We start from the raw sequence: 70,067 nt of genomic DNA on the forward strand, positions 1-70,067 counted from the left end.
TGTGCTTTAAAATGTTAAAAAACATAAAATTCGTTATTCTGTGAAAACTAAAATAATGTCAATCATCCAATTAACAACGGGACAACGTTTCAAATATTTGTTAACTAACACTGAAACGTAAACTAGGCAATAAAAATCCAATTTGTGTTTTTCGTGTTCTGTCAAATTTTATTCGATAAATCTATAAGAGTAAAAAATCCCGGGTGAATCCCAAAGCTGCGCATCACTAGTAACCCTTCCCCGGAGAATAGAGTAGTCAACAAGAATCGTGATCGAAACATTCTGTGGAAGAAATTGAAAAAGAACTGTGCTCCCAAGGGCATGGTTCAGACAAAGGGATTTTAAACACGTGTATAATTTCAAGTAACAATAGACGTAGGTTGAAATTGAAATTCGGAGAGCTTGTTTTGTTTTTGATTGAAATTGAATGGATCTTTGTACAACGATTCTGTGTAACTGTATTTTTGGGCATGAAACGGGTTTAAAAACCTTTTACCATGTATATGATCAGTAGTCATTATTTCTGACTGTTGATCAAATTTAAATGACATCGATTTTTTCATATCGAAATAAGGAGTAGGTAAATATTTTTGACAATGCTTGATGTTAGGATGAAAAACGGCAATTAGATTATAATAATTGTGTTAAAATTATTCTAAGACACCACTGACAAACGGTGAGGGAAAACATCGTGAGGAAAACTCGTACTTTTACGATAAGAGGCCTCTGTCTAGCTGTGGGTATTTAAATTTCAATGTTCTGCGGAACCCCTTATCCGTATAAAGAAGAAGCAAGCTTTGATCAGTAGGTACCTTGTATACACCTATTAAACTCCAACCCCTAAGAAACAATCAACACATTACGTGCAACAGACCACTTAGTACCAAAGTCAACCCCTCTATTTTTATTTGTTTAACCCCCGAACAATTCTTTTGATTCTTGGTGTAACCCCTAATTGCCACAAGTGTTAGGTGTAATGGGTTAAACCAATGGAATCGTCATCCCAACAGATGGCGCCTACATCGCCTGTATTCAATGCAATTCTATCCCGGCAAATGATAAACGCTTAGCACTTCTGCTGAGCTAATTTCAACCTTATTTGTTAATCGGTAAGAGAGGGGTTGAGTTCGGAATTATGTCGGTTGGTGTATGTCCTCATATGGTCCAAGTTTGGAGTGGTGTTTTTGGCTTTAATTTAAATGTTAATTAATAGTAATTATTGATTGTTAATGGGTTATTGCTGAGCTGTAACAGGACGGGTTGAGATGCAAGATGTGTTAATATTGACTCGAATGTAATGAGATTAATTAGCAACCGGCTTTCGAGTTTAAAATATTACATTCATATTCGAACGGTTGTCCGATGGTTTATTTTTTTGCGATGATTCCATATGCTTGGTAACTACGAATATCAGTATGATATTAAATAAATGATTTTTTTTTTCAGTAAAGGACAAATACTATTTTGAACATTAACGTTTATCCAATTCATAACCCTATTATAAAATGAACATCTTAAAATTTACAACTTTTTATTTAGCAAGTACTCAAAACATTCTTAAGCACAACTAACTATAGGTAATCTAAAATCAAAGCTTTCAAAATCGCTAATCGTTTTCCCCGGTTCATTATTTCCGATGCTAAACCATACAAACGCTATTTCCCATAAAATAAAGCCATCAAGCAATGAATGCGACATTTGGCACACTCCTCTAATTGCTGTGTGTGCCTGCCTTTATTTCAACCCCTCTATTTCACCCCTTTGTCCCTGATTGCTTAATGCCCGCATTTTTAATTACGAGGGTGCCTCTTGAATTATTATTGTCATTCAATTATTAACTTTTTATTATTTTTTAAACGTTTTGTCGGAGTTTTTTTATTGATATATGGGGTTGAGTTTTGAGTGGTTTATGTTATTGTTTTGTTTTGGTGATTAGTAAGTCTGTTTATTCAATTTCTTTATTTGAAAATATGAATTTTCTGTTTCCTTTTTAATGCAGTCTCTTTTTAACATGACTTTGTTTGATTTGGGTCTCGGGTATATATTCATAGGTACTCGCTTTTTGTTCTTGCTGGTTTGTATTGTCTCAGTATTATAATTGGTACAGAAAAAGGCTTATGCTCTGCCGCCAGGTTGATTATAAGAAGATCATTATAAATCTCTTCCAAAATAATGATCTATGTAGAAAATAGAAAATCTCAAAAAAATAAGTAGGTATACGTCACCGAAAATCACGCTGCACAAGACGCAAACTACTTCACTGGTAGAGCTAATTCAGAATAATTTATAATCAATGATACCAAGTATAATATCTCCATAATAGTAGTTCTAGGAGAAGACAGGACGAATATCGGTCATGTATATATCAGTATATATACATATATATCAAAGGCACGGACGGCCCAAGTCTCCGAGATGCAATACATCGAGCGCCCACCGCAGGGGAAGCCACATTATATAAATTACTTAGCTCATACGCCGTGATTCACAAGATTGTAGCGATGCTAAAGCTATTATATCAGTCTAGCTTAATGTAGTATAGGGATGATGAAAGGAAATTCAGCTTTGAAACCGTGGTTTATTGGGAGTATCTTTGGTTTATATAATTATATGTATGAAGAATTTGTAAATGAATCAGTTTTAAAAGATAAGAGAGAAACAGAGTGTGAGTTGTCTCGTGCATGTGACTTGAAATTTCGTGGAAACCCCGCGACATACTTATTTAATTCCATAAAGGCTGGTCGCTTTTCTTAATGAAACAAGTCCAATATCATCAATCTCAGACTATTTCTGAAATAATTTGTAATACGATGTTGTAACGAAAGATAAGTATGAAATGTGTTTTTTTTGGATTTTATAGCTCTCCAAAATGAACAACGCTAATCAGTTTTAAATTTTAAAATCGCTAACTACGTCTGGTATTTTCAGTAACCGCAAACATTTAAGAACTAACACCATTTTCTGTTACAATTTAAAAAAAAAACAAATCTCAAACATCTCCAAAAAAAATTGACCTCTGTTCCCAAAATACATATCCCAAAATACAGTAAAGAACAAAAGATCTAATTCCGTCACACTATAAAATAAACGGAACAATTTTCTCCGCCCATAATTTTCGTGGTCGCACTTCCGAAATATATTTTTATTATTCTGTTAGCAAATATTATGGATGGCATGAGTCTTATGTTTGATGGCCCAATTATTTCGGCTAACGTCTGTTTTAGACGTTCCCACCACAGTATATAAATTACTTAGCATAGGTCAAGTAAATATGGTGCAATTGATGGCGTCTCGCGTCTTTGTTAACCATATAATGATTAAGAAAATTCATGGTAAGCTTCTAGGGTATGGTGGAGAAATATTTGAAAAGTTTAAAAGCAAGTCGGACGGCTTAAGAAAACCATGGCAACGTACGGTAAATTAACTATATGATAAGGAGATTAACACACTGTTAATTAATCATAGGAAAAAAATTAAGGGAGTTTTGAAAATATGTCTTATTGTTTCGTAAAAGCGGATTAGTCAACGGTAATGCGATTTATAACATCAAACCAAATAGATTTTAAAGTTTAATGCATGTGAGACTCTTTGACTTTGTTAATTAGTTGATTAATGCAAAAAAAGCATGCAAAGGCTTAAAATGACAGGATATATTAGAAATGAATAAGCTCGGACAAAAAAATAGATGAAGAAAAATCCCACTAAATATCAAACCAAACAATTCAAAATATATAAAAAATGATTATCATTTTCACAGACATAGAGGCCGTGAGGGAAATATCAAACGCATTCCATACGATTTTTCCTCTTACATACTGGAACTGGTAGTCGAAAATTTATGTCGCCAACAAGTCTAAACCATGACCTATTAACACAGCGACATTATTCCAAAGCCCAACATTCCCAAATTCTGCATTGAACAACAGAATGATTTATAAAAGACATCTTTAACATAGAGCTTTCCGCTTTAACTCTACGCCACAAGCAAATGCAGTCGAAATGCGATCGCTATGGCCAGTTTTGGAGGAGAGCCAACGGACGACGGAGACCAGCGGATAGGCGCGATGTATGTATGATTTGTTAATATTATAACTTGGGAGGAAATGAAAAATCTTGGGTCGTTAACGCTTGTTTCCGATTTGGGATCCTATAAAATTTCTCGGATTTTTGTTTCGTCTTTTTCCACAAGATTCATAGTTTGGCTTGCAGTCTTTTCGGAATCAACAATTCTTTTTCAACGCAAAGGTAGTCTGTAGTCTTTTCAACATTTTTTTTCGTGCAATCAAATAATATCATTTTTAAATAAGCCACAGCTCTTTATTTCCTTGAATTTTTAAATGTTTTGGGAAAAGATAAAACCTTTTCCTTGTTCACAGTTGTTCTCAATTTTGCGTACACTCGAGTCTTTGTATACACAATTTCAGGCAAAGTTCCTGGTGCTCAGCTATGTTTTTGGGAAAAACTAGGCTATACGTGACTTACTATTCGCTAAAATTCAGGAATTTAAAATGCCAATGGTCTAGAATTTTTGAGATCTATTTCTCTTGAGAACGCTGAATGCGCATTGCGGGTACCAATTGATTTTAGATTCTACATTTGACGACGTAGTCTCCAATTTTCCTTTATAATATAAAACAGATCCGAAATGACAGCTTCCATAGTTAGGACAACAAAAATGTTTAGAACATTCTATTTAAATTCACCAACACATCAATCGTGTGAATCAAAATTCTCCGTCGAAATTGCGAAACGGTCAGGTGCGCGTAACATAGGAGTCAGTTTCCACAATTTGTTGGAATCAACCCATGCGAAAGTGGAATGCCAGGATCGCACCAATTGAAAATCCACGGTCACTCAATAGGATTTAGTTATGCGAATAAAATTTAATTCATTCCCAACTAATGCACCAAATCAATTTCAATCAAATGCCCAAAATTATTTGGTATTGACATCAAATTTTCCATTACAAGTGATCAGCGTGCAAACAAACATTGCATTCCGAAATCCAAGTCCAAAAAGTTTGTCAAACTCCGAGAATTTTCAGTTCAAACCTAATTAAAAGTTTATTGCGAATAAGTTTTATTTTCCGTCAAACATTTTATCAATGAGCAAATGATTTGATGACATTTTCGAACGTCAGAAGACGTTGCTAATGAAGGTACTTGTTCCCAACGGACTTAAGAATATGCTTTATTTTTGAGGAAATATATTGTATTGTCTATCAGGATAATATCTTTGATAGTTCTACTGGGTTCATATTATTGGTATTAGACTAATAATAGACAGCGTTTCCTTTTCCGTCTCTAGAAGAGTATAAGAACAGATATTCAATTGAGTTTAAGTATCAGAGTTAGTATTTATTTATAATTGCGGGAAGCAAATATCATAATTATTGGATCAGTAGTCTTTAATACTAGTTCTTTCAAACGTCTCAGACTTATAACGACTTTTGTATCCATTAAAATCTGTGAGTTATGTGTCATTAAATCTAGATCAGCTTCTATAAAGATTTTATTATTTTTTCCTTTAAACTTAGAAGCAATAAAACTAAAAATTGTACCTGTCTGGCTTCACTAAAGCCCATACTTAAGTGTCAATTTAATAACCAATCATCGTTAATTATCATTATTATCTATAAAATGTATCCCAGATATGTCGTTGCATAAATTTAATTTATCACATCCGTATTGTCAGCTGACGCGTTATGCGTTTCCAAAATATTAAAATGCATACTCGTAAGTCATTACAAAATGGCTGTCGTTTTATTGACTTTGACGGTCATTAAATCATTTATGACGATAAAGTTTTGATGGCTATAGTTGTGGAATGCACTGAAGTTGATTATGGGGTACAGCTTAAGTATGTAAGGCTTAACGATTATCTGAGGATAAGAGCCACTGAGCATGAGAATAAAATAAAATAACGGGAAACTAAATGGCTTGAATTTCAATTTTACAACAATTAAAAAATACAGTGAACTGGATTTTATCCTTTTTGAATAAAGTTAAGAAATGTAATACAGAATAATACGAAACAAAGAAGTTGGTGAGAATCAAATATACAGGTGATGCTAATAAAAGCGCGGTTAAAAACAAAAACGAGAATTATTAAGACGTAACCGGAATGATGTAGACAGTAAAGTCAATTTCGAATAGTCTGTTTCTATTTGTTGCTTATATTTTTACAAGTCCATAAGTACTGACCAAAGTAAATAAGAATCTCAACGAAAAATTAATTTGCCTGTCCTCCTTACCCGCATAACTAAGTGAGCTTGTCCGCCAGGACATATAACTCAAAAAAATCGATAGCCCGTTTAAAGCGAGCCAAATTCTGGGTACAGTAAAACTAAAAATTAAACAATCCAAGTTGGTTGACTGCCAACTATCTTTGTTTCATTGATGCATATCGCCATGCTCTTGGCACAAGGTTTTGTGAAAACGGGCTTCTTGACTACTCCCGTTGATTTTCTTGATAAAAATTACAATATGTAGTACGGAATTTTAGAACTGGTTGGGTTTCCGTTGACGTTTCGGAAATTGCTTTTGAGGGGTTTGAGTTATGATTTGTTTGTTTGTTTTTGTGTCTTTAAATGAGGATTTATTGCATGTGGATATATTATTTTGTTCTATTATATCAATTTCCAATTTGTTTATGTAATTGTCTGTAGTTGACATCTGATCAAACAACGTATAATACATTTCATTACCTTGAATCAAACTCGACTTACTTTCAAAGACCCCAAATATTTATGAGTGACCAACGGTGTTTGTTATCCTATTTAAAGTGAAAAGAATACAGCAAAGCTCCAAATGATAAAACTGTAAACAAATCTACTTTATGAAAAATAAATGAAACCCTTAATTACGTCTCAAGATTAAAGAATAAATGACAAAAACCTTTCAAGTAGACGTGAATCTATACGAATACCAGGACAATGAACCAAGCGACCATTCAATGCCATCCAAAGCCGAGTATTTAAATTCAAAAAAATCTCTTTTCAACTCTATTAAGCCCGAACCCTAAGTCGCATGAATAGTATCAACAAAACACGATAAATCGGTCCAATCTTGAATGTTGGCACTTATTCCGATGCAGGGGCTGTATCAATACAGATTTTTATCTCGGAACTTCCTGTATAGTTGGAAGACCGTATTTTGTAGTAGCGTTCCGAACGAAAATAAAAACTGACCGAAACCGTTGGGCAAAGGTTCAGCTAAAGGCAAATACGTTAGGGTTGGTCCTTTTGATTACGGAGTCCTTTGAGAGGAAACGGATCAGAAACGATTTTACGCTGAATATATTATAGCAAGTCAAGTTAGTTTGCTTAACTTTGATGGACATTCCACTCGAAGCTTGGTCGGATGATACCACTATCAGGTTTTTCAAACAAATCGTGTCAATCCAACTTAATCAAATCGCATCACACCTCCACTATTAGTATTTGAAATATAAACACGAAAGCCTCCAAACACCCGTGCATATACAAGAAATAAATTCTAAAAATGTTCAAGCGAACGGTCAATAAAAATTTTTGCTTCAAGCTCAGAAAAAAAATGGACGACAAATCTCGTTTTTGACCTTTCCCTTTGTGCTATGGACGAACGCATTCAGGACTCACAGTGCTGCTCCCTTTGAACCGTGTCAATATATGCTCGTTGTTTATTAAAAGCTACGAGCTTTGTTTTTGCCTCAAAATTTTGATAGAGGGCGCTACGTCTGTTTATTAAAAGAGTAAAGTCCAAAGTAATTTTTTTAGCTGTGTAGTAAATTTTTGGAAACATTTTCGAGAGGCGACGGAAAGTCATGTGTTTTTGTTTCACAAGTAGCATGTTTAAAATAGGCGTGATGTTATTGCAATGGGATGAAAAGTTTAATAATTTCACTCTTTCTTTAATATTTTTTCTCCATTACCCATATTTGACAGACACTCTTTTGTCTTTGAAGTGCCGACTGCCTTTTATACCGTAAAGAATATTAAAATATCTTTAATTACTTTTTACCATGCACCGTTTCACCTTTTACAATTTAATCTAAAACAAAAGGTAAGGAATTAATTAACAAAATTAAATGACGTCATCTTATTAAAATCCTGGTTTTTGGCCGAAGTCTCCGCCGTTTGACTTCCTTATCCCTCGGGGAAGGCAACTTCCTCATTTTCCTCTGGACCTCTGAAAGAATTATAAGGTGCAGGTATTTGCTTATGTATATTACGATACTTAGAACTGGTGTTCAAGATAATTTAATATATAAAAATTTCTCTATAACCTGATTGTGATTCATTTTGCTATTCAATTGGAAAAGAGTCATAAAGTTTATACTGCCATAAGCTTTCGAATCTCATTCCAAAGAATTCTCATTACCAGTCCTCATTTTATTCCAATTCTTTTTTCCGATCTAATTACATCACAATCTATCCAAGCCTTCGATCCGTGCCCGCGTATAGCAGGACCAATGGACAAAAAAGAATTCGGAGCTAAGGACCAAAATGTCCCAAATAAGAACAATAAAGGCTTGACCTACGCTTTGATACCTCATTTAGCTGTGGCTGTGTTTGCCCTCTTGACACTATTTGTGCGGAATTGTGGATCTATTGTGTTTCTTGATTACGGACATGGGCTTTAGTTCTCTGGTTATTAGAGTTCTCTCTCGTTTTGGGATCATATTCGAGTACGCTACCGTTCTCGTGTATTTAGACGAATTGTTTTTGTGGAATTTTTGTTAGTTTGTTTGTTTAAGTGCTATTTTCCACGAATTGCTATTCGATATTTTAACTTACCATTTTTAAAGATTTCAAACTTTTGAGACTGTTTAATTTTAATTTAATGTCGAAAAGTTCAACTTACTCGTCTCCAAAGTTCTGAGTTTCATTATTAAAGTCACTTTTTTCAATAACGTTTGCTTGAATACTTTTCTTTTCGTCTTAAATTCTGATTATGTTCTATGTTACATAGCTCCATGTTTTCACACAAAAGCGGAGATTCTTTCGTATTCTTGAGCGCGTCAAAGTCTCGAAAAGAACTACACAGTTGGGTTTTAATTAGGCTCGCCTTATCTACTTTCTCCAGGCGTCTAGAGGGAAGGAAGTTGAAAAAGTCAATAATTACCTTTTCCCACGGTCAGAAGTGGCTTTTAGTAGATTCTCTTGGTTATATAGCAAGCGTTCAGCGGAAAACGATGAGCGATTTGTTAATGTTACTAGATTTTCTGACACAATTCTTAATTTAGACAAAACTATTAATACTGATATACATGAATTACCTTTGAGCTAACATAGCTTTATTTCCTATGTAACGACTTGTAAACACATCGATAGATTTACTGTATTACTTTTATATATATATATTTACTGCTAGTTTTAATATGCATAACAACAATTTTCTACCAATTTCATCATTCGATCTCTGTTGTACTCAACTCCACTTAACAATCACAACCGCAGTAGCTACCCGCTTCCGCCTATCGTTACGACCCCAGCCCTCCCTTACAAGCGGCACTTCTAATTGCATTATTAACCTGGCACATTTCGATTGGCGAAACCCTTTTGTTTTTCGTTTTTTAGGGTTCCCCGGGAATCGCTTCTTTGGAATTGGATTACAGAATTATTTAAATCTATTTAACGAAACAGGTCTCCTTAGGATGCTAAGTTTAGGCGTTTTTCTTTCTCATTGAAGTACACAGATTTGTTTTGTTTAGTCTCTCGAGATTCTCAAAAGGTAATTTCAATTCTGATTCTGTTTGTAGTTCGGATCGGAGGTTTTTATTTTGTTCTGAAATCTGAAATTTCGTACGAGTTGTTTTCCCGTAATTGGATTGTTTGAGATTTTTTTTCGAATACCTACATGACCTACTTGAAAGCCAACATGAACAGCCAATATAAAAATAAATTTGGTATACAATTCTCTTGTGTTAAAATTGAATTACTTACCAAGATTCTGCAAATTGATTTCAAACCAAAAATATACATCATATAAGATCTAATTTCAATAACCGAAGCTAATCCAATTGAGTCTATAAAAGTTCAAACACTCGAAATTCTTCATCGAAACTTGATTTCAGAGTTTAAAGACAGTCAAGAGGCAGGAAAGTTTACATAGATAAAGCAATCCTCTATCACAGGTCGCTATTCCATTACCAATGACTCTTCAAAGCTCCCTCCACTTTAACTATTTACTATTCAAGTTTCGTCGAAGCATTTACTAAAGTAACTGGCTAACTGTATATTCGTAGGACCCTTTTTCTTTGGAAACTTTCGTAGATGTTCAGAATAAGTGACGGGAATTTGAGAAATTAGGGGAAAGTCGTCAGTTTCGCGAACATCTTTAACCTTAATTGGGTGACAGGTGATGTTTTTGTTATTAACTTTTATGGCAATTTTAGGGCTATACTTTGATTGAATATTAGTTATATCAGCTTTTAATTTGTGTTATGTTTTAATCTGACTTAGAAGTGTTTGTGTAACTATCCTAATTAAATGCAGATTTTGTTATTTTTGATATAATAAATAGACAAGGTAATTATTCTCATATTTATATCTATTACCATCGTCAAAAGAAATCTGAGTGTATAAAAACCAAAATATGTACCTACTTCGTCTGTTGACGTCACTAGTTTTTTTTTCATTAGGATTAAAGATTCACTCATAAATATCTGCGTTTGTATCTATATACATAAAAAGCTCATATATTACGACCTATATCCCACTCCCCACTATAATCTAATCCATATTTTATTGTTGGAATCTTCCTATACATCCCCCCGTTACCATGACAACGAAACCATAACGGCTCACAAAGAATACGCCATTCATGGGGCATTGATGGAATGTATTGTTACGAAGCCTGTGTACAGCTTTATAGGGAAACTAGTTGTTTTTCGTGGCTCTGCCTGTTATTGCGGATGTAAGGACCAAAAAAATATGATAGTACCTACAGTTCTTTGTTCAACTTTTGTCACTGCTTACAAAATATTGCTATTTTTCAACTGGGTTGCGAAGAAAATTGTGTCGCGTTTAGTTTCGGAAAAATAATTACGTGATAACGTGTCAGGTGCAAGGGTGGCACGTCGTGTTTCTTTTTCGAAGCTGAAAGACATCGGAAATAAGTTGAACGGGAATTCATTCAGCTACCTCCCGGCGTTTTCACATCCTGATCAAACACGTGAAGTATAGAAACTTTGGATTTATATTTCCTACAAATTTTCTTCTTCATTTGAAGTACTTTAGGTCTTACAAGAATTTAAATATTATATTTTGAGACTAGATTTTTTTCCTCATTTCAGCTAGACAATTAAACGTTAACCTTTGAACTCTTTGTCTATTAAAAGCCTAATCAAAAAACATGTGACTGTGTTAATATACCTACAATTTTTTGAAGCAACTCAAAACCAATACAAAGTGCCACGCGGACCGCAACAAAGGCAGGTTCCCACCTTTGTGAAGCGTCGCTTGTCAGACAACAGTATCCGGTGTCTGAACCACAAGGTATAAGTGTGTAGCGGGCCTTGTAGCCTCGATCTAAGTGCTTCGGGGTGTTTGGTTCAATATTACTCTTCTATTTATTATTAGTCCAAACTGTCCCTGTGTTTGTTAATCATTTGTTGATGAAAATGTTTATCGAATTTTTTTCTAATTGATCGAAGATTTTCTTGTTAGGTTCCATGTTGCATATATCCATTTGTTCACCCAAATAAAACTATTGCTTTCAGACACACTAGAGTCCATAGAATGTTGGTAGTATTCCAGCATGAAAAGCCTTTAGTAGTCGTAATTACTTTTGAGAAAGTCTTCAAATGTATTAATATGAACCTTACAAAAAATATGTAACTACGGTATGAGTCTGCCCCTTGTATCTTATACTAATTCAGACCACTTACAACACACGGTAGCATACGGTCTATGTTGGTTTAATATATGTAAATATTATCTTCCTCTTTCCAATCATTCGGCGTCGATACAGTATTTTTCTATCATTCGTCTCCACTATCACTCAGTAAATACATTTTGTTGATTTAACCTAATCTCTTTCCTCGTTCCTTATCATTAAGGATAAAAATCAGAATAAATTGGCAGCCAAATTCCGGAAATTATGATTCAGCGTTTGACCTCGATGTGGATCTCGGACCATCCATAAACAGCTCCAATAAACTTTTTGGCCAAAGATCTATTTTAGTCCTTCAGGGCGAACAGGACACAATTTGAGAATGAGCTTAGTAACCTTGATAGAACCTGAATAGATTTACATATAATTAAACACCCTATATTAAACTTCGGAAATAAGGTCGACGGGGCTATCCTTTACGGGCATTAAATCTGTTTTTGTGTCTACAAGGACCAATATAACCGCTTTTCAGGCATCCCTTTATGTCGAGCTCTTTCACTCAACATATTAATATCAGTATCTGTGTTGGGAGTTTTCGCAAGTAATTTATGATATAAAAGATTTTCTTTCACAATATTCTTATACAAAACAGCATTGATCATTACGTTTTTATACTAGTTCCTTACAAATTATCTTGTTTTTAAACCGCTGTGACTTATAAATTACGTCTGTTTTAATGTATTATGCTTTTAAATGGTTGTGACAAGTTACACCGAGAGTTTTGTTACATTTATTTACGTGGAGTGCGCTTCATACACGGTACGAAGTAGCAAAATAAATTTTGTCCCGTCATGTTTGTATGGCAATTATTTTCACATTTTAATTTGAAAAAGTTTTCGAAACATCGTCTAATGTATGAGTAATAGTTCATTTAGAATTCGCTAATAAGACTGTTGTTGACTTTGTTTATTCGCATAATAAAATCTAATAGATTCTAAGACCGTATTAATTTTAAGTTGCGGCTAGTCTACCGAGATGGAACAAATCATTGCCTCCACTAAGGCCTTTATTTCTTGTGTCGCAAGGGTATCCACAAATATTCAACTCATATGTATAAGACACCCAGACTCTAGAAAGGAATTTGTCGATCATGCTTGTCCGCAAGTATCAAACTCCAAACAAATCGCTTTACTAAACAAATCGGCAATCTGTGCACGAATTAACAAACATAATGCTAATTTAATAAACGAAAACATTTTTCTGGCTTAACCAAAGCATGATAATTGAGCTTCCACATTTTTACACGAAAAATTCATCAGTAAAATAACTCGAAATCTCCAAGGATTATATTTTAATTTACGATGTTCAGTATTTAACCCCCCTCTCACCTTTGAACCATCCCTCAAATGGTCGTGATTAATTATAATTAATGCTTTTTGAATTAATGAAATAATGCGACTGCCTGATAATGTCAGGTCGGCAGAAATAATATTTATTGGTCTTCTGGTCCTTTTATCTAAGAAGCTCAGTTTTCATTGATATCGAGAAATTCGGAGTATTGATTTTATCGTTTTTTAGATAAATGTCATCTTTAACAATAATTTATTTCTTCCTTTTAAACCTATAGTCTCGTGTAAAATACTACCATCGCTAGAAATAACTATTGATAAACCTATTCGGACCCAAGATTACTTGAATTAATAGAAAATTTAACATTGTCAGTCATGAGACGTCAATTTTCTAAATAGAAAAAATCAAGAAAAGAACGCTAACACAAAAACCTTACTTACTTTCAAACTACTACTTAGTCCAATTACAAATTACAATAAAAACACAACCTAAAACCAACACCAATAAAACACAATTCCCAAAAACAAATTTAACATGATTTCTCTTGTTCACAGCTCCACCGAACGCAGTCGAGATCGCAAACCACCCTCCAAGCTCGAAGTTGGAAGTCAAGGAAGGCGAGGACGTGTCTCTCGAGTGTCTCGTGAAGAATGCCAAGCCAGCAGCCAAGATCGTATGGTTCAGAGGGAACGTCGAGCTCAAAGGAGACAAAGGTAAGGATACCGTTACTGGGACATTGGATTGGTCCTTTAGTCCGCGCTGATGTTGATATGACATGGACGTGGCAGTTGGTAAATGCTGAATAGTTGCGAATATGCTGTTTAATACAATTGGATTAGGAGTTAGTCGTATTTGATAGTGGTTAGGGATTAAGATAACATTAGTTAAAATATGAATGGAATATGTTGTTTATTCATGCATTTATCTGTCTTTAGATATATCTAAGATGAGTAGTCCTCAATATAACGTTACTAGTTTTTAAATTGTAGTCGTAGGTAGTAATATGACCACATTACTGGGAAGATTCGTAACCTTTTCAGAAGTAATTAATAATAATAAAAATATCAGTTTCACAATCATCTAGAAATAGATACATGTCCTTTTGTCCAAGAAATATAAAAACCAGTTATCAAAACTACAAAAGTCTGTAAAATTAGATTTCAAAATGAAGTTCATTTTATTAGCAAGGAGCATAGTCGTTGTTGCCGTGGGAATGCTATCGGCAGACTGAGGTGTTGAACCATACTGCATTAAACACAAGGAAGTGTCTTTACAGCTCAAGTAAAAGATACTGTTTCGACACGTTTAGACTGGAACTCGTTCAATGGAATTAAGTTTTAATTGGTTATACGAACTCTTTAAAATTGGATCTGGGTTTATTATATTATTATTTTCTCTTATGGTTGATTCTATATGTGTATTATCGAGGTACAATTGTGTTTCAAGGATTTAACATTGATTACAAATTATTTTAATCTCTGATTATATTTTAAGACACAACTTTGAGAATAATCAACAGACGGATTTAAGAGTAAAGTTTTGAGTCATTCGCGAAATAAAAGTAGTGAAAACAAATAGAACTTTTTTCAATAAAGTTAAAGATTAAAATAAAAGTATCAAAGTTCTTTGCATTTTACCGTAGGAAAATCATATTAAAATTCGTTTCGAAAGGAGTTCGTTTAATAAATCCAATAATACCGTGCCAAGTCGAAGGTTTTCCAATTAATCGTAGATCATCTAGGTAGGTCCGGTGCGTTTCAGACCCATAATGAAATATTCAAAGAAAATTGCTGATAAAATCATCGGCTTGTGAAATTGTTTTCAGATTTTTAATTCGATGTGTTCAATTTTGATTTCGGGATTTTTTTTTGGATTAATATTGAGTACCTGATGAAATAATTGATGTTTGTCGTGTTATATATGCTGGTTTTAAGATTATCCATAAAATAATAATAAAAAATAGCTCAATTCAAATCTCACAATTAAAGAAAATATAAATACGTATAACAATTATAATTTTGACAGCAATAATTGCGCAAATAATGCTTTTATTTTGCATTCATCTAATACGTAATCCTACCAGTCCTTCATTGTCCACTAGACCAAAACAAAATTAAACAAATGAATCTTCAAGTATATTAAAAAACAATCAACTTATTATTTTGATCAACTTTCGATCTTCAAAACACTTACAAACAATACGAAATTAATATTAGTCTGTTTTATTTAAACACTTCTCGATAATTGGTCGGCACAACACTAATTGGCTCATCGCAGCTACGGTCATTAATTAAACAAGTTTTCGATTTCAATTAGTAAACAATTGCAGTGTGCTATAACGAGGCTCGTCGAAGTGGTGTCGTGATATCGATATAATCAACTGTAGGTAGTGATGTGGATGTAAATGTATCGATATTTCTCTTGGGATGGGTCTGTCAGTCGTCGTTTCGGTGAATATTTACTAATGGGTAATATATGGTTCGTGGTATTGTATTCCGACATACGACGAACATTGATGGGTCCAAATCTAAACTATCTCCTCCATTTTGAACCATATTAATTGGAATGGCAACCCGTAGAACAAAATTCATTTTAAAAAGCAACTGTATTTCATTTACATTAGATAATGAAATAATTAGGATTTTCTATTAGCTAAACTCCACTAATCACTGTTAAGGGGTGATTGATTAAACACCAATTTAAGTTATTCAATCATGCGATAGTGTGATAGAGGAAAGGGATGTGACGATATTATTATTTTTTAAGTGTGTATGCCATTTGTTCTTCTTTTTATATGGTTGACATTCAACTTTTTCTCTTAGGGATAAATAGGCCTCTGACGTAGCGCACATCCTGAAAAAAAAACATGTTTGCTGATTTTGGTGCCCTGTTTTCCTTCAAAATTCTTCTTCAAAAAGGGGATTTGAAAAGACATTAGTGCGTGCCGGGTTTTGAACCTATAACCATTGCTTGGCAGTTCAACGGTCCTGCCACTAGGGTAACTCATTTTTTTCTTTCTAGTTTTTCACTGTGTGGGTTAAATACATATAGTAATAACTCAAACCTTCAAATAGTATTTCTATTTGTGAAGAAGACTTATTCTCTAATGCGCATTTCTAATCGGAATATTCCGTTCCAGAGTTTCTGCCAATGTTGAATAGACACCGAAACACAAGACTACACAACAATTAATACTCCGTACTTTAAGCAAATATATATAACTACAATATTAACATTCCTTACTTAGCAAATGTACACAATTTCCCTCAAATGAATTGAAATGTACTCACAACAAGTTATTTTTATAATCGATTTTGCCAATACATGAATTATTTATTTAACGAAAAATATTTTCATTCATTGTTAATAACTTTTTGCCGAAGTCATTGTCATATTTGCTCACTAATCTTAATAAAAACAATGTGAGTCCTCAATACTTTCTTTCCGATCTCAGCGAACCGCCAAACCGGATAAAATGAAACTAGTCAATTATGTAACCCATAATACGGCTTAAAATATCACCACAAAAATCTTTCCACCAAAAACCAATCCCAATTCGTACGCATGTTAAACAAAATCAAGCAAACTGACACGATGTTAAAGTTTGACAAATATTAATAGAAAAAAGTCGATATTGAACCCGTCACAACACTCCGAGTTTCATGGCATAAAATATTAGATGTCGATATTCGTTAGTTGCATCACTAGAGATCTGGCTTAGGCACATCACTAGATGTGGCATCGTGATACGGTTTACATAATTCTGACAGACGTGATACAGTCATAAATATTAAAAACTTATCTTGGTACGTATATATTTTGACTTTTTTCTTATTACTCGAGATATTATTATTATTCCTATAAAGTAATGGATAGGAAAGCAAGAATAGCTACTGAGTGGAGTTTCTGAGGCAAACATGGAAACAAAACAGACCTTCTTGAAAGTTGATGTACTGCCTAGGGTCAGAGTTTTCGCCACTGAAGTGACTTAACACACCCTTAAAACGTACTCAGATGTTCTAGTTTTCTCACGGTATTTTGAAGAAAATCAAAATTCCTTGGAATTTAGGAAAGGTTTTCGGTCAAAAAGTCTAAGGTCAAATAATTGAGAGATGTTTGGCTAAAAAACAACATGTCATTATAATAAAATTAACCAGAATATCTTGCCATTTTAGGCCTTTTTAGTGGAAAACGTATTACGTAGGCGTTTTAAAATAAATCCTTTGAAAAATACTTTTTTTTAATCTTTTTTAATTTACGGGGTTTTTTCTGAGTAGAAAATGTCACCCCAATGATTGATACAGATATTTTCATAAGGTTTATATTATTCAAAGCCACATCTAGCGTCTATAAGTCTGTGCTTCGACTCCGCTAGTAATAACGGCGTGTGACAGTGACATGACCCTCCAAAAGTACGCCTCGTTCCATATTCCGAGGTATCACGGAGAAAAAAAACTAATTTCCTCCCCAACCTCAATTTTATCAACATCGGGGAATCATTGAAGTTTTTAATTTGATTTCTTTGCGCTTTATAAACTTTTGATCGGGTATTTTCGGAAAATCGGTCCCTTTTAATTTCATTTGTTTTTGAGGCTAGAGGTTATTCGGTATTTAAGGACGTTCTAAATATAGGGTTTTGATGATATTTAGTCGATAAATCTGACCTAGTTTTGCTCAAATCATATGCCTGAGTACGCACAAATCCCGATGGTCACCAAATATTTGTCGGATTTCCCAAAACTTCTGCCATACATTTTTACTTACGAAGTCAGATTTCAAATTCTTCGATGATGAAATTGCGTTTTGCAATTGAGACGGACTCGCTTCCTCTACATTCCAACCTGCTACTGCTTCTCAGAATTTCGTTGCCAAAAATTTCCAATAAACCATTGAATTTGAAATCTCGACCTGGGAAATTTACCCTAGTTTTTGAGCTAGAAACATACCTGGAAAATTTCACAAATGAAAAGTAAAGCCGAAATTAAATATGTTATTATATCGTCGGAATAACGAGATTGTATGTTCCTGGAAAATGTGAACCTTAATACAGAGGTTTCTAACATTATTATGAAAAAAATATCCACCTTTGTGTACAAATTAATGGAGATTAAAAGAACGAGGAAAAATGTAAAAAATTATAAAGCCTACTCACAAGGCTGATGCATTGTTAACATAAAAATCTAACTTCAATGACAATAGAACAACGAATATCTATCTACTTCAAATTAGGAGCATGGCAGAAAATAAAAAACTTGCTGATAAATCAAAAACAACATGCACTCAATGGAGGAATCCATAAGAAAACTCCATTCTTATTTGATATCATCTTGGTAAGCAATCCATGTAAGTAATGTATCGGTGAATATAAATATATACTTATATCTGGTTGACAATGGCAGCAATAACACAGAAACCATCAAAGGACCGACGTAGAAGGCTCGTTTTGTTATCTCGCGGATACAAGTTATAAGATACTTCGATACAAGAGAGAACAATTTTCTATAGAAGAAATAATGGCTTCAACAACCGATGAAAAACACAAAAACCATACACGTATACAAATAAGATGAGTATTTAAGGTGAATGAAAATGTAATTCATGAAATTAGTTTAAGTGTGTTAACCATAGATATACAAATGTGGATTTACAACTATTTCGAAAACAGTAAGGAGTCTGGGTGATTGAAGAGAGATTATAGATGAATTAATAATAATCAACATTGATAAGCAGAAATAACTGAATGAGGGTTATATGAAAATAGAAATACAACAATAAAAACAGAATCGCTATAGCTTGTAGATTAAACTGACGACGAAGACATTTGTGAGCATTTTGCGGTTTTCAAACCGTCTATTTATTGGGAGAAAGGAGTTTTTGTGGTCGCTCCAATAGCAGGGCTTATGGCAGATGGCAACTCATTGGGACTTATTAATACTTATGTAACTGACAAAAAAGTGAAGACACAATTCGAAATGTCTCTAGATGAAATTACTTTTTTACTGAACGTTCCGAGATTCGGAATTGAGATTTATTCGATTCCATTTTTAGCTTCTGTTTATTGATTGTTTAGATTCTTTGGAGATTTTTTTGAGATATCTATTTCATCTATTACGATAATGTTTTCGTTGTTGTTATAAGAATACTAAGCTTTATGAAATTGGAGATGTAGAAAGTAATTTCAATGAGAATTTAGTCGAAGAAATTGAATTCTTTCTTTTACGAAAATGTTGGAATCGTTACTTATTGTCATACCTTATAATATTACTTTTGCGTTGGAAATGAAACTATGTCATTATAATAATGAACCTGTTTCCAAAAAATTAAAGCATAATGGAAACGTATATGGCCATACATATACATATATCTAAAACTAAGTTTTCTTCCTGAAACTAATTAGGTTAATGAAAATATTAAAGTAGAAGTAAAGTGAAATACAAATTATAATTGAAATGACGAAAGCAACAAGTCTGAGTAATTCAATTAGTGTGATGGTAATGTTTTATACTTAGATAAAGTTACTTGTAGCGAATGCAGAAACAACTGAATGGTATAAGGTCACCGCGCCAATTACTTACTGCGAAACGTACTGTGGATTTGATCCCCGTACAGCATGAGTATTTGAGTGATAGTTTTTATTCCATATCTATGTGAAAATCTCGCTACACAGTGATTCCAAACGAGTGCAGTAGTCGGTATTAAAAATGAAACGACACGTTTCCATAGGCAACGAATGACAAGAGACATTTTGTTCGCATGGAAATTTAAAACTAAAAATCATCCGAAAAAACTTTGTCAGTCCTCAAAATATGAGATGGCCACGAAAATATTCCAAGGGTTCCCTAATTAATACCGTCGTACCAAATCTGTCGGATACACGTCGCCGCGTCGCTGCTTTCGATAAGTTTGCCCGAAAATTTTCATTACTACCGCTCTGAACCAGGGTTGACAGATTTAAAACGAGTAGATTTAATTGGCTTTCGATATTCCTAGCTGTGATAGGATTTATTGGGATTTAATTATTTTGCCGTTGATCCGGATTTCGTAGTGGTTTCGGCTTATGCTTGCCATTGAGTTTGTTAGGGAGAAAATAACATGGGTTTTTAAAAAAATTTTAACAAATTATATTTTTCATTTTATTTTTCATCAAATTCCTAATAATCATCTATTGCTGTTACGTTGTTGCTATGGCCTTTTTAGAAACATGTTTTGTTAACAAAACCATTCATTGGATATTGTATTTTTTTTATTGTATCAAGTTTTTGAACTTTATCGTCGGTTTTTATGATATTCAAAAGCTATTGTTCTTAGAGCTATCGTTGTCAAACCAATTTTGATACAGTTTTGGCGCAGTGCCTGGATACTTAGCTTTTAGTGCTTATGTTTTGGTTTGATCCTCGTTTGTGGTAAAATCTTTATAGATACCCATTTAAAGTCTAGAACGAAATCCAGGATAGTAGTTTAAGATTACAACTATAGGATTGTTAATATGTTTTTATAGCTTTATATCCAGTGAACTCTTAAGTTACTAAAAATATTCCAAGTCTGCGTAAAATAATCAAATTTGCAACTCATTCTTCTTGGAACACCCGCAGAGCGACTAATACCAGCCATAGGGGTATAAACAGAACATTAACGTAACAGAGCACTTTATTCCTGCACAAAATGGCGGCGTTTCGACAAATTCGCGCACCAGAGATCGCAACGCATTACTGTGTTATGACGTCATCGCTACAGTAAACACACGGCGCGGAGGACACATTGTACTGCTCCGCAAATTGGAAAAAATTGTACCTTTAAGGAAAACGGTCCATGGATCACTTATGAGAACATAAGTGCTTGCCTGTCATATTTTTTCTGGTAGAAACGAATCTGTTAGAAATACTTGATGATTTTTGTTAGGAGATTTTCAAATGTTTTGAGAGGAAGACAGGATATAGGAACAAACTCCGTCGTATGAAATGGATTTCGTGAAATAAATGAGCTTTAAAAAACAGATGTGACTTGGTCGGTTCAAATATCCTCTCAACCATTTAACAAAAGAGGGAACGCCAGCTTTTGACTCCTTGATCAGATGATTGAGCTGTTAGTATATGTGCGCAACTCAATGAGTTTTTAAAACTATCTGAGACAGCTATCTCCCTCCCACAAAGGCCACAAACCCACTTAAAGAGTTTCATGGTACGTGCGTGGCTCTTAACAAAGTAAATACGTTATTTTTGCAAGTTTGTCTTCATTTCCTTATAGTGCGCAGAAAAATAAGATCTCATTGGTCTTGTTTGTTTTCCATCAATGTAACCTCTTCCATTTAAAAGATTGTTGATTGTGTCAAGATAGTCTATGAGTTTGATATGCAATTTGTTCTATCACAATTTGTGATTGGTCAAAAGAAATTTTTGTAGTGATACTTTTAAAAAGTACATCTTCATCAACGGCCTTAAATTATCCACTATAGGCTTCTTGCGAGCCAGTTTCTTGTCCTTCGTATCCATCCTATACAACCAATTTGAGTAGTAACATAGTTGCTTATAGTACCTAAGCCTTAATTCCTGTCAAATATTAAACCAAGATCAGAACGTCTTGACCTTCTTTCTCAGGCATAGAGAGATCTCAATATGTATTGTTTGCGTCTTACCCACAGTCTAGTCACCCTGAACATGACTTTATTTTAGAACAAAAATTTACATTAACTTCGGTTCTCTGTAATCCTAACACACAACCGCAGTCTCTTTATAAATTCACAGCTCAAATGCCCCAAAAAAAACCATTATAGTTCACTGTTTTACCTTGCCCCAAAATAAAAAAGAAAATAGTTTCTCACTATTTCTCCTTGCAGTCCTGATTTTATCCTAAATTTTAATTCGAGTTTACATGCCTCCTACATTCTCAGCGGGACACTGTCGGTGCCTAGATAGCTTAAATTAAGTACAAGTGGTCCCGCGTGTGTGATCACACCTTTACAACGCGCGAATAAAGCGTTTGCTTAAAATAGTTGTTACGTTAATGTGTAACGCCCTTTAGAGCTCAGTTTTAATATTGTTTTAGTTATTTATTGTGTGTTTGGGATAATTTGTTAGGTGTGAATAAGAAGGGGTGTGTTTTTAGGGTTTGTGTTAGTGAAGATTTAGTTCTAATACTTGTTTTTAATTGAATGAATACCTAACACTGTTTTATTGTAAGAAAGAAATGATTATTTTACGAACAATATTTGAGACGAAAATAATTTTGTAGGCAACTTTTTCTACAGTTATTTATCTTGATTTTTCCATCAGAAAAAGCTATTTATTATTTTAGTGTATAAATCCGTTTGACAAGATATGTTTGAACTATTTTACTGTTACAAATTTATATAACTCTCAACTTAATTTCGTTGAAAACTAAAGATTTTAAAACAAAAAAGTCATTTAAATGACTCGAAATTACAAAAGCGTAATTATTCCTAGCACAAAAATAGAAGCATTAATTTTAACATCTCTTTTAATTAGGTAATTTTTTTATAAACCTAAATTTAATTGACAATGAAACGAATATCTTAATTATGTGTATTTAATATTTAATTGTAAGAATACATTTATTCGAAACGACCTTCTTTTTATTTCTATAGTATTGACACAGGTTATATGTCTATTAACTCGTCGGAGTCTAAATATAACATAAGGTTAAATAATTAAGCAAGAACAAGGGGGCATGCTAGTATAGCATAATACTCGCTGTGTACCGCTTTGTTATCGGGACTAGTTTCATGAAATAATCCTAGCAGTTTAGGCGTAAAAGGGTAACAAACGTACATAAAAAAATCTCATTCAATTGCAGTAAGGAATTGTGTCGCATGGGCACATAAATATGTGAAAAGTTAAAGATATGAGAGTCTTTGATGGGATTTGGAGGATTCTTCCGCGCTGATGAAAAACAGGCTATCCAAAAAAATACATCGCCATTGAAAATTTTAGGTTTCTATCTACGAAGGTTCATGAAGTACTGTGGCAACAGGCGGACAGAAACTCGAGCCTCAATATTAGTTTTGGTTTTTAAATATAGGTCCTGAACCCTTAAAAAAAAAATCAGTGATTTCAAGATCAAAAACATTGAATTTACATGTAACACCTAATACCATTATCAAAACATCACTAACACATCTTCACTATAGAAAACTAAGGTCGAATCTCGTTTGAAACTCTGAAATACGAGGATCTCGTTCCAACGACTCGCATTTCTCGACAACCTGCAATCCTATTAAGGCAGTGTATCGACATAGAGTAAAGTATATATAAGTGTATTAAACTGCAATTGAGACTAACGTGGTGATACTAGCTCTTTATAGATACCTACTTGGGTGTATAAAGAAGTGCTTACTTTCAATTCTTATTCGCTACTAGCGGACCCAGCAAACGTTGTTTTGCTTTATAAATTATTTCTAGTTGTATGTATTTTTTAATGCCACTTTATAAAAAAAATAACAACAAAAATTTCTTCAAAAAAAAATGTTACTGTGAGCAACCCTTATCACTTAGGGTTATGAAATATAGATGTTAGCCAATTCCCAGACCTACTGAATACGCATATAAAATTTGGTAAAAATCGGTAAAGCCGTTTCGGAGGAGTACGGTAACTAACATAGTGACACGGGAATCTTATATATTAGATTTGGAAAAATAAACATCTCTAGCATTTAAATATTTAATAATTATCTCGCGGTTGATTTCACAAACATCCAAGTCACATGCGCAAAGATACCCAGACTCAGGACATTTGTTGATCACACAAATGCTTGTCCAGTGCGTTGATTAAACCCACGACGCATAGCGAGCGTTCAATGGGTTTGGCGTGGTGACCTCAACTATTCTTCTATCCGTGCCGTTGTATTGGTATTAAGATACTTTGAAAGAGGTTTTTATATAATAATTTTGATGTAATAAAGGTTCTTAAATTTTCTCAAATCCACGAGGATGTATTGTGGCCAATTAGTCAAAGAATAGGTAGCCGGACATAGCATGCAATTGGGGATGTCCAGTAGTGGACATATAGGCTGATGAATTATTCTAATATAAAAATCTGACACAGAGTTTGTTATAGAAATTCATCAAATCGATTCTTCGTATTTTTTGGTAGATCTTAAAATAGGTCCTTCTTAAGTTGGCTGATTATGGGTTGCCCTTTAATTAATATGTATTTTCATTGTTACAGTTTCCAAAGAAGAGATCCGTGAGGTGGAGAATGCGAATGGAAACCCGAAGTCTGTCCGGTACACCACCATATCGAGGTAAGTTTATCATGATTATTATTTTAAGGGAAAGAGTAATTCGACATGTAAGTAGGCCGTTATTAATTCGAGATAGAATATTCTAGATTCACCTAGGGTCAATATTGTAACGTTTTGAAAGGGCCCGAAAAACGGCATACTTGAAAAAAAAATGATTGGACCAGGAAGAGATGTTTTTAAACTGACACCCAAATTCTCTAATTGCCAAGATAATTTTAGATTCTACACTTTCCGACTTTGCAAATAAATTAATAATGACATGACTTTTATTAACAGTTTTAGTAACTTATTAAAATAAAAAATCCTAAACTATCTACTCAGTTGATAACACAAGTACAAGATTTAATTACCTATCACCATATAAAACAAAATAGGAACTGAACTACATAATTTTTCCCTCTATTACACCAGCTAGATAAAAAGCAACTTCTTACGCAATTTAAAAACTGGCATACTACGCTTTATACTAAGTCGTTTAAAGGCATACAACAGGACAGGAACCTAGGACTTCACAGTAATTGCGAACTGGTTATGATGGGCTAGGAACAAAAAGTGATTTTGTACAGTCAGTTGCAAAAGCTGGTGGACTCGTTTTCGCTAGTTGAAGGTTTTGTCACATACATATAATAGGTATTATGCGATTAAAGTCTATATCCGTTATTAATAAGCTAAAGTCTTAAAAGTACTTTATTTATGCCTCCTGGTCGACCTCCGTGGTCGAGTGGCGTACGCACCGGTTTCAAGGTGTCGCTAGCTCTGAGGTCCCGGGTTCGATCCCCGGTCGGGTCAATGTAAAAATTCACATTTCTACATTGTCTCGGGTCTGGGTGTTTGTGGTACCTTCGTTGTATCTGAATTCCATAACACAAGTGCTTTAGCAACTTACTTTGGGTTCAGAACAATGTATGTGATGTTGTCCGCATTTATTTATTCATTTTATTTATATGCCTAAAATACTACATTTAAGCTAAAAGTTACAAACAGGAAAATTTACTAATATGGCTACGGTTGTCTCAAATATTTCGCTTAGCGTTAAGTTTGTTACTAAAACGCTGTACATAGAAAGAGTAAATAATATTGCACGAAAACCAGGTTCCCATTAGGTAAAAATCACATTCAATTCGATTTACCCGTTCAAATGCTGCAGTGCCACAAAGACACAGACATGACATAACTCTTGTTCTTGACTGTACAAACAGGTATCTATGACGAGCTAACTCGTTCGTAAGATTATCTCCTAACTAAAGGGCTAAACTTCTTATGCATTCAGTAGATGGTTTTTATCTATTTGACGAAAGATTTTTAGTCCCCACCAACATTACTCTGGACCCTCGAGAATTGGTACTTCCTAGTTTCCTACCAACTGTACCCAAGCCGCCATAATAATATGAATCGTGACTAAAACTAATAAACAGGTAAACATAACTCTAACCAGGGTTCAAATTTACGAAGCCAAAACGGTCCCATCATGTCGGTTAAATATAATATTAAAGGAAATGGTTCCGTACCCCAAACTAATTTGTTGTTGCGACAATTCCTGTCAAAATTTGACATAGGTCAGCGAAAGCCAAACGGTATTGTATTTCTTTATAGATGTTAATTCAAGTCCTTAATTATTCCTTTAATGAGAGACGTTCTTTAATGTGTAATTAATGGTATTCAAATTTCTCTTCAACTTGCAATTAATTTTCGAATATGATTGCAGATGTATTTTATGTCTTGTAATTTCAATTTGTAATTTTACTGGCTTTTGAAATGTCGGTCATGTGATTTACCTACTGTTAGGGTGTGGCTATGTTGACAAGAGGCGCGATGTTTTAAATTTAAGAAACCGCATAAAAAGGATACATGGAAAATGAGGCTTCACGGCCCTAATTCTTTTAAAAATTATATTCGAGGCAAGAGACTCTCACCGGCATAACACACGGTAGTGACATACTGTGCCTAGAATGTTATAAATAAGTAATTTCGAAATTGATAAGAGATACGAGTATTGTTATATCGGTTTCCTATTATCTGTTCTTATCGGACTGTTTCCATTCAAGAAAATATTTTGTTAGGGAATCGTAGAAAAATAAAACCAGATACTGACTTCTGTCGGTTTGACTGAGAAGAGTTTTGCAATATAATATGAATCCTCCACTAACCGAAATCATTCGAAATTTCTCTTTTCGAATATAAAATAGTTCTTCTTACGGTTATAAAGCTTACAAAGCTAAACATCGCACCCTATAACCACATCATCGCTAACTCAATCGCTCTCGCGTCTGACCCCGCTACCGCTTATGCACTGTAACCTCTACCTTACACTTTTACACGTGTTTAACATACAACATACGTCATTACCTAAGCTTCCCTACAAGTTGGTAGGTCTGTATTCCAGGAAACAATTTAGCGAATTTTCTTAATGTTAAGTTTTGTTCTTAATGAGCCATTCTTCGAAAGCCCTTGAAAGTAAGCTCTTCATATTAATTTATTTGATATTTTATCATTAAAATACCTTGAAAATTTGTTGTCTTAAGCTAGCTTTATAGCTTTCCTTATAGGCGTGTCACAGCTCATGGAGAAACAACTTAGTGTCAGAAAGACAGCGGAATCCTTTTTTCTATTGTATCTACCCTAATAAAAGAATTATCATCAGCTGATCAAAGTATGGTTTTCTTCTTGGCATCAGTTGCTTTTCTCCAAACATCAGAACAGCTTTTTTAAATTCTACCAAGCTACGCCGAATATCGCAGTATGCTTCGCCGAACCGCACAGTACAACTATTCACAAAAGTGTCACAAATAAGTTAAATAAATCCATTCCATTGTCATTTTGTTCCAGACATCAATTTGAAAGTTGTCTGAAATTCTGGAAAGTTCCATCATACGCGTTACGGAGTTATACGCGACATATTTGCATGTTATTTTGTATTTTATGCTGCCTTGACTATGCTTAAAGGGCCCTTGTAAATGAAACTTTATTGGGATATAAATTAGGTTACTTTTTGTAACTTTTTGGTGTCATGCTACGAAAGTTAGGTCTTATTGTGTGTTCTAGGATTTTTGTTGTAACGAAAATAACTTTTCTCTTACAAAAGGGATAAACAGTAAGGTACGTATAAATTACTAGCTTTTGCCCGCGACTTCGTCCGAATGGTTAGAAGATAGACGTTAGGAATTTTTGAACGAAAGCCCTCGAAGATGAATAATGTTCCCTGTTTTTTCCACATTTTCCATGGTATCTTCGATCCTATTAGTCGCAGCGTGATGATATAATAATATACCCTAAAATATTCCTCGGTTCCTCCTCCTAAGATTAGCGCGTTCAAACAAACAAACTCTTCAGCTTTATATATTAGTCGTATAGATTTGACAAAAAAACTGTTTAGACCGTCAGACAGATATTGGATACGTATTTTTTCTCTTTTCTAAACAAACGAAGTGACAATAACAGCATTTTTAATAACAATTTCCTTCTTGAATACTTGTATACGAAGTATGTGCGAACACTGGACATTCTTAACTATAAAGGATTAAGACATGCTACACATTCAAACGGCCCAAATACTTCGACAACTCTCCATGAGAAATATTTAAACTTTAACCATCCTTGCCCTTTTAGTTAACGAATACTTTTGCTGAGGTAACGGCCGCCATCTTGGATTAAGCTCATCATGTGACCGCAAGTGAAGTGTTTATGTGAAATGGACTTTATGGTTTTTGGAATAAGGTTTATATTGGTTTAGTTTTAATATATTTGAGATTGTAATTTTTTTTGGAATTGAAGTTTGCTTTGAAGAAAAATTTTGCTGAAATTGGGCTACGCCTCACATAAAGAATTTCTTTAAAAATTATATGGAAATAAACTTATAAAATGTGAAGTAAATTTATCAATTCTCTTAAAGCTTAACCTCCGTTCACGAAGGCCACTTTAGTGTCACTGTCACTTTAAAGTGGAATATCTAGACATTTAAGGAGGTTTCTGACTAGTTTGTGAATTGGATACGTGTGTTGAAACATATCGATCTATGAGTAAATTAAGCTAAGTTATTAAACGACAAGACTATTGAAAATTTAGTAAAAGTTGGAACGTACAAATAGGCTCGTAGGAGCATGTTTGAAATATTATTAAATGATGTAACGGTTTACTCACGCGTATTTATCGGGGTAGCCCGACTAGTTTCGGACCCAACCGGAGTCCTTAATCATGAGCAGACGCGGCGGGATCGCGAGTCGAACCCGGTTGGGTCCGAAACTAGTCGGGCTACCCCGATAAATACGCGTGAGTAAACCGTTACATCATTTAATAATGAATCAGTCTCACGATAGTTATTATAAAAATGTTTGAAATAATACAGCAGTTAAATCTCCTCTAAGATTAAAACAACTGCATTCTGAATTCACTTAACCCTATTAATATTCATTTTCAGTTTTCATTGTATTCATAATCTATATTGTATCATAGTATCTACAATGGTACTTGGTACATCTGACGTTTAAGCTAAAGTATTTAACTTTGAGAGCTGTTAAGCCGGTTTGAATCCAACTCCAAAACTTTACAGTTTCAGTTTATTTAAAATCAACAGACTAACGATTAACGCTGGCTTGAGGCTAAACTATAACTGAACAAGTTGATCGATTACAGGTTAAGCTATGCTTAAAATGATTGGATCTTTGGATGGGTGACCATCTATGTCATAACGAGTTTTAGACGGTATGGTAAGTTATGGATCCCGGCTGTTATTTATACTACTTTGACAGTCGTTACAGGTAGTCAGAAGCTAGAAAGTCTGACAACCAGTCTAACTAAGGGGTATCGTGTTACTCAAATAACTGAATTGAGGAGATCAGATAGGCAGTCCCTCCTTGTAAAACACTAGTACGTAGCTGCCGGATGCAGATCCAGTTAGACTGGAAGCCGACCCCAACATAGTTGGGAAAAGGCTAGGATGATGATGAAACTTCAAAACCCGTTAACGATGTGTTCAAAGAGCGTTACTTTAATACATTGTTAAGTTTTGAAATTTAGAAAAGTATCAGCAAATCGGGAAATGTTTGTTCTGATTCTGGGAGTCATGTGAATGTATCTCAAATAATTCTGCAACCCTCACAAAACTAGAATTAATTTCCTACCATTTATTGGCGCACTACATATCGTAGAGCGTCTCTTCCAAACCTGCAATAACATTAACTTTAAGGGGAAAAAATAGGCTTTTTGACCTGACTCTGTCCGTACTGGTCATATACGGACATCAGGTCGAACTCAAAGTGTATCAATTCTCCAAAATCACAATTCATCTGTCACACAACCGTTCAAATATGGCACAAAGGGATGGAACAAAACACACTCAATTGTTTCTCTGGGATACACCGATGTGAAGTACTGGATGGTATGCGTTAATAATCATCATTGATCCTGGTTTCAAAGAGCAATGTTGCGACGCTAATCATTGAGGCAAACATTTGTGACACTTACAAATGTTTGTTGATACAGCATATCGCGTATTGGTTATGGATGTAACGTATTTTTTTTAACGATAGTCATTTTTAAGACGTGACAAAAAATCGAATAATTTGTTTTAGACATGTCGTTGTGGCTTTGCGATTTTACGCCTGGATTTGTGAGCACGCAAGTTAGAAGGTGAATTTTTAGAGTTATAATTATTATTTGTACTTTCTTAATTATTGTAAAATAACACTGACAAACGATGACGGAAAATTTCGCAAATTGCATTTTGCATTCCAAAGGTTGGAATCTAAAATCTCTAACCCACAGTGAACTAGCGTGGTGATACCGTGCTCAAGCCTTTTCTATATGAGAAGAGCCCTAAGCCCAGCAGTGGGACGTATATAATCTGTCATATCCTGATTGATTGGGCATACCAACACATCTTACTTATACTCTCTCGCAACGATATCCTAATTGAGAACTCGTGCTGTTAAATTAACTTTGCTACCACGGAAACCCTTGCAATATGTTACAATCTAACAATGTTCCAACAAATTGCTTGGATTATCTTAAGATTTAATAAAAGTGTCCGCTCTTCACTTATGTGGTCCATATAAAGTTAAATCTCTTTACAAAGCCGTGACAAAGCAAAACCTTGTTAATACAGTACTGCAACGTAGAATACAAAATAATTTATCATTAAAAGGAAGCAAGAATATGGTTGTAAAGTCTGCAGTGTAATAAAAATAAGCTAATTAGTTTAATCTTTTTATAACGAAATATGCATTGTGCCAACAACGTAGCAATTTTACAAAGACGTAATCCTACTACCTACTAATATTATAAACACGTAGTTTGTATGTATGGATGTTTGTTGGTCTTTTACGCAAAAACCACTGAACGGATTTCGACGAAACTTTGTACACATATAGATTACTAGTGACCCAGCAAACGTTGTTTTGCCTAATAAATTACTTCTAGTTGTATATATTTTTTAATGCCACATTATAAAAAAATAAAAACAAAAAAAATCGTACAAAAAATAAAATGAATATTTTTAGTCTGAGCAACCCTTATCACTTAGGGGTATGAAAAATAAATAGTAGCCGATTCTCAGACCTACTGAATACACATTTAAAATTTGTTAAAAATCGGTTAAGCCGTTTTGGAGGAGTACGGTAACTAACATCGTGACACGGGAATTTTATATATTAGAAAATAACATATTATGGGATAGTTTTTATCTCGGCTTTATGTTCCTGTGGGATCATTTTCGATTTATAGTAGACGGACTCGCGGACAACAACTAGTATTTTATATTAGCGAATCTCGGGACTTATAAAACTGTGTTTTGCTACGATATGTCTACCTGTCAAGCAAAATTTAACGCATTGCAGTTCGTTTAATTTTGTCAGGAGTTTTTGTATTCGCGTCCATTTTTTATTTCTTTTGCGATATATTTTCATTCTGTATCGGCAGTAAATAATGTTGGATGAAGTTTGTGTTTTTTATGAATTGCAACCGATTTTTATATTTATTAGGGTTCCGTACACTAAGGGTAAAACTAAACCCTATTACCGAGCATTCGCTTTTGACCGTCCATCGGTCTAAAGGCTGTATCTGTAACTGTATCTCGTGAACTGTGATGGTAAAACTGTCAGAAGTTTCAAATATTATGATTTTTTAATGCCCCTATTATAATAAATAAAGATCGAGGTTAAGCAACGGTTATTGCGAGCATGAATTTGATTGGGTGATTAATTGTTTTTCTTTGTTCTATTTGTACGGAACCCTCAGAGTCGGACTCGCACTTGACCATTGTTTTTTGCTTTTCGTGTGTAATTGCGGGTATGAGTGTTTACTCATATTTTACCCGTGATTGGAATCAATATTGATATCAATTATAGTTGTTTAATCACTTTTCAGGGGATAAAAATATATTTTAAATAAGTATTTCTGTTTTCAATCATTGTCGGGTGTAGTTGTGCATTGATTTATTTCTTTGTAAAAAAAAAAATTCATTTATTTGAACTGGTTTAGTACAATATATTCAGGAGCCTAATGGTTCTAATAATTGTAGACCAGTACCACACTAAAAAGAGTATGGATGCATCACTAATTATTGTTTTGACTTCAAAAGAAGCAGCGATTCCTGAGCTTGTTTTTTCATTTTTTCTGAGACTAGACATAGAAAACGTCGACCCGGTAAGAAGTAACTTAACTAAAAAACGGAATAATTACAAAACTAAAAAACCTAAATAATAAAAATTATGCATTCAAAACACAAAACACTAATTCGAAAATATTATGCAACTATTAAAAACAGTACTTCAAAAGTCTAAAGCAAAATAAATTCCGCATTATTGCAGATTTAACCCGATATAACCGGATTAAACTGGATTCGGGACGTCGCGCAAGTGACAGCCAGGGAATTACGGGACATGTCCCGTCTGAAATTAAATGCGTGCCCACAAATGGTGAATGTTTTAAGGAATATTTAGAGGAATGTGGCCACAATTTGCTTTTATATTAGGATATTATGTTCTTTTAGTTTTTGAGTTATTGTAAAGTGTGTTGGACAATACTTATGTACCGGGAGATGATGTTGATAAAAATGGGTTTTTATACTTGATTATTGAACCCAGTTCAGTATGTGTATTTTATGGATTTATTTGAAAAGATCAGAATAACAAAATAAAAAAGAAAATCTGCCGTGAAACCATCAGTTTTCAATCTATCGCCTAAATACTTCAAATTATTTATTTCTATAACTACACGTCAGCCTGATCATCATTCAGTGATCATTCATCAACCTTAAGCGCCATCTAGTGTTGAAATTTGGAGTTAGTAAATCAAATTAGAGCATACAAAACTATCTTAATGTGAAATCAGGAACTATAATAAATCAAGAACTTATTAATATTATTAAAGAAACCTAAAATGTATTTCCGAAACAACATCTGTTGGTCCAATTCTGAATCTGCGAAGATTTTCTTTAAAATCTAAAATGCATAGAATATTTGCAATACAACAAATCTTTTCTATATTCGCTTGTATCACGTTCACGTTGTAATGTGTTCCGTATATTTATGTAGCTAGCTTTATGGAAATACTAGCTGTTGCCCGCGACTTCGTCCCCGTGGGTAGAAGATTATAAGTTATGATTTATTTATACCTGCCCTGTTTTTTTCACATTTTCCATTGTATCTTCGCTCCTATTAGTCGCAGCGTAATGGTTTATAGCCTAAAGCCTTCCTCGATGAATGGTCTATTCAACACAAAAATATTTTTTCAATTGGACCAGTAGTTCCTGAGATTAGCGCGTTCAAACAAACAAACAATCAAACAAACAAACTCTTCAGCTTTATATATTAAGTATTAAGTATAGAGTATAGATAGTATAGATATAGATTACATAAATCTTGGTAATCACTGAGTATGTAAAAGAAGTAATGTGAGTTTGTATGGTTTGCTTCTACGGCTAAACTACTGAAGCGTTTTTAGTAGAATTCTCAGATTTTCATAAGACTACTTTGGAGATAACAGTAAACTTGTTTTTTTACATGAGAGTAAAACTTTAACATCTAGTAATTATACTGATATGAACAATTAATTGCAATGGAAAAAAAATACATTCGGTCTAAGACGTCCCTTACTTAATTCGTTAAGCGAGCATTACAAACAGTTCGAATCCCGTCTGACGTTAAAAAAGCACATTTACAATACACTATTTATATAAATAACTAGCTGTTGCCCGCTACTTCGTCCGCGTGGTTAGAAGTTATAAGTTATGATTTATACTGTTATTTCCACATTTTCCATTGTATCTTTGCCCCTATTAGTCGCAGCGTGATGGTTTATAGCCTAAAACCTTCCTCGATGTATGGTCTATTCAAAACAAAATTTTTCAATTTGAACCAGTAGTTCCTGAGATTAGCGCGTTCAAACAAACAAATAAACTCTTCAGCTTTATATATTAGCATATGGATAATTCCGATCCAAAACGGATTTTGTAATCATACCTACGCTGGCAATTTCCTGGGGGAATTGAACAGACTCGCAGATTAAATTAGAACTAAATATGTTGGTTAGTAATTAAATTATACTAACAATGTTTTGAATGAATGTTTAGTTTGTGGAATGTTCGTTAAGATCGATACAAAAAGAGAGTTTAAGGTTGGCAAGTGTGTCTGTCTGTGTCATCATAGCTCCCGAATTAGTATTCTATCCCGAGTATTTTGATATCTCAACTCCGCGGTATCACTAACGTTTTCGTTGCCCTTTTTGGTCTAAGGCTAAATGAGAGGCAAATTTGTAACAGATTTAATCACACTTCAAATTTATGACCACAGCTTCTAGTTGTCCTTGATATGGAGTTTTAATTGTTATAGTAGCAACAGAAATAGGCACATTATATGTGATCATTCCAACTATCAAGCAATCACTGTTAACGAGATACAAAAGTGGCAGACGGGTGGACAGACATAAAAGCCCTTGGACTTGAACAGACATACTCGTAAAACCGAAACGTTCTTAGCTTCCGGTTTAAACATTTATAAACCTATCCAACAAAAAAATATTTTTATGATTTTTTTTTTCAACTGAAAAACATACTAATTTGTATAATTTTTGCTTGTATTCAATACCTTTCCACAGCTTACTCAACGCATCATCAACTGACAATAACATAAGGTTATATCTCCAAGAAAACCTCTTAATACCAAACAATGTATATTTTTATTTACATGTGTTAGTAAACGGTTCACAACAGATGCAAGTAATAGCCATCGCACGGAGTAATATGACCCCATATGGTTCAAAATGTTCCTTGTGTGAAGTCTTTATTATTTTCTGTAGAAAAACTGAATTAGGATGCTTTAGTAAGATTTGGATATTTTGCTAACTTAGTACTTATACTGCAAACTAAGTTTTATGTAGTTTGAGACTAGATGGCGTTGTGTGAAAGTTGTGGAATATTACATCATAATATGCTAGTCATCCCAGCAAACGACGTTTTGCCAAGGTGCAGAAAATAATACTTAGAGGGATAAAAAATAGATGTGCGATACTCAAACTTACCCCAGCGTACAAAATTTTACGAGAATCGGTCGAGCCATTTCGGAGGAGTTAAATAGCGTACACCTTGACACAAGATTTTGTACATAAGAATACTGATAGACTGACGGATTGTGCAAAATTACCGAGATGATGAAACATTTTGGACTTAAATGTATTGGTTGGAATCATTTCAAGGTCCTTTTGATCAAACTAAGAACTTAATCCAGTATACAATTAGCTTACAACAAATTTTGTCACACCAGTAGATCAAACATCACGGGAGACCGAAGAACAGTTTAAGACAAATTTTCCCATCATTTAAAACATCAACGTTCATTTTTTTTCTCATTTGATTATAAACCTTATCCTCTTGTCCTCAGGGTCAATTTCAAGGCGACGGCTGATGACGATTACGCTGATTTTACCTGTGAAGCGAGACACGAGGCGTTGCAGAGAGACAGTCCTATGAGGAGTACAGTCCAGCTCAGTGTGTTATGTAAGTATTTTAGTAATTAATTTTGGGCACAATTGATGAAAAAGGAATAATTTGTGATGAAGGCTGGATTTGAGGTTAGTACGAATTTTATTGATAAAATCGTTATTTTTGAAGCATTAGTATGTTCACTGATTCGGTTTTTTTGAAGTCTGTGTTAAATCCCACCGCTGGACAAAGATATCTCCTTTTTTCAAACCTCCCTCCTCCCTTTTTCAAAACTAACTCCAATATTTTTTTAGTCTGTTTCGAGTCATAGTAAATCTTATTTTATGTAAATGTGACACATAAAAATAATCTTCATACAAAAAAAAAACAATTAGTTATTCTTTTAAACCTTATATCATACTACATAAGTCACATTATCATTAAAACATGACTCCAAGTCACATAGAATTATGAGAGGAGTAAACTAATTTAGCATATTCGTAGCGCGGCGGGAGACTCGACCTAATTCGATACATTTGTAACGGGATCATTATCCACGCGGGTGATGTTTATGATCACCATTATATGTTTTGTCACATATATGTAATAAAATTTCCGTATATGTATGTATTAAAAATTTGCTTTATGCTAATGTAGATTAGGTAAAATAAATTGTTGTGATTGCCTATGAGTTTGGAAATGTTTTACTTCTACAAACGATTTTGATTTGGCATGAGCAGGATCAGATTTAAAGGAAACACTTTACAGAGGCACACACAACAGAGACCGGTTGATGGCCCCAACATCTATATACTAATTTATAAAGCTGAAGCTGTTTGTTTGTTAGAACGCGCTAATCTCAGGAACTACTGGTTCAAATTGAAAAAATATTTTTGTGTTGAATAGACCATTCATTGAGGAAGGTTTAAAGGCTATATAACATCTCGCTGCAACTAAAAGGAGCGAAGATACAATGGAAAATGTGGTAAAAACGGGGAAAAATATTCATCTTCGAGGGCTTCGTCGGGGGCAACAGCTAGTAGTTGATAAAAGGCTAGGCCGATGATGACGTCATCCACGTCAAATCCAAGAAAAAAGCTAATACTTTTATTATCCTGTAGATATTTTAAGTTTTAATTTTTAATCTTATAAAAACCACAAAGCGAAAGTTAAAATCCGCACTCCAGCTCAAAAATAAACAAATTCTAAGCAGAAGGTTTATTTTGACAATACGACACGACCACGCGACGACTTCTCATGCATTATTAATATTTTCTCCAATATAGAAACATGCAGCTTTTGCTAAGCCACGAGACTTTGACAAAAATGTCGGGATTTCTGGGGTTAAGATAGAGAATATTGTAATAATGTTACTAGAAGAGGTTTTTGAGAACTAGATTTGGTAGAATTGAACTGACTGTACGGATAGCCGAGTAGTAGTCACCACACCAAATCCAATGTGCGAGGTGTGTAGGCTGATCATTTGTGTGTTTTGCGAATGCTTGTTCTGAGTCTGGGTGTCTTTGTGCATGTGACTTGAATGTTTGTGAAACACCCGCTAAATAAGGATTAAATTATTTGAAGTGGGAGGCGATTGGCAAAAAAATGGAATAACTGAGGCAGGAAGTTAACAATAATGTAATCATCTCATCCGTTAAGCTCTTGATAGCGTTGTCGTGGCCTTCATGTGGAAGCAGTTCAACTCCTCATGACAGGACCTCAGGACCTGTATAAGTTCTATATTTCTTTACGCTGAAAAAGTACCTTTTAAACGTATTCGACGAAAGACCCAAGGTTTTCATATACACTAGTCATTATAAAGTACATTGTTCTAAACTTATAACTATCAAACAAAGACTTTGCCTTAAGTATTCAAACTGAATATATACTACCTTAACATTACCTGTAGACTAAGAAAACAAGCAAAATCTTTTGTCAAAGTTTAATGAACTATAAACAGTTTAAAATAATACAGAATTTAAAGACAAACAGTCTTTTACCGCTAACGTGTCTAAAGTTCTGCTGTTCCGCGGAAAAACAAGTGGACATAGTTCGCTGAACAAATTCACGACTGGCCAGGGTTGCAGAGCAGGGCGGTTTGTTTTCTCGTGACGTCACAGGGACGACTAACATGAATTATTAATAAATGCTTCGATTGAGACCGTTGGTTCAACGTTTACATTCGCTCCTGTAACGGTTATTTCAACGCCATCTAGTGGTGTTTGTGGGGCGTCGTATTGAATTTTCGCTAGTTTGTTTTTGAGGTTTAAGTTTAAAGAGGTTTTGGGAAATGTTTATTTAATAGTAGTGTAGACTATACTGAATTATTTTAAAGTATAGGGAAGCTTTTGAGCATTGATCACGACGTTAACTAGAATTTGAGAATCCAATATTTGGTAACCAGGTTCTCTCGAGAAAATTAAAAAAACACATATCTTTGAAGGAAAAACATTGGTACTTTGCCAGCGTTAGGATCAAACCTGGACCTCGGGCAAAGAAGTCGATGACTAGAACTGCAAAGCCACTATGATTTTTAACATAAAATAAGTCTGAATATTATAAATAACCTCGTAACTGTTTCTGAGTTAAACCTAGAAGAGAAACAGCATGTAAGATGCAAAGATGATGATGGTAAGGGAGAAAAATATGGGACAAAAATCTCTCAATCAGAACGCTGTCTATTTGTAAAATCTTTATGTAAATCGACGGAAGTCGCAAAGAAATTGGAGCCTTTCCTTGCACCCCATCTTTTGAACTTAGATTAAGTTATTTCAACTTTAAGTAGTCAAGTAAAAGTTGTTATTTACAGCCTATCCCCCTAAGCGCACCTTACATAACAAAATTAAGTTAAAAATAAAATTTTCTTATCTTAAAGGCACATGTTTTCTTAATAGTTTTGACCTAAATTTTGAAAATTTGAATAGAGGAAGCCGGGTAAAAGGTACTACAAGTAAAATTACACAGTTCATCTGTTTAATTTTGTTTTCTTGAACTTAAATTTTCGTTATTACTTTTGTTATTAACATTTAAGTAATTAGTTGGCTTGTGTTTGTTAATTTTTGACTTGGAATTCATTCATCAGAAAGGGACTGTACAGTTTTCAAAACGACTGTCTGCGCAACAAGCAATTTTCAACATTCTATCTTTACGCATAACATTAAAAAAATAAAGATAAAATTGTTTAATTTTTACGTCAAGTGATGTAATCCACTGTTTTTTTTTTGTTTTAAGTTCCCGAATAAAAAAAGAATACTTAAATAGAACAAGCCAGGTATTTCATAAATTGAAATAATTTACTATATTTCATAGTTTATTTTCAAAACACAAACTCGAAATCCTTTAGATAATATCTGACACCGCAAAACCTGTTACAAATTCCCCTTCACCGCGTTTAAGAGCCTGCAGATCATCAGCTCCTTAACTTATGATGTAAACGTCGCAACGACTTGGCATTTGGGATTGTAACTCAGGAATCCCTTGAGAATCAATGTATTTATGGGTATATGAATTTTATGTAGCATTTTATATGCATAAAAAGATAATAAGTAAAGTGTTAGGACCTTACAAATAGGCTTAAGTGTAAAAATGTGTTCACCCACCTAATTGTTAAGCGTACCAACCGTTGCTTAGCCTCGGACTTAATTAAAGCATCAGGGAACAGTTGTTTTATTACGACAATACCGGTCCATGAGATTCAGGCTTGTGACAGACGGACAGACAGACAGTGGGGATTTAGTAATTTCGTGTTCCGGATTTACTATTTGGGTACTATACCCTAAATGGTATAGGTTCAATAGGGTAAATTAGTTATTTAACGTTTAATACTTTTATTTACTCTCTGAACGATATATTCGATTTTATTTTAATGACGTCATCATAAAACCCTGACCTTTAAACTTAAATAAATCTTTAAAAGTGTTTAAAAAGAGCTTCGCTAAATTCCCCGCTAAAACTCAAACATTTAAGAAAAGATTTCTCACTCGGTGCAAATAGGATAAAACCGCTCACTCAAAGGCCTAAAAGCTACAATTGCGAAATTGATCAGTCTCGCAAAATTTCGACTCGCAAACGTTACGCAATTAATTCCCCTGCCATCGAATAGCGATAAAGTCAATAGGGGGACATCGGGGCAAAGCAAACATAGCTGGTGCCGGTTTAAATGGAAAATTAATAATTCATGCGCCTAAGTCCGCGCCCGCGTCGGCACCCTGTACAGTTCGAAGTGGCCTGTTTGTTTTACCCCAACCTACTCACTGCAAAAATGTAATTTGTTCGAAATTATGATTTGGTTTTGTTTTTTGCAAATATTTTCTGTGTCGACGTTGAATTTTTATGCGGATGCCGGTCGAATCAGCTGTTCAGCTCTGGTATTTGGGTGACGTTATTGAGATATTTGAAGTATTATACGTATGCAATTAATGGATTGAATTATGTGAAACTTTTTTGTGTTTTTTTTTGTTATAATTATGCGAAATTTCTTTTCAAGGTAGTTACATACTAAATGTCGACATGTAGAAGTGATGATATATCCTACTGACAGAATCGTTTCCAATTCTCATTATCAGAAGATCAATTATTAGAAGTCTAGAAAGATATGTCAAAATACAAAAATAAATAAATCAGATTACATCGTAAATATTGACTCTCAACAACCACGAAAATAACAATTAACAATTTAAATCACAGATTAATTTAAGAACCTTAAAAAATAGCTTAAATCCAGTCTAATTACACTATGAGTATATTTTACTTTATCACAGTTTTAATGAACCCCGCTAAGTTCCATCTTAAAATTACATCAGCCACTTTGTTTTCTTCCCCTATACTCAGCTTACATAGCATAGTGAGGGGACGTCTAGATATCGATATTCTTAATTAAATTTTAAATGAAGACTCACAACTTGTTACAAAGATTTAATTTTCCAATTAACTAGATTTTTTTTGAAGATAGATGATGTTTTATTTATTGTTTGGATATAAGCTCAGGAATCGAGTGCGTTTTCTTTTGATTTTTTTTTACCAAATCAATCAGATAGAGAAGGTCGACTTTAGAGAGTTAAAAAAAATCATGTGAAAGTTACTTCTTTCTGAAATAAATTCTTTTAGTTTCTAAAATAACGGTTTTACACAAGCTTGTCTTCATATATATATATACTAGCTGTTGCCCGCGACTTCGTCCACGTGGTTAGATTTTTTCCCGTCTTTTCCACATTTTCCATTATATCTTCGCTCCTATTAATCGCAGCGTGATATTATATAGCCTATAGCCTTCCTTGATAAATGGTCTATTCAACACAAAACTATTTTTTCAAATCCAACCCCTAGTTCCTGAGATTAGCGCGTTCAAACAAACAAACAAACTCTTCAGCTTTATATATTAGTATATAGATTAGTATAGATTATGTAGCTCTAATGTACTTATTTACGTACATTATTGAGTTTCTCCTCAACATTGAACCAATTTGTTTTTTTTTTAAGTTTTTGTGAAGTTACCTTTTGAATATAAAAAATTCTAATGTCCTCTTTCACTAAATATGGTATCAGAATAATCTAACTCCTACGATTTTTTTTACAAAATCGCTGTGTTTTCCCTCGAGATTATCAATTCTGTTACAATTATAGATTCTCGTCAACATTATTTATATTCAGGCCTCGGGTTTCAGGAAATAAAAACCTTTTTTTATCTCACCACAAATAACTCAATATTCTGAACTTGAAATTTAATTTATTACACAGTATTTTATTTTCTTGAAGCAAGGTACCCTAATTGATTGAATCAAGTATTACTTTCTGGCAATCCTTTGCAAAATAATGGCGAAATGAAGGCTTTTTTGTCCGTTTTTTACTTTAATAAATTGAATAAGTTTCGTTATCTTTGGTTCTTCAGAATATTGGCCTTTTAGACATTTTTTTAAGAATTGTTTGTTATTTTTAGTAATCTTTTTAGATTCACAGATAAAGCTTTTTAAGTTCTTGACTATGACTAAAACTCTTTTAGCTATGTCTCAGAATTTAGCTTTAAAATAAAAATGTCACGAAATAAGATTTCATTAACCTTCTGCATTTAATATTTTAATATGTATTCACAAACTAAAATATCGATATAGACACATCGATACCGAAAACTATCGACCACACCCCATCCCTAAACTCTGTAGGGGGCAAAATTATTTAAAAAAAGTAAAAAAAAAACAAGTACAGCCCACAAAAACAAAGGCTGAGGCAAAGCAAGTAGACAAAGTAAAATAGCCCAGAGCCAATACGCCTCCATTGTAATTCAGTATAATAACATTAAAAGATTTTTATTTTTATTCTCACTGTATTTATTTTTTCCACTTTTGTTCTAATGAAAAAAGGATTTTCAAAAGTAATTTTCAAAGCTTTAATGAATGAATATTCTAATTGATCGCGCGTTTTTACTTTGTATGGAGTACAAAAAAGTATAGAGCAACTTCAGCTTACCCTTTTATTTTCGGATTAATACCTTGAACTGTCAATTTTGATTGATAGTCTTCTAATTTAAACTTTAGACAAGTCTGTAGTTAATTTACTAATAATATCATTTCTCAATTCATCAAAAGCGTACCCTATCTTTTCACCAAATGTAACTTCTTCGCACGTAAACGACTTGACCGATTACTATATTATTTTATGTAGTTAACCAACACCTTGAGTTCACCCATAGGCTGCCTTTATCCGGCTTAGCTAACGACAGGTTATGTCTTTCACAGCTATAAAAGCTACTTTTAAGTATAAAATAATAACATTATAATTGGTGGCAAGGTATCTTGCCAGATAAGCAAATATATTAATACACTAGCTGTTGCCCGCGACTTCGTCCCCGTGGGTAGAAGATATAATTATGATTTATACCTGCCCTGTTTTTTTCACATTTTCCATTGTATCTTCTCTCCTATGCAGCAGCGTGATGGTTTATAGTCTAAAGCCTTCCTGGATGAATGATCTATTCAACACAGAAATATTTTTTCAATTTGCACCAGTAGTTCCTGAGATTAGCGCGTTCAAACAAACAAACTCTTCAGCTTTATATACTAGTATAGATATAGATATTTCTTTATCTGTCACACTTTATACAAAGCCTAGAAAATTAATCTATTTATTACTGAGAGGAAGGTCAGTAGACAGACCAACTACCGTTCAGTAAATAGCTGTACCTCTACCAGACCTCAATTACACAGGACCCTATCCATGTCTACTCGAAATAGCCCATTGGTAAATACAGTCGATCAATATGCACACTCTGTATATACAAGATGTCTTTACACGACAATTACAGTCACGTACGCTAAACCTGTTTACATGTAAACAGATACAGGGTGTTACATAAATACGTGGTCATATTTTAATGATGCGCATTGAAATAAATTTTCTTTTAGGAACATGTAGAGAATTCCCGGAAAAAATACCCTTGGAATAAGTTATTTTTACCTGGTTTTATTTTTAGTTATTATTATGAACATCGGTAGCGAGACCGAATGCTAATGTTGTTGTACCCGTATTTTTCAAATGTCCGTTGTCTTTGCTAAGGAGGATTCATATGACTGGCCTGTTGGTCAAGTGGTTAGTGAACCTGACTGCTATGGTGGAGGTCGTGGGTTCGATTCCCACTTAAGACTAATGTTTGTGTAATGAGCACAATCATTAGTTCTGAATATGTTTGTATTTTATCTATAATACGTATGTATTTAGGAGTATATAAGTATGTGTAATATATATTATCAGCTGTCTAATACTCATTATACATGACTTGCTTAGTTTGACAATAGATGGCGTTGTGTGAAAGTTGGGCGTTGACAGACAAAAGCAGTATTCAAATAAATATGACCATACATTTAAAACAGCCTGTATATAATTACGTTCATTTGAACCCCGCTGTATAATTCCTTGTAATTTCCCAACATCGTAAATGCTTTAGGAAACCACCAATGTACTTTATAATTACAATCTCGTCGGGACAATTTATACGAATTATAATAAAAGTTTTACACGCCGACACGTATCAAGTTTTTAAAGCGTAACATTGCCTTTGGACGGCCGTGTATCACACCGAAACGTAACAATGAACATTAAAGATGAAATTGATGTAATGTTTTTATTTCAAGATGGTCTTTTTCAGGCTTTTTGACAGTTCTAAAACATTTTATGATACTCGATGGCATTTACATTTTTAGATCCCGTCTTTGTTGAAATATTTACCCATGTATATGTTTTAAGATGAAGATTATTATGAGTGTCCTAAAAAGAACACCTGTTTAAAAAGTTTTGTTGTTTTTATATTATTTAAAATTAATGACTTTTGCAATAATTGCAATTGTTTTAGTAATAAGTACCTTTAAAATCGATGTTTTACCGCAAATCGGTTTATGCTGCTTTAGGCGTTTGTGGTTTTTCGATAAATATTTAATTTTGTATGACGTTTATGTATGCTACGATTATCAAAACAATTTTATACAATTTATAATGAAATCGTGGTTTGTAATTAGTGAAACTACATTCAATTGTTTTCCTGCATATTTTTTGGTTGGGCAGGCATAGTCAAAATCATTCAGAACATTCATTACTCTATAATCATAGCTATAAACGAAACTGCGAAGTCAAAATGTAATTATATAATACTAGCTTTTCGCCCGCGGCTTCGCCCGCGTTGAGGTCGGTTATATCACGTTTCCAAGAGAACTCTTCAAAAGTCCGGGATCAAAATTATCCTATGTTCTTTCTCAAGGTCAACTCTATCTCTGTACCAAATTTCATTAAAATTAGATCAGTGGTTTAGACGTGAGAGCGTACAGACAGACAGACAGAGTTACTTTCCCATTTATAATATAAGTAGGGATTCAATACACGGATATCCATGGATAGCCAAGTGGTTCACCTTTCAGTGTGATCCACGAATGATTGTCCCGGGTCTGGGTGTCTTTGTGCATGTGACTTGAATATTTGTAAAAGCTGCATACCATTAGGTAAAACAAATAATTAAATCAAACTATCACACTCCCTAAATTCCACCGAACATTCACAAGTAACACATCAACATTGAATCTTAATTAAAATTACAGTACGGTGTGACAGGGGCTCTCGAGTAACAAATTCGTCGTTTCTCGCTACAATGCACGCTTAATTACAAACTCTAGAGTTGACACGCGTATTACTTGCGTACTGGTGGGGCGTAGTCGTACTACGCGAGATTTGCCATTCAAACAGGGTTATGTATTGGGAAAGTTTAACTGAATTAAAACGATGCTACGTATTGTTTGGTTACGTTTTGTTGTGAGGTTCGAATAAAATAGATTTTTGTGTGTCGTGATTTTTGTATGCGGAAAATGTGTTTTTTCTTGTTTTGGCTCGATATACGTTATTCAAGTGGTGTCTATCGATGTTACTGGTAGGGTTATTTTTAAATTTGTACTAAGCTCTTTGCATAGTGCAACGTTGATTTTAGTTACCTACTGAAATACCGCGATACATAATCAGAGCTCCGTATGCAGGCACGATAGACACAAGACAACGTTTCAGACTTGCTTTGCTTTTCTTTATATGTCGCTTATGACAGTGTCTGGTTTATAAAACAGAGCGGTTTTAATTTTGTTACGACATCTCTTCTCTGGGTAGTTAGACAAGAAAGTCTCCCACCACCAAAATATGACCTTAACAACGGTTGCTTAAAGTTTTAGTTCAGTTATAGCGTTTCTTATAGTCTAGTCTATCTATCTCGGTTCATGACATAAAGATTGATGACGGACATATTGACAGACAGACAGACAAAAAAGCAACCGTAAAAAGGGACGTGTTAGCATGATGAAATACCATACTAACAGAATAAAATTATGATTGCATTTCAGTATCTCTAAAAATAATTTCAGATATAAAACGAATTCGTAAATTCTAATCAAGCCTCAAAACCTGAGATTTTTTATTCAAGTCTAACAGCATATTGTAATAAATCATAAAAAAATATATTTCGACTAATGAACAAAGCTTTTAATAAATCTAGGTCGGACTAGGCAACCCTGCCCTGAACTTAATTATTCGCCTACTAGCGAATGGATGTAAAGGGGGTGAGGAAAGTGGGTATGGGGGAGGGGGGAGGGAGGAGTGGTTAAACACAGAATCCAAGTCGCCATCTATTAGATAGTTTATTTATTAAGACATTGTACTGCATGTTGTTGTTGTAAAACGCACGATATGTTTGAACTAACTTTCAAGTCAAGCATCCCTGATTGAGGTTTGCTTTTGGATTGGTGGCAGTTTAGTTTTTATGTTAATTATGGGTTGCTTCAAAAGCACGTTGAGTTTTAGTCTTGGCGTTAATTATTTTGAGGGCTAAAACCAGTTAAATATGAAGAAAAAAATGAATAATTATGATAGCCCATAAATGCCCTCCTGCTTGCCAAAAATTTAGTCTAGAAATCATCATCATCATCATGATCTTCAGTCAAACCTAATGCAGCATACGACCAATTCCTTAAAAAAAACGTAAGATATGAATGCATTAAAGATACAAAAGAACTTACTTAAGAATGATGAATATACATTGGCCATAACCGTTCTAATCTATAACATAAAAAACTCACTCGAAATCTCAAAAGGTATAGAGGCATACCATCATATCGTAATACCCAATGGGTCATATCGTATGAGCTGACCCTCCAATCGAGTGCGCATATAAAACAATCCAGCCTTGAATATGGAGGGTCCCGTGATAAAAATATATCGCCTTTTACCCCTAAGGGTATGCCGTGATAGTTAAGTTGTTCGATTTCTAAGAAAAAGGCAGTTTTACAGTCGTAAAAGTAAGGAGCAGTAAGGAGTTTTGTACACGAACGACTGTGAACAGCCGAAGATAGTTCTCGATGGCGTGCAATTGGGGAGGTCTATGTCCAGCAGTGGACGAATATGGGATGATGATGATGATGATGATGATGATGATGATTGCATGGCTAGAACAGTGGTTGAGGTCACAAGTACGTAGGACATGCGTTTGTGTGATACACGAATGCTTGCCCTGAGTCTGGGAGTCTTTGTGACTGTGACTTGAATGTTTGTGAAACCGATCGCGATACAAGGTAATTAATTAGTGAGGGAGTCGTTTTTTTTTAAATACAGGATCTTAAATCTTAATATCCCGATTCTTACTTAAAGTTGAAACTGTCAATCAAAATTTGGATAAGACAAAACTATTGCGCAAAGTTCCAAATAAATGACATTAAACTTTAAGGCAAATAAATATCTAAAAAGCTTTTTTTTGGAAAGAACAAAAGCGACAACAACAATCCAATTTTAAATCCGCAAAAAAACCTGCTTTCAGCCTTTCAAGATTAATCTTTAAAATCATAAAGAAATTCACGCAAAAAGCCTTCATAAGGAATATTATATCATACGCAATATTTGTTTTTTACAACTCAATAATATCACTTTTCCCCACGACAGTACAACCCTTTTGTTTTAAAAATCCTTTTACGTTAAAAAGATGTTTCGAATAATTCAAAGGCTGAAAAAAATCTCATAAAGATTTTTCACCACAAAGGAACACTTTTCCACGCGACTGTACGGGAAAATTGCCTCCGACTTGAGTTCATTAACCCCAAAAGTGGGGTTCCGTAACGTTATTAATAAGGGATCCTTAGGAAAAATATTAAAATGCTCCGTATTTTGTTCGCTGTCATTCGTTTTGAAGATGTACTGTTTATCATTTGGACTTCTCGACTCGAAATGTTTTGATTTTGATAAATTAGTTTCTGAGTGAGTGTTTAGAGGCCGTCTTTTATTTAATGAACTCATTACTCTTCTGCGAAACTGCGTTTGTATAATTAAGAAAATTTTAGGAGAATTTCTTGTTTGTTATAATGGTAGTTGGTAGTCCAATTTCCTTTTGCGTTTTAACATAATATTGACGAACAAATTTCTTATAGCTTAGTATGCGGCGCTTTTGTGTATGTAGCTAATCTATTTCCAAAACGATTTCGTTTTTCTTATCTATATTTGAAAAACAGATGACACAATCATATAGGAGGACTATAGAAATTTATTGACCATAATGAGTTTCAAGAAAGACCTCCTTATCCGAACACAGAGTATGTTAAGACACGACCAGTATCTTTAACAATAAGTGTCATACCTACATAGAAAGACGTTATAGACATGTTCATATACCGTACACGGTAATAAGTTTGTTCCTGAAATGAAATTGGCAGTCACTTCATGTGAAATATTAATAATAGTGAAGTACGTGTGAGATTGAAGGCCGTGTTAATTAAGGAATCGTACGAATATGTAACATAACAGAAACTTGTGGTATGTAACGTTACGGGGCAGCTGTGATTGTATTTGTACTAGTACAAATTGATAATCTTCTTCTAATATATAAAATTCCCGTGTCACGATGTTAGTTACGGTACTCCTCCGAAATGGTTCGAGCGATTTTTATGAAATTTTGTTTACATATTTTGTAGGTCTGAGAATAGAAAAACATCTATTTTCAACCCCTAAGTGATAAGGGTTGCTCACATTTTTTTTTTCGACAAAATTTTTTGTTTTTATTTTTTTATGATGTGGCATTTAAAAATAAATACAACTAGAAATAATTTATTAGGCAAAACAACGTTTGCTGGGTCAGCTAGTAAGAATTGTATTAAAAACAAAGGCATACAACCGTACTACATAAAAAAGGTCAGCTATTTCACGTGACTGCACGGATAGCCGAGTGGTTGAGGTCACCACGCCAAAACCACTGCACGCGTCGTGTCGCGGGTTCGATCCCCGCGTAGGACAAGTATTTGTGTGATCCACAAATGCTTGTTCTGAGTCTGGGTGTCTTTGTGCATGTGATTTGTATGTTTGTAAAACCCCCCGCGATACAAGGATTAAATTCCTTAGTGCGGCAGTCGTTTAAAAAAAAAAAAAAAGAAAAATATATCATCATAATCGATTCATCCAGTCCGAAGTTACAAGTCCAGAAGAAAAATACTGACGAGTTGAGAACGTCCCCCTTTTAGAAGTCGGTTAAAAAACAAAAGGGGTATATTTAAAAGATGCAACGGTTTTACTCACGTGTAGTCGTCGGGATTTTACCGTTCGATAAGGTATGGATATAAAGTCACATTTGTCATTATAGGGGGTGGTCTCAGGAACTACTAAGCTGATTTCGTTAACTGTTTTAACATTGGAAAGACACTTATTTCTGGGCGTTAAATACAGATCTGGTGAAGTTACATATCTAGCTTAATAATACCGCTCAAAGGAGTGAGAATGGGTTAGCTGGGTTTTCCATTAGATTCTTAGATTCTTACATTTACAAAAACCATTATGTAAGTGGCTCCTTATTATAATTAATCTTTTCAATGATCTGTACTCTGTGTTATAACCTTTTTGAGTATATATTTTTCATTTTAAAACACTTCATTTATCTATCCGATAAAATGATCTATAGAAACTTTCCATTGTTTTTCCTTGATCTATTTATGGCGAAAATTTGCCTTTAGAACATAGTTTGACGAAATTTATAGAGTATCATGTTTTACCTTTTCGTGAAAGGCCATTATGTGATATTGTTTTCATGAGACAATGGTATCAAATAACTGATGGGTATAACCATATCTATTGCTATGAGAGAATTTCCTATGAAACGTCGAGTGGCAGTTATTCAATACTTTAGGGTGTAGCATAAGGTGTGAATGAAACAAGGGATGTATTTCGAGAAAACTTACCTGCTTTCTAATTGTTTTGGTATCTGCTGAAATTGAGTCAGTAGCTTTTATTTTGATAGTTCGTCTGACTGTCACCAAGCTATATCAGATGAACTGAAATAAATAGGTAGATTAATTCTTCACATGTTTCTGTTGCCTTTAGTACACTAAATATAAAAATAGAGGTTTAACTACGGAGGATACGTTCATAAGTAAATGTGATGGAAGACCAATGTTTTTTTCAGAAAATTTGTTGTTTATTCGCACCTTACTCTTAGTAACGTAGCTCTCGTAGTAGTAGAAGTATCTCCTAGTAACTTAGTAACTTTTGTCAACAGATCCACCAGGAGCACCCTACATCGAGGGTTACGCTGAAGGGGAGACAGTACGCCGCGGACAGAGCTTGGAGCTGGTCTGCAGGAGTCGCGGTGGAAACCCACCAGCTCAGCTCATCTGGTACAAGAATGGGGAGCAAATTAGAATGGCTTATCGGTAAGTCTTTTACACAGGTATATTTGGTGATAGAAACAAAGCTTAAAATATTATGGTGAGGTAAAACTACAAGCTAGCTCCCGAAGCAAGATTTTTGCAGTTGAGGAAGCAAACATTACAATACACGGCGTTACGCGGCGTTTATTTGCCATACTGCGTGGTGTCCCCACTGTCGTGCTTCGATCCTCGCGTAGGACAAGAATTTGTGTGATCCTGAGTATCTGGTGCATGTCATTTATTTACATTTTTGTGAAAGAGCCGCGATACTAGAATAAATCTCCTCTATGTAATTAATAATTTTTTGTAATGTCGTGGAAAAGTGACGTCAATTCCGTGTTCGCATAAATTTTGCATACGCATATAAGTAGCTAGTAGACCAAGGCTGTATACCATTGACTACTTTATGAAGTTACTGCCTCCAACTCGGAATACAGCAAGGTTAATGAAATAACCCCAGTACTGAACTGCATGGGATGTTGGACGTCAAATGCGAGTTGTAGGGAGCTTGTAACTTATGAACAAAGGCCCTATTAGGTTCTGCATATGAAGGCATGTGTTTGAAATTGTTCACGTAACATGTATTTACATGGAGTGACTGACTGTTTTTAGTATTCCGTAACCGAAAGGGTAAAAAGAACTCTGTTAATAAAGGTTCCGCTTATCTTCCCGGCTTGTGATTCTGCTGGATCATGAAACATTGGGTTAAGCAATAGTTGTTTCGGTCATAAATTTGATAGGTGTTCATTATTTTTCAATATTATTGACAGCTGTGAAAATTTTTGTGTTATTTAATTACATTTCGCTTTTAAGGGGTTCGTTTGATCCCAAAGTAAGATTTGCAGTGGTTATTAGGTATTGAATCATCTTAAATAATCACATAAGCTGGTTATTTTCTTCTCTTGAAAGAGGCTTTTCCCCAGATTGGGCCATATAGCTTATTCTGTTTAGAACATTACAAACTGAAACACTTTTTTTAATCCTCTTTATTTTCTCAAAAAAAAAATTGTTGCCGTGATCTCTTACACGTATCCATCCACACGTATGACATATCTTCCTCAAAAGTCTCTTAAGTTTATCAAACCGCAATATCAATACCACAAAATAACGAAAAAACTATCATTACGTTATTCTTAAAATCTGCTGAGTAAACCGTTTAAAGATTGTCGATATAAAGTGAAGTATACAATACGAAGGCAGACTCAGCTTTTTGCGTATAAAAAATACTCCCCCCTACCCGTTACCCCTCTTTTGGGGGGTCGTATTAAGCTGGCAACAGATAGGGCGTATGTCTCCATGATTTATGTAAGCTGATGTTTAGTGATGGGTGAACAGTGTCGATGTTTTTTTGGTTTCTTATGTAATTTTTATCGATAGATATTTTTTGGTGAAGATGGAGTTTTTTTTTTAGTTTACAATTGGTGGGTGTTGTCTGTGTTTTATAGTCTATAAATACTTTGAAAGCTTAGATGAAAAGCAAAAATAAACTACAAATTTCAAAACAAAATAGTTCCTTTTTATAAACGCTAAATGTTGTTTTCTTAGTTCTGTATACATCACGTAGTACCCAAAAAATGTTGTTTAGGATCCCCTTATTGGTAAAACAGTACGGTACAATAAAAGTAACATCTATCGATAAAAAGTATCGACAACCCCGCAGTAAACATCCGTCACTAATAAAATTGTATTAAGACGTGCCTACAGGCTACGGAAACTGATTTATGAGTTTCACTAACTGCACTCTCTAGTGATGTCCTACATATCGATAAAAACATAAATAAAGCGACTTTATTCCCTCGAGAAATTTGAATTTCATTCCGATTGTGAACAGTTCTTATATTTATTTGTGGAATCGGATGTTTGAGGTTTAATATCGATAACGTCTTGACAATTTCATCGATGTTTTTGCTCAACAACTGAACTATTGACCTCGATATTTAGCAATATAAATAGAAATGTTTGCGGAAGATAATTGGGTTTGTATTGTAACGGGTTCGGATAATGAGATAGTATAAGTAATAAAGTAAATACTCATTAATAATAGTGAAATTGAATTGAATTCAATAGGATTTGACTGAATTATTTGGTGTCGTATTGACTAATATGGGAGCTTCAATTGAAATCCAATTGTTTTCGATTCGATGTAACTCAATGTAACGTATTGTTTGGATCTAATTTGGGATTTGTTGATAAAATCTATTGGATTCGGAATTTAGTATTTTAGTATCGTATTTTTTTTCACAATAAATTATTTTTATTTGTTGAAGAAAATGATTGAGGATTTTTGTTCGCGATTTTTCTTTGAAAAATACCATAATAGGGTGTATAATCCTAACAACAGTTGCTTGTGCATGTTAATAAATTTCTTAGTAAGTGCTTAAGAAAGTCAATGAAAACCTTTTCGTATTTTATTAAAAAGTTCTTTAATAATTCTGACCTCCTTGCTCATAGTTGCTATAACTTCTATCTGTTTGTTTGTCTTCGAATAATTCCGAGATTCCTTTTGTTGTTATGTTTTCATTGTTGGATGTGGAAATGAATAAATTATATTAATTATTCTGAATACTTGACAGCTGGAGAGGCGTGGAATGTCAATTAGCGCTTACTTCACTGACTTCACTTTAATTGATAAAAGTCTTAAGGAATAGTTAAATAAGAAATATATATTTCACTCTTACTAGAATCTTTTTCATTTTTAGAGTTCTGCATATGAAAATTTAATAAAGAACCTCATTTACTAAGACTGTCTGTCTGCCAAAAGGCTGTATCATTGAAACCGTTGCAAATAGACAGTTGAAAGTCTTTTACCGCCGTAACAAGTAAAAACCGAAAACCAGTTTAAGCAAAGTTATTACTGCCTGGAATTTGATAGATGACTATTTAGCCTATTTCTGTGGAACCTTCAGTATCGCGAGTACAACTCACACTTAAGCGGTTTTTACTATTTCAAGTATCGCTCTTATGCATCGGGTTGATTATACCATCTATGTATGTGGTGCTATTCCTCATGGTATATAATTTTCCATTTTTCTGAATCCCCGCATCACTGTACCTCCAAAGAAGCCGAACAAGCCTTTTCCCAGACTTTAAATGAACGTTTTCCACAAACATCTGCAACGCCAGAAGTCTTTCAAGAGGTACCGGCTTTTCACATAACTTTTCTTCGAATTTCTCTTAAAGAAACGTCGTAATGGAGATTTTCTACAAAATCATATAAAAGTGGGAAAATTTATACGTCATCATCACCTTTTAAAGCACAATTGTAGCAGATGTGGAAGTAAGACAGCGCTAAATATGGCGTGAAGCTTTGTCTCTCTTTCACAGTAACAAAAGTCAAAAGCCATATAGGTAAATTACATCCAGACACATAAAAAAATATTATGCTAATCACATCAATATTTGTCCTGGGTGTTAATCGAACCCACGACCTAAGGAATAGCAGTCAGGACCACTAACCACCAGACCAACAGGTCAACTTAAATTGCAGTTGTTATATTTTGTGGCTGAATGTATATTTGCTTTTAATCAATCTACTTATTCTCCAATAACTTAAATTATTCCATTAAAACGTAATATAGAATTCATTGGTAACTCCCTAAATCTGTTATACATTCATTTAATAACAATTCAATTGGATTCCCGAACGTACAGAGTTAACCTAGCGGAAAATAGCCTTATCGCTTTTTATCGATAATCGATTTCCCAGCACTAGGTTCAAAAGTGGTCCTATCTCGATAATATTTCACCTTTTTCCCTTCACTTTTCATCTTTAGCCTGTGAGTTATTTAGTTAGAAGCATAATTTAGTTTTTTCAGCCTTTTAGTAGCTGTTTATTTATTAAATAAATTATTGGCTGTTAGGAAAGATGCTGCTACGAGATGTTAGGTTATTTTTCTCCTTTTTTGCAAAAGATAATTTTCCTACCAGAAGTGCACAGAACCGCGTGAAGAAAATAGTCTATTAAAATGAACTAGTAGTCAGTTAACGTATTGTTTGTCCGTTTGCTTGTTTGTTAGTCGACTGCCTTGTTGGCTTAGCGGTTCATGGCCTTAGAAGCTAGAGCAGAGACTGTGAGTTCGATTCCAACTCATCTTATTTTTCTACTATTTGTGTGAGAGTACAATAATTAATTCTAAGTCTTTGTAATGATGTATAAGTATGTTAAGCAGTTGTTTCTTTTTGTTAATTTCAAGCTTTGCTCATTTTGAGACTAGATGGCGTTGTATCAAAAGGAATATTTATAACTTTACTTTAAACATAAAACTTCCTTTCCTTGTTTAAATTTAACTGACAAAAACCAATTTTTAGTTGACTCCATAACAATAGTCTTACTAATTCCATTAAGTTCAGTTAATCAATATTTAATGCAGTCAAGAACATACTTTGTTCTATATCATGTGCCCTTAAGGTAGCCCCCAGTTTTATTTGTTTAAACCAAACCTTACCGTGGGTGTTTCATTATTTACTCTGCCAACCCCTTTGGGAGTCGCCGTAATATTAAGTATATTGACATTAGAAATAAGTATTCTTTTTGCATGGGATATGGATGGGGAAAACAGACATGAGAAAGGAAAACTGAAAAAGAGATAGATATTGTAGAAGATGATATAAAGAAAGATTGTAGAATATTGACGAAAGAAATTGAAGAAAGAATATTGACTGGTTGAGGTCACCACGCCACACCCACTGTGCGCGTCGTGTCGCGGGTTCGATCCCCGCGTAGGACAAGCATTTGTGCGATCCATGAATGCTTGTTCCGAGTCTGGGTGTCTTTGTACATGTGAGTTGTATGTTTGTAAACTCCCCGCGACACAAGGATTGAATTCCTTAGAACGGGAGTAGTCTTAAAAAAAAATATGTAAAAACACATATTGCATTTAATCTGAAGCATTTAATCTTCTACTAGTAGTATTATATACGCGAAAGTTTGTATGTGTGTATGTTTGTTCCTCTTTCACGCAAAAATCACTGAACGGATTTAGACGAAACTTTATACACAGAGAGTTTTAAACCAAGATTAACACAGGATAATTTTTATCTCGATTTAATGTTCCCCTGGGATCATGTTCGATGTGTAGCGAGCTTGACCGAAACTCTGAAAAAAGACTAGGTAAATTTATGGGCATGGTGATAATTTTAATAATCTTCTTTAAATTAGTTAATGAAAATATCAGACTTTATTTTTGTTACCAATAAATTAATATGTTAGATCGATTTGCAATAGCACATGACGTCACAAATCATTATATGTATCTTTTAATGACGTCACGTTATCTATACATATAATAAAATTGTAGAAAAGTGAAAACTGTACATTGAATATTTAAAAAAAAGAATAATTGCTGGGTGGTCTACGAACGATTCCGATGCCGAAAATATGATTTTTAGAATTTTTGTCTGTTTGTCTGTTTGTCTGTTTGTCTGTATGTATGTCCGGAAAGATCTTGGAAAGTACCTGATAGATTTGATTCAAATTTTCAGAGAATATCAACAAGAGGTCCGGTCAACATACTTTTTACTTATTATCCCGCTTTTCATTACAGGGGGTGAGCAGGAGCCTTTTATATCTATAAACAAATATCAAATTATCTCATAAACTACTTAATATATTTCGTTCAAATTTTGCATGAACCTTATCGTACACATGATACAACAAATATACAAAAACCATAACGCTACTATGCAGGGGGCATGAGCAGTAAAGTTTTAAATATTTGGACTCACCCGTAACATCGTGTAATACAATTATGAGGTGTATTTTCACCCCATTGAGTAGTAGGCAGCACGGTTATCAATTTACACAAAAAACATCACGCTATTTATCTTAAGACTTTTGGCAGAGCAATAATAGGATTTTTCGAAAATAAATCATTTTCACAAAATTAGTCATTTTATTCTCTTTCTGAAAGTCTACCGCGACTATTTCACAAGTAAAATAAAAGAAACATAAACTAATACGTTTTTTTATGCAATTGTTACCGTAATGGATACATTCTTGAAAGAAAGGAACTTCAATTATTTTTATTTTTATTGATGTACTAAAATTACTCAAATTCAAATGTATATGTACCTATATGTATATGTTTCTAGCTCGGGTAATGTTGGCGATGCTACTTCAAGATCAAAACATTCGTAGTGACACTCAATCCAAAGTTGCATGTAGTTCACATTGATCTCATCTATAATTATGCATAACAATAAATTACTGAACGACTCCGTTAATTATTACTTTGATTCATCTGTAACAACTAGCAACAAAAATATAAACTTTCAAACAAGAAAAAAGCCTTTCAAACAATGAAATAATGTTTTCCTAAATTTGCAACATTACATAGGCCAAAAGTATTTATTAAAGCCCAGAAAACTTGCATAAAAACTGCATAATAGGTATGCAATGTAAAAGATCTATAAAACCAAAGCTATCAATGAATAAGAGCGTACGCTAGACGGTTTTTAACATTATGTATCTATCGATAGAACAATGTCTACTGATATCTGGGATTTTTCAATATTTTAACGATTTCTTCGGTCTATTTATTGTAATCGCTACTTATTTAAAATTTTCTTCTTTCGGTAAAAACAGGGCAAGGAACGAGACTGAATGAGTTTCTGAGATCCCAAAGCTAAGCCGACGAGGATTAGGAACATATTTTTGGAAATTTCCCCAATAAGGCTGATAATAGCGTGTAGCTATCAGCACTTACATTCGTCATACAATGTCTAGAAAATTCATTTTGGCTATCGGTATCGACAGCGTAACCTCATAACCAACCTCATGTAGTCTTTATTTAAGTTCCATTTATGCAGCCCTACTGCATGACGGTATTTTACTTCAATGATCGTCAGGTAGGTTAACGAATAAAATACGTAATGAAGTCACTTTTATGTTCATATTTTGCTTTGTCGTAACATCACAAATTACACATATCCTATACTTTAGATTTTTGTCATTGTCAATTTAAAAAAAAGGGTGTCTGATATTTTTGTATAATCACGCTATTTATTTATCAGCAATTTAAAGGCAAATTATGATCAAAACACTAGGGGGCCAAGGTAACACGTTTACCAACTTTTTTATTTTGGAAATATTCCATTCGTTTGTGAGGAAGATCAGTTAAATAATTAAGAGGACAATCAAACCTAACGTTTTTCAGGAAACCGTTTATCTGGGCTGAATTTTGCAAAATCTTATATCTTATGACACTATGTAAAATCCACAGTTACCGAGCCCGACTCTCACTTCACCAGCTCCGTTCACAAAAATAATTTGACATCTTCTTTATATCGTCAGAAAACATCGTGTGTGAAAATAGCAACTGTCTGGCTACCACTGCTATTGAGAATCAGCCAGGTGACAGACAGACGAACGGACACCGGGGCCTCAGTAATATCGTTCTGGTTTAACTCTTTGGTTACAGTAATCACTGTCATAATCCGTCTAGCAATTTCAGGTGTAGGCCGGCCCAAGAACAGACGTGCTCGAAAATCATAACTCACCCACTTAGAAAATGGAAAACACTCGAAAGTAAAACATTTTTAGCAGAAGTGCTAAGACTGAGTTATACCTTCTGTTATTTTTTCCTACTTGCACCCCCCCCCCCTATTTTTAAACGGCTCGATTTGTCAAACATGTCTAAACGAACACTCGCACATAATTCACGTTTAAATTAAAATAGTTCAATTCGTTCGGAAGCTATGATGTCACAGACAGGCAGGCAGGCAGGCAGATATGTCAAAGTTATAAACCCCTCTTTTTATTTAATATTTTATCACCAGGATAGTATCGTAAACGATGAAATTTGTTTGATTCAAACATTTGATAGTCTTTGGGCCGCTCAAGATTCATGTTAATTTAGTATTAACATGAATCTTGAGACTTTTTTACACTTGTTTTTACATTTAAAGCTTGCTTTAAGCTTTAAATATAAAAAAAGTGTTTCATTTTCAATATTGCATTACATTTTTGCGATGATCGTTATTATTAAACTTCATAGTTTTTCACATCTTGAAAATCACGCAGACAAAGTCGATGGCAACAGCTAGTGTAAAATAAAAACACTTTTGTGCTATGTATTAAAAAACTTTACATTTCATCATTGTGAAGAGGATTATAATAGTAAATGTAACATTTAATAACATAGAATGCGTTTAAACTGTTTAAAGAATATATGTGTGATATTGTGTCAAAATTACAATTAGAAAATATATGACGACAGCAAAAATTAAAACGCAACTAATGCGAAAGTTATAACACCTAAACATGTCAAGATTACATCTATATCTATACTAATCTATACTTCTATACTAATATATAAAGCTGAAGAGTTTGTTTGTTTGTTTGAACGCGCTAATCTCAGGAACTACTGAACCATCACGCTGCGACTAATAGGAGCTAAGATAAAAAGAACAATGTGAAAAAAACCGGGCAGGTATACCTAAATCATAACTTATATCTTCTACCCACGGGGACGAAGTCGCGGGCAACAGCTAGTTAAGTATAAAATAAAAAATACCTATACATTTTCATTACCAGTCGGTATAAATATTATATCGTTTCTATATCTCGCGTTCATCCCTGAAAATCGCAGACCATATTTATTAAATTGTTAGTTGAAAGGGCAAGTAATGTAGCCATCTATCTGTTCCATTCAATATTGGTTGATGAAAAACGGGTCTAGACCGATATGTGTAGACGTTTTATTTTTTTGTTGCCTAGAAAAAATAAAAAAAAATGTTATCCATTAAATTTTTGGCTGTACCAATCGTTGGTCATAATATCGTGAGAATGATGCATTATTAAATGATGTAACGGTTTACTCACTTGTATTTATCGGGGGTGCCCGACTAGTTCCGGACCCAACCGGAGTCCTTCATCATGAGCAGACGCGGCGGGATTTCGAGTCGAACTAGTCGTTCTACCCCGATAAATACGCGTGAGTAAACCGTTATATAATTTGATAATGGTTGGTCAGTATTGATTTTTATTTGAATATTCATTATTACAGCGTAAAATTTACAATCATCTAACTATCACGGTTCATGAGATACACTCTGGTATCAGACAGATAAACAAACAGACATCAAAGCCTCAGCAATTGTATTCCGTTTTTCCCATTTAAGCATTAAACACAAAACCCAAACCGCACTCTTTCAAAATCCATACGCCCATTGTACTGAAAAATCTCGAAGCTACTATAAAACTATTTACAGTGAAAAGTAAACCTGAGGCAATATTTAACCCTACACGGAAAGATACGGCCTATTCGCCCAAGACTTCGAACAAAATATGATAGCATATTTTCTCAGTGAGAAAGGCCCGCTACATGCATGCATACTATCAATGTTAATATGTCCCGCAAAGCACGTGGCTTGAATATACAAGTTTTCTACATATTTATACGAACAGAGCCTTGAATACGAGATTTTTTTTCTCATTTTGTGTGAGTTTGGTCTTTCTAGGGTTGAGGTAATGCTGTGTTGTTGAATTATGTTGTAATAGCTTTGATTTTATCGAATTTTGAATTTGTTAGTTGGGGGAGGGGGATAATTCACCCGGAAAATTGTGGGCTGGAAGACCCAAGATTCTTAATTGTTTTGCCTGGATGTACCACGTGACGGTGATGTTGGCTCGGATCCTTTACTATGGTGATCTGTTTAGTTGCATCCCTATTTTGGAAATAGTAGGAGAGGAAAGAAGTGTGCGCTTTTCCCCAGGGGAATATGAGCTAAAAATGAAAGGATTTGGGACGGATATTTACAATGAGGTCAGTTGATTGCTGTAAAAGTGATTTGAAAAATGTTAAAATGTTTGTATCTTTTCTTTAATAGTCCACAAATTCTGTAGTTAATATAGTTTTGGCTTCAGTCGTTTTTGACTGGCTAACTTTAAATCACATCGCGACTAATAGGAGCGAAAATAGGTACAATGGAAAATGTGAAAAAACAGGGTAGGTATAAATCATAACTTACAACTTCTTCCCACGGGAACGAAGTCGCGGGCAACAGCTAGTCTATAATATAATTACTAAAAACAAGTAGAGTCAATTAATCACACTTTCAGAAACTGTGCACCGTATACATTTAATACATTTTTGACACATTATACATTTCTGTACATTTTCCTCAACCCTACTCAGCTATGAAAGGGAAAACTCTCAAAAACATCAATAATATATTATCATTCTTATAAACAAGATCCTAACGAATAATAATGTGAGCTAGTGATGGGACATCGACTATTGTTATTAGAATTTATTAGGCAAACGAAATGAGAATCTATATAGGGAAGGGATTACTTGTTATGTAACCTTTTTTGTATGTTACGTATGTACTAAAATGGTTTTAGTGGTGGGAAAAATATGTGGCGCGATTCGATAAGTTTTTAAGTTTGCATTATTCTATTTATCATATTATTGTAAGAAACTATTAAGAAAAGCTTGTTGAAGTACCTATCAATTAAAAAAGTTTTTTTTACTTCAATAGATTTATAGGTACCTACTGTTATTTTCAACGTTTATATATCTTGATAACAGTCTACTGATAGAAAACTTCAAAATCCAATATGTCTTCCCAAAAAACGTCCAAAAATATTTTTAATAAAGCTCCATAGGATTCTAGTGCTCAATCAAAGCAGCCCGATGTACGTTCGTAAACTTCGAGTACTATAAAACTGACAATTGCATTCGAATAAAAAACCGATTCCAATATTTCACCCTTTGAAAAGGCTCGATAAAGACTTGTATGTTCACAACACGCCGCCATTTTTATCCAAGCCTAAACTGTGTTTATTTTCACCATGTATCACACAATAAATTCCGTTCTAAATTCTTTAATCTCTAGCGAACAATGTCTTACGCCCCATAAAGCATAATAATAACTCAAAAAAATCCCCGAAAATTTTGTGTCATCGACATCGTAAAGTCTTTGTCGAAAGTCGATATTATATATCGATGTAAAGGTGTCGCATCACTAAAATACTTATGTATATTGATTTTACTTTCTGTTTGGTTATTTTATTAGGTTTCTTTGCATGGATTTGTTTTGATATGTTTTCGTAGGCTTTGCGTTATGGATTGACGTTCAATTAGTATAGGGAATAGAGCTCTAATGTGTATTATTTATTTGCTTTTGCGTAAAGGTAGGCTATTTTTGCTCTGTATTGACCTTCTCAGGATAATCATTTATTTCCCCATATAATAATAAAACATGCTCATGCATTACGACGGAATATAATCACGTGTAATCGTTTTAAGTCCGCTCACATCAAAACTTCAGTACTAATAAAATTTAAGATCATTAAGTAGCTTTATTTCAAAAATAATCATCTTATTTCCATAAAATGACACATCTAATTAATAAACTAACCGATCAAAGATTTAATTTAATTCCTTGCAAAACAAATCAGATCTAAAATAAAGGATTTTTTTCAAAAGTGTTTGAAAAGTTTTATCAAACACGTAGCTCCTTTAGCATCCTAAAAATAACCTTAAACACTACCCTCATATCTCATATTTAAAAAATATTTAGGGTAGTAATGAAATTTGGAAGACCTCGGCTTCGCCCCTCGCCGACCTACAGCATCCTTAATCTCGGCCTATTTATCATCCTGTCAGCCAACTGTCTGAATGTCTTGATAAGGAAATTATCAGCCTATTTTGCATCCTATAGATGGGTTTTTATGTTTTATGGTGATTATTATCAGCTGTTTTTATGGGGATTTCGTTTTTAACAGTGTTTGGTGTCGATTTAGTGTAAATAATGAGGTTTTTTTTGTCCATTTGTTTTAGGAATTACTAGGTGTACGAGAAGTAAATTATCTGAATAAAACCTTGATTACATGATACATGATACTTGATACATCTAGAATATTATCTTTTTTCTATAACCTTTATTTGGACTAAAATCTCACTTATGTTTCTTTTGACTGTGTCTCGTCACTTAAAAGACCAGATTAAAGTAAAAATCTTTATATCCCTAGTCACAGCATTCCTAGCCACATCGTAACAAAATAAAATGCACAAAAAATCACATGCCATTTCAAAAAAAAATTATACCACCTAATACATGTTTTTCTTTACCTGAAAATACGACATTCAAGACATTCTCCCAAAATTAGGGTAAAAATATCCCAAGATTTAAATGTCACTAAAACGTAACCCTAACATATCATCCATTCTCCCACTCACCTACATTTTGATATAAGTGAACTACAAGCCATCCCCTTTGAGACATAGCGCGGTGATATCACGGTATTATACCAAAAGCAGAAAGATAATAGACTTTGAGATGACGTGCGTGGGTGGTGCAAGTTGGGAGATGAAACGGATTAAGGAGAAAAGTGTATGGAAAATATATAGTATATATTTTTTTTTCCTGAATCGAAAAATAATGTACAAAGAGAGCTATACAGGGATAATCCTATGAATTAATAGAAAATATTGGTAGCCTATCTAAATGACTTATATCGTATGAAAAAAGTTTGTGTGCTTCTTTCGCAAAAAGCAAGTAAGCATAAAAATTCACAGCTAAGGGAACATCATGATAATATATTTAAAAATAATATTATTATCAATAAAATCGAACATCCAGAAAGATTAAAATTTTCCGAATTTAATCCATAAGAAGAAATTATTTACAACAAAGACAGAAGATACACTTGACACAGAAGATAAAACAATACAATCAAAATTGAACCATCACTCAAAGAAAATAAAACTCGTGTTTCCTCAACAATCTTACGTCTTAACCCATACGACCAAGGAGTTTAACGTGGACGGGTTTTCCTTTGTAACTCAAAACCAAGTCGAAGGAGAAATACTCAGGAAAACGACTCGGAGCCATAATCTTCTCATAGTTTAGTTCTTTGTGAAGGTTTCTGTTTGTTTCGTCGATTTCTAAGTTTTTTTCTTGTCTTATGGTATCGGTTTCATATTGTGATGCCGTTTGTTGTTCTTATTGAGAGGTAAGTTTATTCGTTTAGTTATTTCCTTTGGTTTGATCTGTTTTAAAAAGATGTTGGATTTTGAGATGGTAGGAATATTTTTTTCAATGTATGTTATGGCTTTCTTGTAACGATATTACCAATGTGTTTCTGTTCCACTCCTGAGCAAAGGACTCTTTCCATGCAGATATTAATTAACCATAAATCACTAACCTTACTCACTGTCTATTGTCGATTTCTGTTTCGTTTTCTAATTGTCTACTTTTTGTTTGAAATGCCCATTAATTTCTCCAGAAGATTATTTCATTCCATTAAACCAACATTATTTCTTATTGTACAACAAATCTAATAAAACAAAAACAACATTTACAACTTACAACCATATTCTACATTCCATCGCAATGAAAATAACCATCAACAGATCCCATCCAAACAATTCAATCTAACAGTATCAAACGCCTTTCTAAAGTCTACTCAACTTAAAGCTATATTCTTCTAAACGGCCCAAGTTAGAGTCCCTGTTAAACACCGATCAATATAACCATATTACTTTAGTGAACTCATACCGTTAGTTCCCCAAAAACGTCACTTGAACCAAGTTCTCCGAAGTGCTCTTGAAATGTAACCTTCGAAGTAAAAACGTGTAACGTCTTAAAGATAGATTGATTAATGGACCGCATGAAGACATGTGACTTTGTCACGAGGTATCTTTTTGTATTTTTTTTCGCTCTCTTTGAAGTATTATGGGAAAGTTATAGATTGTGAGTGGCTTGTGTTTTTCTTGATAACTTTTTCTACTCAGTTTTTATTTTGTTTATCATTGTGGGCGGTAGTTATTTCGGTGATTTCCTATATTTAGGTTGGGCACTTACTTCAATTACTCCTGTTTAACTTGAGATGGTTTGACATTTCGGATTGTATACCCAATTATTTAAGAGTCTTCTATTGTTATTCCCATTACCTGAAATAGTTCTATCAATTTTAGTTTCATGCCTGCTGTATTAATAAACGGAGTTTCTTATAAAAGAAAACCGAAATTCGAGTCTTAAAAATTCTAAAATCCCAGTTTAAAAATTTTCAGTGAGCGGCATTTAAAAAAAATTTCCTCAAGAGATACCAAAGTTGAGCTCTCAAAAGTATATTAACCGAGTTCTAATTTCAGTCTCAAATCGAGTTGGAAGCTTACTACTTATCCACTACACTACGGCGCCATGATACTTCTATTTTCTTCTAGAAAAATACATTTCAGTGGATCTTAAAAAGATATATCCTTAGCAGTTAGCGCTTAAAACATTTACCGAGCTTCGAGATTAAGTTATAAATAACGCCTCGAAAAATTTAGAGAGAAATTTATAAAATGCCGTGTCATTTAGGAGCGGGAGCGGGTTTGTAATGGTTCTGACTTCTGATCCCATTGGCTGTCGATTGTGCTTAAATATAAGACTGCCATAGACTTTTTGGAGCACTATTTTGAGGTGTGATCGGTTTTGTATCGTTACTCTATATTTCATTATCATAGTGCTGGTTATGTAACGATTTTAATTCAATTACAGTAATTACATGTTACAGTACAGGAATTTACAGTTTCGCTATTAGTAGTAGTTGGTACTTCAGTGACTCCACTGTTAATTATTTGACGACCTCCGTGGTCGAGTGACATACGCACCGGTTTCAAGGTGTCGCTAGCTCTGAGGTCCCGGGTTCGATCCCCGGTCGGGTCAATGTAAAAATTCACATTTCTACATTGTCTCGGGTCTGGGTGTTTGTGGTACCTTCGTTGTATCTGAATTCCATAACACAAGTGCTTCAGCAACTTACTTTGGGTTTAGAACAATGTATGTGATGTTGTCCGCATTTATTTATTTATTATAGGTTCCAATCACTGGGACTGATTCGTATTAATTGTATTTTTTGTCTTTTCTCATCTCTAATCTGCAAATGATCAGACGTGATGACGCTTATGATTCGTGCTTATTCCTTCTCCGCACGGGAAGAGTTATTTGCCTATACCGCACTCATCTTGCATGTGACTTGAATATTTATGAGGCTATAGCATGCAACCTTCTTAGTATGAGAGGGGTTAAAAATAGTCAATTGTCCTCTCTTAACTTGCACCACACAATAGTACTTGCAGTGTCTTCCACACGTTCAATTTGATTTATCTCAGTCATAATAACTAAAAGATATCTCCACTGCTTTATATAGAGATTAACAATGCTTTTCTTTGCTTGTTCTTTTGCGGACCTATAATTTTTGAAAACAGACTTTTATTTATTTTTCTTTTGTTTGAAATTTTGCGATGGAGTTGCGTCATTTTTTGTGGTGAAATGATTTGAATGTATGTGCAATAATTTATTAAATACTTTTATTGTAGATTATTTTAATAGGATCTATATACATTTTCTATAAAACTATCAGTTATATGGGTAGAGCTTTCCGGTTATTTTTGTATTTTCATTTAAAAAGATTTTGCTGTTTTTGTTCGTGCTTTAGTCAAAACTAACAGTTTTGCTGAAATAAAGTGAAAAAGCTTTTGTTTAAGCGAGTTTTTCTCTGTAAACGCTTTATCGATTTTAGTGAAATTGGCAGATAGCTGAGGTTTAACGATTATTCTACCAAAAGTTATTAGGGTTCCACGAAAAGAATTGGTTTGTTTGATTTTCGTATTTAATATATTCTCTAGTTCTGGGGAAAAACGGAAAGACAGCGTATCTTTAGTAATAGGGTTCCGTTTTAACTCTTTGGCTACAGAACCACTAGAAATCGTAGTATACCACTAACTCAACAGTAACTTAGCGTCCCATTCATAGTTAAATCTTTGTGCACATTTTAACTCGATGTAAGTAAATACTATGTAAGTTAAATATCCCAGTTTACTTGAAGTTTTTCGCTCAGTTGCTGAACTAAAACGTCTGTGTGTGTATGCAACAAAGTTCCGAACTTTTGAACCACATTTTTCAAGTACATTACTACAGTAAATACGTCGCGAAGTCTTTCTTATTCAATAAATTGTTGTCGTTTATTTTACATTCTTGTGAACGCGTTTATATTTGTTAAGGTCGATGCAATGTTTGCAAATAGAGTTTCGTACGAAATCATATTTTATAATAGGCTTCTTTGTTTATTTGTATATCTAATTAACTTGTAAGAATAAAATATCGAGGTTAAGCAACGATTGCTGCGGCCATAAACTTGATTGGTGACCATTTTTTTTTTATGATTGTTTTTTAATCCTATTTTTATAACTGTACAAATAGACTTAAACCTTACCTTACTGTACAAACAGGTACCCTCACTGTTGCACTTCATCTTCATAATTTATTTAGAAAGAGTGTTATAAAATTGCTCATTAAAATTCTAAAGAAAGCTTCACCTTAAAAATTTACAAGTTCAAACCGAGTCCAGGAGCCCCTTTAGATAAACATCTTCCCACGAGTCGAACTCCTGAACCATAACGGTTAAGATATATTGGTTAACATACAGCATGGGATCTTAATTAAAGGTTGTTTAATAATTGTTATTTAATTATCAAATTAATTAGGTGAGAAAGGTTTTAATCACTCTTTTTTACCCTATTGTTAATTGAAAAAGATAATTTATTTACCTATACTACATATTTCTATTATTCTAAAAACTAAATGCTTTTTCTGGTATTCATGATTTTAATTTAAATATTTTGTCATATATTATTCGTATCGTGTTGCCCAGGTAACTGGGTTGAGGAGGTCAGATAGGCAGTCGCTCCTTGTAAAACATTAGTACTTAGCTGAATCCGGTTAGACTGGAAGCCGACACATAGTTTAGAAAAGGCTAGGCTGATGATGATGATGATGATGAGCAAATTTTCATCAGCTTTGATCTGATAAAAAAAATCTCAGGAAAACAGTCTTTAATAATCTATCCTGCTTGCGAAGTACCACAGTAAACAGTACTTATTATTTCTTAACTTCTCTATAGATTATTCTTCCTTTCCATGCCTAAAAACACACAAAATATCTGCCCAAGTTTTCTGAACACCCCGTATAAAACATACAGGCTGTTTGAAACGTACGATAATCACCATGGCAACGGGGAACAATTTTAATAAGTCAACAAAATAACGCTTGTAATTAGGAAGCGTAAACCAGGAACGTATATTTAGCGAATGTGTATTATTAGCGACTGTTAATTAGAGACGAGAATGTCAAGCAAATAAACCTTTAAGTAATGGAAGGGAAATCCGAACTAATGTTGTGTTAAAGTATGTCTGTTTGGTTGTACGTTTTTGTAATTGTTGAATGTATATTCAATAAATATAACATATCGGCTTATATCGAGATAATCACGTGTTGCTATCGTGGTTTCGGTCCTGTCTTTTAGAAAATTAAAAACGATAGGATCCTTGTTTTTCTCAAATAAGAAATTAAATGATGCAACGGTCTATTCTCACGTATTTATCGGTACCGCCCAAGTAATTTCGGGCCCAACCAGCGCCCTAAATCATGGGCGGCAGCGAATTCAAATTCTATATTTTTTTTCCTGACGAGTCATTTTCAATTTCTAGAGGACGAGCTCGCGGGTGAAAGCTAGTATGAAATAATTCTATTAGTTTTTCAAAGTTCATCCTTCGTTACAAACTGATAGAAACAAAGTCTAATTTGCCTATAGAAGTAGGTATTCCAGACTGTTATAATACTTCATTCTGTAACAAATCAAACGGTCCCGAAATATATTTCTAAGGTCGTTTTTACACGTGGCGTTTTACAGACAATATCTGTCTCTGTTTAAAAATTGTAAGCATTTTCGGCAACTAAAGTCGACGGCTATTGAATTTTTTTGTCAGCTCGTTTACTCAAATCCTTATCCTTATATATTTTATGAATAGCCAATTTAGTCAAATATAATATTGAAATAAGCGTTCAATTGATTGTACTTTGACCTTTTCTAAGCCAGTAATGATTTTAATGGAATATAAATATACGACCTTTGACCTTCACGTTTTCGGATGAAATATAAGTTTGAATGTCAGTTTGGGAATACGAAACGTATTGAATGAGATCAAAATACGATTTGAAAATGATGATATTATTTACATAAACTTTTTTTTTGGTATTTAAGTCAAAAATGGAAAAGATCCTAAAGTATGATAACGAGTGATATTCGACTAGCGTTTTCTGGTTTTAAATTTCTCTACCTAAATTGGATGAAGAATCAACTCATTGCCATGCACTGCCACCGAAACGCGAATGACGTAGGTACGTGACGTAACGTTTAGGTTTAGTCAGTACGAGTCTCAAACTACCCCGCTTCCTTCATCAAGGACACTTCCTTCCTTCACCGTAATTAAGAATCCGTTGTCTGCCCGTCTATTACCAGGCTGTATATCATAAACCGTTATCCATACCTAGTGGAAATTATCAGAAATTATCTGAAGAAAATGAGAATGAATCGTCTTTCGAAAAAGTTTCTCTCGTGGAGAAGATCTGACACCAAACTTCATAATTAAGCTCATCAAAGAAATAACTGAGAAATTCAATGGTTATTCATCTAGAACAGAGGAGCTCGTGGCTAAGCTATAACCGCATAAGTGATTCGATCACAGGTTAAGCTATATTTGACGCGGTTGGTTCGTAGATGGGTGACCATTTTTGGCATAGCAAGTTCCTCCGTGTTTCGGAAGGCACGTTAAATTTTGGGTCCCGGCTGTTATTCCTACATCTTTGACAGTCGTTACAAGGTTGTCAGAAGCTTGAAAAAAGTCTGACAGCCAGTCTAACCAAGGGGTATCGTGTTGCCCAGGTAACTGGGTTGAGGAGGTCAGATAGGCAGTCGCTCCTTGTAAAACACTGGTACTTAGATGAAACCGGTTAGACTGGTAGCCGACCCCAACATAGTTGGGAAAAATATACATATCCGCCCAACATAGCCGATGATGATCTAGAACATGTATGTAAAGAGCCCTAAATCTTGAAATGGTTATCAAAACATACTCAGCGTCCAATAACCAACGCCTCTAACCTCTGTATCACCGTGTTACACAACTTCTCGATTCAACCCACAAATGCTTTCGGCGTCAGAACCACCCAATGTAACCCTAAACTGCTGTTGTTTGTAATAAAAACGCTTTGTGGTCATATTATCCCACGGGATCGTGTTATGGTATCTGTTCATGAGAATTGGGGCTATGGTCTTCTGTACAGATAGCAATAGAAGTTTTATAAGTTACATAGATAGTTAAGTGTGTTAAGTCATGACGTGATAACCGCGGCGTGACGTGTCGCGTGTTCGATCCTCGCGTACGACAATTATTTTTGTGATCTTTGTAACCTGTCCTAGAATTAGCTTTAACTTAAATGCTTGTTTAAACCATTAATTATTTTGTGCCGGAATCACAATCACAATCAAAAGTTTTTATTTCAAATAGCCCGTTTCAAAGGCACTTTTAAAACGTTACAATAATAAATCTAGTTGCACGGTTCCATAGTGTCATCGTTGGAGTCGTTTTTTTGCTTATTTTTTTAGTAAAATTTTCGAATTGCGTTTAGTATATTTTAATAATACTAGGTGGAAAATATATTTTGTAACGAAATAGCAAAAGAGTAATCATACAATTTGATCGTATACAGATGTTTTGTTATTCTAATTTATTAACTAATTTTAGTTGCTAACCGTACTATTGTGAATGTATGCGGTCTATTTGATATTGTTCGGTTTACAAGTTTAGGTTTGAGAAGACCGTTATTTTTTTGAATTGAAGTATCTACGTACTTACAATGAACTTGGATAATTATCATCTATAATTGGACGTAGTTAGAAATTATTATGATTATTTATGATAATACCAAAGTCTGTCACTTAAACTTCTTAATAGGTTTTTTCAATTACTAAAAGCTATTCTGTTTACCTCTTTTATAGACGTAAGTAGTTGACAAAAATAGCTTTTTCATCAAGAATCTTTTGAATGATTTTGGAAACACTTGAAAGGGTCTTATTTTACAAACTTTTTTGTTTTGATTTTAAAGTATAAACTACGCCGATTAGTATTTCATTAAATCAGTTTCTCTGATTCGTATGAATCAATTTATATTATTAGTACCTACATAATAATTCGAATTCCGTTTTCATACAAAACAATTTGTAACTAAGTAAAAAATTGAAATCCGAAGCCAAATAATTTACAAAACAAAAAATTCCTTTCTAAAATATTTACGAAAATAAAACAGAGGAACTTCGAGAAATCTGCCTCAAAAGTTTAGTTTACAGGTAAAAGGAAAATAGGAAGTTCTAAAAAACCGCTTAAACACATCCTCCCATTCTATACTTCCTATAAATATTGTGAAAGTACTTCGGACTCGAAAGTCCAAAGTTTTGCGCTCGCGGAATGAATAATATCTGCGAATACTTCGGCTGTTTAAATTTTAAAGTGCTTGCAAATGCTTGACTGACGGATTTTTGTTTTATGATTTATTATTTTTGTACTGGCTTTCTCCCGCGGCTTTGAAGGAATAAATGTCGGTAATCGCTACAAAATCCTTCTTCTGATGCGATTTGAATCCAACATAGAATGTATGATAATGTCTAATTTGTCTAAATAGTACCAGTTACTTACATAGCAAATTTC

The 70,067-nt window shown here is 34.0% G+C and overlaps 1 long non-coding RNA gene across 1 annotated transcript; it reads left to right on the forward strand.

Annotated features, from left to right (window-relative positions):
• The first annotated feature begins 12,972 nt into the window (after positions 1–12,972).
• Positions 12,973–49,743, forward strand: LOC113505158. The gene is made up of 4 exons (XR_003401606.1): positions 12,973–13,879; positions 24,348–24,423; positions 35,295–35,410; positions 49,377–49,743. It is a non-coding gene; the product is annotated as an uncharacterized LOC113505158 (long non-coding RNA).
• Positions 49,744–70,067: the final 20,324 nt, after the last annotated feature.

This window comes from Trichoplusia ni, chromosome 24, assembly GCF_003590095.1.
Source record: "Trichoplusia ni isolate ovarian cell line Hi5 chromosome 24, tn1, whole genome shotgun sequence".
Taxonomy (NCBI): Eukaryota; Metazoa; Arthropoda; class Insecta; order Lepidoptera; family Noctuidae; genus Trichoplusia; species Trichoplusia ni.